The following is a 68797-nucleotide window of genomic DNA, read 5'->3' as shown; positions in this document are numbered from 1 at the left end:
TTGATTTTAATTTAATTTGGCTTAGGATAAGTATGCAAGGTGGTGATTTTTGGGCTAAGGACAGGTAATGACTTCCCGACCTTATCTTTTTAATGGGTTTTGCCCTTAATTACTTTATGCAAATGCTTAACACTAAATGCAGCAAATAATCAATATTTTTTTTTTAAAGTTTATGCAATGTCATTAGGTTGTATTGATTAAATGAGCAATCAATAAATTTTTTTTTTATTTTTTTTTATAATTTTTTTATTTTTATTTTTTTTTATTTTTTTTATAGCAATAACTTGAATGTAAACTAAACACAATTCTTATGCGTCAGTCAATCTCCGAATGCCCGTTGAATAAGCTCTGGAGATTACCCCGTGAGGAGTCCCAATAGAGGTATGATAACCTCGGGGGATTGCACCCTATCAATTACTAGCAAAAATAATAAATTTTTTTTATTTTTTTTATTTAATTAAATTTTTTTCTTTTTAAACTTCAAATTTCGAATCTCAGAATTCAAATTTTGAATTTTTAAAATTTTTTGAATTTTTGAAATTTTTTTTTTATTTTAATTTTTTTTTAAAATTTTAAATTTCGAATTTCAAATTTCAGAATTTAATAACTACGAAATTATTAACTAGAAATTATCAAAATAAGAAAAATTAATAAAAATAAAAATAAAAACTTACTACCGGAGTACGTTCACTCCGGGCATCCAAAGTTTGATTTGATCTTCGCGATCGTTCTTGCTTCTCGATTTGCCTCCCCGGCAACGGCGCCAAAATTTTGTTGTGTCCGATTCCTGTCTACCTAAAAATATGCTAGACAGATCGTTGTTAGAACCGACGAACAAAAGTTAATTTAAATTTTACTCTTACCTTTCCTACTCGAAGAATAGCGGTTGTAAGAGGTCGATCCACAGGGAGGCGATTGGAGTTGCATAAAAATCAGAACGTTCACTCGGATTTGAAATCGATTTTTGAATGATTAAAGAAAAACATTATTTTGAGGATGTTGATGGATTCTCTAGTCTACTGGAGAATATTTTTTAATTGAAATTAACTAAAAGATAGGTATTTAAATTCGAAAAGCATTTATATATTTAACTAATCAAAGAAAAGCTTTAGCATAAATTAAAATGGATGAAAACAAGAAGATTGAAGTGAACACAATTTGCATGAAGGAAGATTTAATGTATTGCATAAAAAGAACAATTAAAAGATTTCATAAAAAGAAAACAGAAATTAACTTGAATCTAGAACAGGGATTGCATGAAAGAAAATTGATGGATTTCATAAAAAGAAAAACTGATTACAAATAAAAATGGAGATTAGAGGCCTAATACTCCTTCTACTTTGCAAATAAAATAAAGAAAATAAAACAAAAACAAATCCCTTCTCTCTCTCTCCCACGGTGGAAAATACTAATTCCCTCTTTTTTTTTTCTTTCTTCTTCCCAAAAGAAACAGAGTACTCCCACTCCCCTGTTTCTTCTTCTCTCCCTGGACCCGCCGGCCACCACCAAGCCGAGGACTCCCCCCTTCTCCTTCCCTCTTCCTCTCCTTAAATAGGTCGCCCACCCCCTGATGGACAGCGACGAATCCCTTGATGGAGGGGTAACGGATGCTTGATCGATGGGGATCCGATTGCTTGGGGGCTGGGATTTGGAAACGGAAGGAGGAGCCGATCTCGGATGAGCCGCTGGGTGCTTGGATCACGGTGCTTGCGGAGGCTTGAAGCGTGGGATGCATCACCGGCTTCAAAGGAGGCGGATTCGGGAGCTTGATCTGTGGGATTGCTTGGATGTGGAGGCTTGATCCGTGGAAGATGAGTACAGACGGGAACTTGGGCTGCTGGCAGTGACGTGGAGGTGGAGGCTACCGTGGGATCGTCCGGCTTGGATCACGGGAGAGGGGCTGGCCACGGAACCGTTGCTGGATGAGCTGGGAGGTTTGCTGATTTGGGAAGGAGCTGGGACACGGACGTGGGACGATGGAGGAGGCTGGAGCGCTGGGATGTGGTTGGCACGGTGGCTGGCACGGATGCGGGACCGCCGAGATCACGGAAGAGCTGGGAGCGTGAAGGTCGGGAGGAGCCATTCATGGAAGAGCTGGAATTTGGGGGAGGTGGATCTGTGGATGATGGGAATCCGGAATGGCTTGAGAAGCGGACGGGCTGGAATCCGAAATAGGTGAGGATGCTGCGTCGGATGGAAAGAGTCGGATCACGGGCGTGAATCTGACGGTTGGCTGGATCGGGCGTGGTGGGGTGAGATGCTCGCTTGATTATTTTGGAAGAGGGGCTGAAGCCGGAGGAGCCGATCTGGATCATTGGATGTGGATACGGAGATGCTCGTGATGTTGTGATGTATCGCGGGATGAAGTCAGGATGTGCAGGCCCTGGAAGATGCTGGCTTGACTTGAGCTCGGGCTGCCGGGCATTGGGCTCAAACCTAATGTTAATTGGTTTCTTGGATTACTGCACTCAAACACAAATACAATATTAATTAGTTAATTTTATTATTAATTATTAATTATAATGCTAATTAAAATAGTCTGACCATTGTACTTTTGTGCTCTCATCACTCGGAAAAAGAGGGCCCAGGAGTGAGCTGAACATGCGGTGCAACTCTTCCGGGAGTCGGAAGAGTTCCGCGAGCTGCTGGAAGACGAGGCCATGGATGGACTTATCCGCAGCTTTGATGACTTCCGAAATCAGCTGAAGCGGTTCTGCTCCGAGTTCGATCTCAACCTGCTCCAGCCTGGAGCGGGGATCGAGGAGGACGAAGATGGGCCCGAAGGCCCGGCTGGGGCTGAGGTTCAAGCGGCTGAGGAGGCCGCTCGGGAGGCTTCCGCCGAGGGAGCTCCTGAAGGAGCTCCTGATGCTGCCCCTGAAGCTGCCGGCGACGTCTCGGCCGAGGCCTCCATGATTGTGGCTGGGTTGGCGGAAGGACCTGGGGAGGTTTCGACAGAGAGTGCCGAGGTGGCCGTTGTGGACGACCTCGGAGCTGCGCCCGCCCCTTAGGGTTTTGTTTATTCTTTTGGTCTTTTCTTTTTGTTCTTTTTTGTAAGCAAGGTCGGCCCCGAAATTGTATGGCCGAACCTTGGTTTTGTACTTAACCTTCGGGCTTCTATCAATAAAGAATTTCCTTTTCCTAAATTTGCGTTTGTCTTTTTCTACCTTTGCATAGTAGATAAAATTTTGATTGTTTAAACTAAAATTCCCTCCAGCGAATTCCTCCAAGTCTTCATGCTCGGCTAAGTTCATAGACTTAGGGTCCGTAGACTTAGGTCCCGATTATGTTCGCTAAATTGTTAAGCTTAGATCCGATAGGGAAGGTCCCGAGCTCAGACTTTAGGAAAATTCACCAAGTCTTTGAGCTCGGACTCAAATCTCGCCAAGCCCTTGAGCTCGGCTCCTAAATTGCCGAAACGCTGAGCTCGGACCTAGGACCTCGAAGGGGTTTCGTCAGGTCTTTAGGTCCATCTTCCGGAAGATTTGGCCAGGTTTTCAAGCTCGGCGCTTCGGGTATAGGCTTACAAAAACTTTAGGGTCGATTCCCGAGGAGATCGTAGACCAAAGTCAAGCTATCGTTGGGGTTTTCGTGGCTGTTGGTCTCGAACTTGGTCGGAATATTAATAAGTAGAATCAAAACTTACAGTGAGTGATTCGGCACTTCTGAGCTCGGCTAGAATATCCGGGCTCGAGGTCGTCGCTACAGGCCGGCGTCGACTTAAATCAACGTTTAGACTCGGCCGAGCCCTCATTCAGAGGGGTCTATATAGACTGACCTGTAGATTAGCGGTGAGGAGAGCATGCCTGGGGTCGAGGAGACCTCGGCTTATGGTTGGCTCAGTAGGGCATCCCGTCCTTGGTCGGGGGAGGTCCCGAGCTTGATCGGAATTTTGTCAGTGATATAAATGAATAGATGTAATAAAGCAGGTGCTGAGTAGAATGTACCTCGTGCACCGTCAGAGTCAGGTGCCCCATGCTGAGGTAAGCCTTTGGGGGCGTTCTTTGGCCTAGGATCCGCTTCAGGCACACCGGCACATTGGAGGATGTTGCTGTTGTCGGGAATCCGTGCGGGTATTGTTCCGTTGTCGTTGTCGAACACCGTGGGAAGGGGGGGACGGAAGTACTATCCTGTCTTTCCGAGGTCGAGGAAGGTTGGGCTCACTGTCGACTTATTGGGGCATCTCGACCTTAGTCGAGGAGGCGCCACGGGGGGCGCAAAGGTACTACCCCATCTTTCCGAGATCGAGGGAGCTTGGGCTCGCTGTCGACTTATTGGGGCATCTCGACCTTAGTCGAGGAGGCGCAACGGGGTGCCGTGAAGGTACTACCCCGTTGTCGATGTCGAGCGCCATGGAGGGCCGCGAAGGTACTACCCCATCTTTTCGAGGTCGAGAAAGCTTGGGCTCGCTGTCGACTTATCGGGGCATCTCGACCTTAGTCGAGGAGGTGCTACGGGGGGCCGCAAAGGTACTACCCCGTCTTTCCGATGTCGAGGGAGCTTGGGCTCGCTATCGACTTATCGGAGCATCTCGACCTTAGTCGAGGAGGCGCTACGGGGGGCTGCGAAGGTACTGATGAGACTATAAAAGTACGATCTACATATCAACTAAATTAGTATTATTGTTGACTGATAATGATAAATTCACTGGTTTAATATTATATTGTTGTTTGGCACAGGTTATTATAAATTAAAGTTTAAATGCGCATTTGGTATAGACTGGGTTTAGAGAGATGCATCATGGCCCCAAACCGCGCGGGCCCAATCCTGCCATGATCTAATCGAGCACATTTGCACCATCCAAGGATCATAGAACCGAGCCCGATTTGAAGACATAGAGTAGGAGAGCTAATAGTGGAGTCCCACCACCCGACCACATCCTTCCAAATCAGTCTTCGTGTATCTCATCCCGTGAGATCACGCGAGCCCAAGCATCAAGTCACAATGAGCATCTCATGCGATCTCCAGCTTCATCAAGGGAGAAGAAATGGTCCCACGATCAACCGAGCCGTGCGTTCCTCCAAACAATCAAGCCGTTCACCATCCGTCCGCATTCACAACACGTCGAAGCAGCGCCCCAACCTCGTTGTCCGGATTAGCACCCCATTCCAGCATCGCCACAGCCAAAGCTCCCACCTCTCGGAACTCCAGCACCCCAGCGAAGCCGTGGGAGTCTTTCCGGATTCCCTCACGCGTCTGTTTCTTCCTCCAGCCGTCCGCGACCCAACTCCAGCCATCCGCGTCGCTCCCAGCACCATCCCCGCATCTCCAGTGGTCCCGCGGCCAGCTTTCGAAGCATCCAAAGCCGTGATCCAAGCATCGCGTCCAGCCGCCCGTGATTCTCCCCCAAATCCCAGCTTCCTTCACGAATCAGCATCCGTGATCCACTCCTTCCGACTACAAGCGTCCCAACCGTGATGCAAGCCGTGATCCAGCCATTTCCTTCCGTCCGTGATCCCACGCTGCAATCAAGCTCCTTCGTCTCAGCCTCCCATCCCGCGGCCAGCTTCCGGAGACCCAATCTCATTAATCAGCATCCATTTTCCCATCCTCTCCGTGTGCTTGCTGGGGATCTATATAAGGGAGCCATCGGCAGGGTCCAAAAGGGAGGAGGGTGGTGCTCGGTTGGGGGCCAAAGAACAGGGGAGAAGAGGGTTCGGTTTGGGAGAGAAGAAAGAAAGAAAAAAGAAGAAACAGAGCATTGCTCTATTTTGGAAAGAAAGAGAAAATAAAAAAAAATAGCCACCGAGCGTGCCACAGGAGAAGTTTTCTTTTTGATTTTTGTTATTTCTTTTCTTTATTTTATTTGCAGAAGAAAAGCAGCATCAGGCTACCAATCTTCATTTCTACCTTTGTAATCAATTTATTTTTATAAAATCTATCATTTCTCTTTCATGCAATCCTTGTTCTAGGTTCAGTTTAATTTCTGTTTTTTTATGCAATCTTTTAATTTTTCTTTCATGCAATATATGAAATTTTCTTTTATGCAATTTATGTTCCAGGCTTCAATCTTCTTAGCTTCCATCCATTTTCTATGCCAAAGCTCTTCTTTGATTAGTTGAATATATAAATGCTTTTCGAATCTAAGTATCTGTCTTTTAGTTAATTTTAAGTAGAAAATATACTCTGGTAGACTAGAGAATCATTCAACATCCCCGAAGTAATATTTTTCTATTATCATTCAAAAATTGATTTTTAATCCGAGTGAATGTTTTAATTTTTATGCAACTCCAATCGTCTTCCTGTGGATCGACCTCTTACAACCACTATTCTTTGAGTAGAAAAGGTAAGAGTATAATTAAATTAAACTTTGTTTGTTGATTCTAACAACGATCTGTTTAGCGCATTTTTAGGTAAACAAGAAAGGGACAACAGGTACTACCCCGTTGTCGATGTCGAGCGCCACGGAGGGCCGCGAAGGTACTACCCCGTCTTTCCGAGGTCGAGAGAGCTTGGGCTCGCTGTCGACTTATCGGAGCATCTCGACCTTAGTCGAGGAGGTGCTACGGGGGGGCGCGAAGGTACTACCCCGTTGTCGATGTCGAGCGCCACGGAGGGCCGCGAAGGTACTACCTCGTCTTTTCGAGGTCGAGGGAGCTTGGGCTCGCTGTTGACTCTTGGAGCATCCCGAACTTAGCCGGGGTCTTTGAGGAAGATCGATACCGAGCTCGACGTCGGCGTGGCGAGGCGTTCCAGACTTGGCTGGTGCTTCCGAACTTAGTCGGGTATCCGAGGTTGGTCGGGCATCCGAGCTTGGTCGAGTTCTGAAGATCACAAGTGTCCCAATATCAGGAGGAGCACAGAATAATCAATGGAGAATTGTGAATAAATTAACATAAGAAGGAGACAAGAATCGTATTCCCCATCGTCAAGGACCCCTTAGGGCTCTATTGGTAATACATCCGAAGATTTTCGGAATTCCAGCTTCGTGGGATGAGGGTCCCTTCGAGAGACTCCAACTTGTATGCTCCGGGCCGTTGGACTCGTGCAATCCGGTATGACCCTTCCCAGTTCGGGGCGAACTTTCCCTGCTCGGTAGGCTGAGAGGCTTCTGCTCTCCTAAGGACGAGATCACCTACCTTGAAAAGCTTGGCTTTTACTCTGGAGTTATAGTACTGTGCCGTTTTTCGTTGATATCTCACCATGCAAACTCGGGCTGCCTCCCTTGTCTCCTCGACGAGATCCAGGTTGCCCCTGAGTTGGGAGGAGTTGGAGGCCGCGTCGTAATGTTCCACTCTTGGTGAGGGGAGTCCAACTTCCAGGGGGATAACAGCTTCCATTTCGTATGCCAGGTTGAAGGGGATCTCGCCGGTAGGAAGTCGGGATGTGGTTCTGTAGGCCTAGAGGACATTGTAGAGGTCTTCGACCCATTGCCCCTTGGATCGGTCGAGCCTGGCCTTGAGTCCCTGGAGGATGGTGCGATTCGTCACCTCGGTTTCTCCATTTGTCTGTGGATGGGCGACCGAGGTGAAGCGGTGATCGATACCGAGCTCGAAGCAGAATTCTCTGAAACGGATGTTGTCGAACTGACGGTCGTTGTCAGATATAAGGATGCGGGGGAGTCCGAATATGCAGATTATTGACTTCCAAACAAAGTTCCACATCTTCTGCTCGGTGATCCGGGCCACTAGTTCGACTTCGACCCATTTGGTGAAGTAGTCGATGGAGATGACCAAAAATTTTCTCTGCCCGATAGCTAGGGGGAATGGCCCTAGGATGTCAATCCCCCACTGGGCGAATGGCCAGGGGGCACTGATCGAGGTGAGCGGGGCCGAGGGTCGGCGCTGGATGTTGGCGTTCCGCTGGCATCGATCACACTTTCGAACAAAGTCCGTTGCCTCCTTTTGAAGCGTGGGCCAATAGTATCCTTTGCGCAAGATTTTATAGGCCAGTGCTCGGCCTCCCAAATGGTTCCCGCATATCCCTTCATGGACCTCTCGCATAGCATAGTCCACCTCTGACGGGCGGAGGCATCTGAGGAGAGGAGAGGTGAAGAATTTCCGGTAGAGCTTGCCTTCATATAATATGTATCGGAAGGCTAGACGCCTGATTCGGCGAGCTTCGAGCTCATCATTGGGAAGGGCTTCATTTTGTAGATAGCTGATGAGCTCGTCCATCCAGCTCGGCTCGGTGTCAATGCAGAGGGTCGGCTCAGGCTCCTCCATGCTGGGTATTTGGAGGTATTCGAGCATTGTTGCTTGAGGGAGCTCGCTCATGCGGGAGGTCGCCAGCTTCGACAGTTGGTCTTCCCTTAGGTTCTCTGTTCTGGGGATGTGCTGGATATTGAAGGAGCCCAGGGTGGATGTGAAGTCTCGCACCTTTTGGAGATATCTCTGCATCGACGGCTCTCTTGCTTCAAAGTCCCCCAGAATTTGGCTCACGACCAGTTGGAAGTTACTGAAGACCTTTGGATCCTTCACTTTCAGCTCCTTCGCCAGTTTGAGCCCGGCGATGAGCGCCTCGTATTCTGCCATATTGTTCGAGGCGGAGAATTCGAGGCGTAAAGCCTGCTCTGTGACCACCCCGTCCGGGCTAGTGAGAATAAGGCCTGCTCTGCTACCCCTCGAGGTCGAGGAGCCATCCACATGTAGAGTCCATGGTTGCCTCGGGGTCTCCACCACTGGCGTGGGTGCGAGCTCAGAATCATCCGGCAGGGTGCACTCCACAATGAAGTCAGCGAGCGCCTGGGCTTTGATTGCTGGCCTCGGACGGTATTCAAGGTCGAACTCCCCGAGCTCGATTGGCTACTTCGCGACTCTCCCGGCGCAATCCGACCGCTGCAGAATTTGCTTCATAGGCTGGTCGGTGAGTATGGCTACAGTGTGGGCCTGAAAATAGGGTCGGAGCCTCCGAACCGAGATGACCAGAGCAAAGATTGTTTTCTCCAATTTGGAATATCTTGTCTCAGCATCCCACAGGACCCGGCTGGCGTAGTACACTGGTCTTTGGAGCTTGTTCTCTTCTCGGACTAGGACCGAGCTTACCGCGACCGGGGAGATGGCCAGGTACAAATAGAGGAGCTCACCCTGCTGGGGTTTGGTGAGTGGCAAGCAAGAAAGCGCCTAAGCTTTTCAAAAGTTTGCTGGCATTCCTCCGACCACAAGAAGTCTTTCGGTCGTTTGAGGATTTTGAAGAATGGGAGGCACCGCTCGGCCGATCTGGAGACAAATCTTCCCAGAGCTGCGACCCGGCCTGTGAGCCGTTGTACCTTCTTGACCGTCTTCGGCGGCACCATCTCTTGCAGTACTCGGATCTTCTCGAGATTTGCTTCGATTCCACGCTGGGTGACTACGAAGTTAAGAAATTTGCCCGAGGTGACCTTGAATGCGTACTTAGCAGGGTTGAGCTTCATCCGATACTTTCTAAGTGTGGAGAATATCTCATTGAGGTCAGCCACATGGTCCTTAGCCGTTCGGCTCTTTACCAGCATGTCGTCCACATAGACCTCCATGTTTTGGCCTATTTGATTTTTGAAGATTTGGCTGACCAATCTTTGATATGTTGCTCCAGCATTCTTCAACCCGAACGGCATCACTTTATAGCAGTAGAGCCCTTGTCGGTGATGAAGGTCGTCTTCTCCTCGCCTTCTGGCACCATTCGGATTTGGTTATATTCCGAAAAGGCATCCATGAAGGTTAGTAACTGGTGTCCCAAGGTGGAATCGACAAGCTGGTCGATGCTGGAAAGTGGAAAGCTGTCCTTTGGGCAGGCTTTGTTCAAGTCGGTGTAGTCCATGCACACGTGTCACTTTCCGTTGGATTTCTTCACGAGGACCACATTGGCGAGCCAGTTTGTATAGGAGACCTCCCGGATGAAGCCGGCCTCGAGGAGTTTGTCCACTTCCTCGGCCGCTGCTCGTTGTCGTTCCAGGGCGGAGCCCCGTTTCTTCTGCCGCACAGGCCTACAGGTCAGCTTCACCTGGAGTCGGTGAACCATGACCTCAGGCGAAGACGTCCATGTTGGACCGAAGGAACCCGATCAAGCGGTCCCTTTCAAGGGAGCTCAGACCGGGGCCGACCTGCACGGTTAGCTCTGGACAATTCTCTTGTAAAGGAATCTAGGTAAGAAGCTCACCAGGCTCTACCCGTTCTTTCCAGGGGTTGTCCCGCACCTCTAAGGTTTCGATGGGCAGCGCCTGATCTGATACTTGAATTGGCGCCTCGGCTGTTTGCTCCTCTTGGCTTGGTGCTTTAGCCGATTGCTTTGTTTTGTGGGTTGCCATGTAGCACCGCTTAGCTACTGACTAGTCTCCATAAACTTTGCCTACTCCTCGGTCGGTGGGGAACCGCACGAGCAGGTGATAAGTCGAGACCACAGCTCAGAGAGCGTTAAGTCCTAGTCGTCCAAGGATGGCGTTGTAGGCCGAAGGCAGACGTACCATAAGAAACTCCGTCCTCACAGTACTTTCTCGGGGGGCGAGCCCAACTGTGACAAGAAAACTAACCTCGCCCTCAACCGGGACCGAATCCCCGATAAATCCGACCAGTGGAGCGTTCATTCTCCGAAGCTGGATTTCTGTCAACCCCATTTTTTGGTAGGCATGGTAGTACAAAATATTTGCCGAGCTTCCATTATCAACTAAAACACACTTTACATCAAACTTATTTACAATCATGGAGATGACCACAGCGTCATCATGAGGAGTCTCAACTCCTTCCATATCCTCGTCCGAGAATGAGATAGCTTCGGAGGTGCACGGGCGCTTTGGAGGAACCCTTTCCTCGATTGGTTCTTCAGCCGAGCTTCCTCCTCCAATGGTGTTGATGGTGCCGGCGATGGGCCCGTTGTCATTTGGATTTTCGGACGGCGCGGCATTTTCCGCTGGCCTCCTTTCCTTACGCCAGTTCCGCACGAACTGGTTGAGTACCCCGAGGCGGATAAGCGCCTCGATCTCGTCCCGAAGTTGGAAGCAATCCTCCGTATCATGGCCATGGTCTCGGTGGAAGCGGCAGTACTTCCTAGGATTGCGCCAAGCTCCGGGGTCTCGCATCGAGGGTGGAGGTCGGAAGTAATCCCGGCCTTCGATCTCCATCAAGATCTCTGCCTGGGGAGCATTGAGGGGAGTATAATTCTCATACCTCCCCGAGGGTACTCGTGGCCGCGCCAGAGATCTCGGTCGGGGCGGAAACCTTGGTTGGAGTTGTCCCCGCTGCTGAGGTGGACTCCTTAGCCGAGGCAGATTCTTTTTTTGGCGAGGAGACGGGCTTTTAGAACGACCGCGCTCCTCGCGGCGTCTCTTCTGCTTCTTGGAGGTCTGCTCGGTCGCGCTCCGCCTGGAGGCAATGGCCTCTTCGGCCTTCGCGTACTTCCGGGCCCGGAACATATGTGTGTGTGGCCAGCACGTGCCTGGAGGCGCCCGACCAGGCGCCCGACCTGAAGGCGCCCGACCTGAAGGCACCCGACCAGGCGCCCGACCTGATGGCACCCGACCTGGAGGCGCCCGACCTGATGGCACCCGACCTGGAGGTGCCCGACCAGGCGCCCGACCTGAAGGCGCCTCCAGGCACGTGCTGGCCATGCGCCCTCCTTCTAGCGCCATCTGATGCGGGGTTTGCACCCCAGAACCAGCCCGCACACCGGCCGAGTAGGGAAAGCATCCGCGTCCCTTCCAGAGGTATTGTCCGCTCTGGGTCCCGGGGGCTCACCCGATGAGTATCCCTATGCCCGCACTGTTTTGTCCCACAAAAGGGCCCTCTAGAGGAAAGGTTTGCACCTCCTCATTATAAGGCACAAACCTTTCCGCTGATTAGCCGATGTAAGACTAAACTAGAGCACCCATCCCACACCACAGCCCCCCAGGGGGAAGGTCTGTGCATGGGCGGGGCCCTCCTTCTAGCACCATCTGATGCGGGGTTTGCACCCCGGCACCAGTCCGCACACCGGCCGAGCAGGGAAAGCATCCGCGTCCCTTCCAGAGGTATTGTCCGCTCTGGGTCTCGGGGGCTCGCCCGCTGAGTATCCCTGTTCCGGGGCCGCCTCCGAAACATATGGGCGCGTGGCCAGCACGTGCTTGGAGGCGCCCGACCAGGCATCCGACCTGAAGGTGCCCGACCAGGCGCCCGACCTGGAGGCGCCAGACCTGGAGGCGCCCGCCCGACTTTAAGGCATGCAGCCGGGCCCGACGTCCGACCAGACACTTGACTCCGAGATGCCCCGTCCGAACACTTGACCTCGGCATCCTCGACTTCGAGAGCCCGACCTTCCGACCGCACCACCTACCTGCTGCGGTCACATCCTCCTGCAGTTCAACCAGGGACCATGCCCTGCTACCGCCGTCAACAATTAATGCGCATGGCCTCTGCTGATCTCCGGCTCACTCAACAATTAATGCGCATGGCCTCTGCTGATCTCCGGCTCACTCAACAATTAATGTATGCTATCTACGGATCTCAAGCCCTTCACGACAAACAGCTGACCTGCTCGGCTACGTCCGATCAGCCACGACGACTTACTGGCTCCGGCCTGATCTCCTACGGCAGTGCAATAATTCACACGATTGTGCATTAATTCGGACGACATGCTCAATTATGACGGTAACCCACTCGCTCCGTCACATCGCAGGTACACCTATATCCTTCTATAAAAGGAAAACCCCTCCTTCTAGCGCCATCTGATGCGGGGTTTGCACCCCGGCACCAGCTCGCACACCGGCCGAGCAGGGAAAGCATCCGCGTCCCTTCCAGAGGTATTGTCTGCTCTAGGTCCCGGGGGCTCGCTCGATGAGTATCCCCGTTCCGGGGGCTCGTCCGATGAGTATCCTTGTGCCCGCATGGTTTTGTCCCACAAAAAGGCTCTCTGGAGGAAAGGTTTGCACCTCCTCATTATAAGGCACAGACCTTTCCGCGGATTAGCCGATGTGGGACTAAACTGGAGCACCCATCCCACAACATAGCCCTCCCAGCGGAAAGGTCTATGCGTGGGCGGGGCCCTCCTTCTAGCGCCATCTGATACGGGGTTTGCACCCCGGCACCAGCCCGCACACCAGCCGAGCAGGGAAAGCATCCGCGTCTCTTCCAGAAGTATTGTCCGCTCTGGGTCCTGGGGGCTCGCCCGATGAGTATCCCCGTTCCGAGGGCCCGCCCGATGAGTATCTCCGTGCCCGCACGGTTTTGTCCCACAAAAGGGTCCTCTGGAGGAAAGGTTTGCACCTCCTCATTATAGGGCACAGACCTTTCCGCTGATTAGCCGATGTGGGACTAAACTGGAGCACCCATCCCACAACATAGCCCTCCCAGCGGAAAGGTCTATGCGTGGGCGGGGCCCTCCTTCTAGCGCCATCTGATACGGGGTTTGTACCCCGGCACCAGCCCGCACACCAGCCGAGCAGGGAAAGCATCCGCGTCTCTTCCAGAAGTATTGTCCGCTCTGGGTCCTGGGGGCTCGCCCGATGAGTATCCCCGTTCCGAGGGCCCGCCCGATGAGTATCTCCGTGCCCGCACGGTTTTGTCCCACAAAAGGGTCCTCTGGAGGAAAGGTTTGCACCTCCTCATTATAGGGCACAGACCTTTCCGCTGATTAGCCGATGTGGGACTAAACTGGAGCACCCATCCCACAACAGATAGAGACCCTTAAATGAAAGAATTTGGTTGGAGAATGTTGATTAAATGACTTGCTCAATATCAATAGAGATTGTTCATACTGCCAATTACAGACTCTTGCAGCCATCTTCTACGTCTGGATATTGATCGTTGTGCTGCATCTTTAAATTTTTTAATATCAACTAGCATCCTTTTTTTACTTCTGCAGGGACTGATGTAAATTTGCCGCTGCGCCATATGTTTTGGGACTATAGATGCTTTTTGAAGCTGTTTGGGAGCTGATCAGATGAATGCAGATGGTGAATGTTGTAAACACGTATATCTGTGTAATTTTTTGGTTGCTAATCCTTCTGGAAACTAATACATGTGCTACATCATTCATATGTTTGTGCCCATTTGATGATTCTGCTGTCTAATGGTATAGAGAGACTTAGATATGACAGCTTCATTCAACCTTCTTCTCTACATTAGTGCATAAAGTTTTCCACGTTGAAAGATAGCCTGTGCCTTGGTTTCTTGTAGCATCCTTATAGGTTTCTAAGGAAATTTCTAGTAGTTTATTGAACATGTTGCAGGAAATCTGAATACAATTAGTATGCTGTGAGTGCATGTTATTCTTTGGTAACTCCGTTTGAGTGTAATTGTGGGGTGTCAATAACGTCGACCCATGATGGGTCTCTACAGCTGCTTGACTGCTAATCCTTTCTGAAACTTGTATGTGATGTATGGTCTAGTTGCTTTGCCTGTGAATTGTCATCCATTAAATCCAAAATTGATTCCTTCAGATGTATCAATAGGACAAATATGTCTGGCTAGGATAGATATCCTGTATTCGAAAGCTAACAGTTCCCCGTCAATCTTCCAAGATCCAAAAAAAACTCATTTTCCACCCGTGAACGATATCAATAGATTAGCTTGATCTAGAACTTGAGATAACAGTTATATGCCAGAAAATGGTACAATAAGTGGGGGTTAATGAAGTACCGAATTTTGGGGAGTCGGCATCAATTTATGTCTCCTTTCTTTTGGGCCTGGGAGCGGATGACGACAAACGATTTGGCTCTGCCGCGCTGGATATGAGCCTTGCAGCCAACTTCCCGATCTTGTCTATTACCGACTGTCGCACCTCTACTCTACATCAAACAGATCAATAGATCATTCAAACATCTTGGAAGGGGAGGAGATCGAATGCACGATGTACCGAATATTAGACTGACCAGAAGGTTGTTTCTATTTGGCGGAAGTATCTATCTTATTTGATAGAGATCCCGCACTCTGCCATATTATACTCTTAGAATAGGAAAAGCTGGATGTCGCAAGAAAGCAAGCTTAGGTTCACTCATGGATTTTCATTTAGTCTATTTGGTGCTATCAACAAGCTCTGATTTTCTTTATTCTTTTAGTAGTATTGACACGGTCAACCCGATAGGGAATTGAAAGGATCAACCCTTGACAATCCAACAAGAGATGACTGTTCAAGTATTTGACTCTTTGTATTACCTTGTCAACCATTAACCGTCTAACAGGAGGATGACTGCTCAAATGTTTGACTTTCTATGGTATTACCCTTTGTCATAGAAAAAGATTCCACAAATGGTTTATGACATCCTATTTTCAAAGTAGCATCTTATTTGATTCACCATATTCTTTCTCCTCTTCCCCTGCTCTTCACATGCTAGGTTTGTTCAACCCACAAGTTCTCAAAGAGAGAGAGATGGTTGAAAACAAAAGCATCGAAGATAAGTGTTCAAGCGTCCTGCCAATTAACCACTGCTAGCCTAAGCCCTAGTTAGATGGCCAAGAACAGCTTTGATACATCGTTGCATAACAATTTTTGTGCTCGCAAGTGCAGGTATATATCTTGATTTGGCACAACACTTGTGATAGAGAAGGAAATCACCATCATGTGAAGGCAGAGTACACAGCTACAAATGTATAACTCTGGTTTGCAGTACATGAAACATTCCATCAAACAATAAACCATGGGAAAGAATTAGATCCAGATCCTTCATCCATAGCATGCCACATTGGCTTAGAAAGGTCGCATGCTTGGTTTCACCTGAGGGACCTAAAGCCATCACACGGGCTCTTGAAATTTTATTATCACACTGGGGCTAAAGCCATTCCAACATTATACAAAAGGTTGATACACAAATAATAGTGTTACATGTTTTCTTCTTTCACAGATTACACAAAATTATGCTTCTATCTTTACAACATGCTACCCTGTATATTCCACCAGCTCACTTTATCTCACACTTATATTACAGCGTATATCAACCTAAAGTTCTTTCTTCTATAACAATTGCAAGCCGTATCGAACGGCAACTTCATGGCTCTTTCTTCTATAACAATTACGAGCGGTATCGAATGGCAGCTTCATGCTGTTATTCCAACATCATAAATTTGAACAGCCGCCACTGTCACAATTGGCACTTCAAGCAACAAAATCATTCTGTAGATTTGAGGACCCGAATCTGTGCCGCCGATCCTCCATATTCATGAACTCGTAATCAGCTGTGTCAGCTCCAATTGGAGCAGCTGCACCATAAATGTCTTCCCCCCTCGCTGCAAGAAAGCTGTGCTGACCGTTTGATATAGGAAGGCTTCCATCGCAGTGTTGTAGGCCCAATGTCAGTGAGAACCCGCTGTTCCCATACCGACCCACCTCAGCCATCTGATAAGCCATATACCTCCCACTCCCATCCGAGTGGGTAAGTGTGTCTTGCAGAATGCTACAGTCATCGCTGGTTGGTCTTTGCTCATTCAACTTAAGATTCATATAAGCATCATTAGAATTTGTTTCATGCTGGAAGCAAGCAGAAGCCCCATCTGTATCCATGGTGTGGATGGCTTTGGACTTTGAGTCATTAACTTGGTTTGTCTGACTCCTTTCTGCTGAGAAGTTTTGTAAGTCCTCCCGGTCCTCCGAGGATCGGATCTCATCCTTACATTTGGGCCCATTCTCTGATGAAGAGTTTGAGTCAATCTCAGGGTCACCAAACTCTTCTTTGTACATGTCCTCAATCATCGGCTTCCAAAGCCGAACTCGTGCATTAATGAACCAGTTTGAAACCTAGACGAAGGGAGGGCAGATGATAAACAACTAGGAGATAATAGAAATAAATGGCAGCTGACCATCGTGGATTGAACAGGGTCAGGCTCTAAATATTGTACTTGCAACATAATATTATGGTGAGCCATGCACAGGATCGGTAACAAAGTGATTTAATCAAGTACATGTTTGACAGTGTGCATCATATAGATAGTGGGACCCAACATAAGATCAGTGGTGAGTATCAGGTAGTGTTGCATGGACACGATAGTGCATCGGATTCAGACACGTATCCAATTGTATGACTCAGCAAGAGAAGAAAATGGAGATACATGGATACACAGGATAGAATACAATTTTGTTTAAACAATATAATATTCAAGGTTCTCAATCTTGTACCGGATCCTGTACCGTTACCATCTAGGTATAGTGCGGTATGCCTGCTACGGAATCGGTTTGGTATACCAATACTTGGTGCATCCCACGTACCACGAATCGATTTAGTAGTGGTATGGTACGGTATGCTTGGTATGCACCAGCATGGCATACCATGATAGTACTTGTACCTTTTAAATTAGAAGACATTGTCTTATCTTACTTCTAATGACAAAATGGACGGTCTCTCATTGTTGTTAGAGTCCAGCTCTCTACCAATCCCTAAAAGCTGCAAGAAAAATCATAAGCATCCAAGTGTTAACACATATCCAGTTGGGATATGCATCCGACTCGGCTTTTCACAGCTGGATGCGAGTGTCTAGGTAACACTGGTATCAAGTGCAAAGAGAGCTAAGATATATTGGTGCATAGAGGAGCTGAGATCACATACATAGTTGTGTAAGGATCATGAAGCGGAAGTTGGAAGGGAGTCAAGATAACATATGATGAAGATAGTGGTGTAGATAGGCAGAATAAGGGGACTAACGGTAGAAGTATAACAGCTTTTACTTGCTCTCTAAGTAACCTACATAATCAGTCGTGCAATTGATCATTAAAAGGGGGAAAACATCCTAACCATGCCCAAAGATAATCCTTTAAAGTTCTCGATAATATAAATAGTGAGAAGCAAACCTGACTCCTTGTCAAGCCTGTCTGTCTTGCAAGCATCAGCTTCTCAGAATCCTTTGGGTAACTGGCAAAAGATTAGGTAATAAACAGTTACAATGAAGAAATATACACAGTAATATCATCAAAGTTACAGGAGAAGGAGGTAGTGGAAGTTTACGGATGAAGGAAGTGCTCAAACAGCCAAGCACGAAGGATTGATACAGACGACTCAGGTAACCCCCGCTGTGGCCTCCAAGAATGCTGTTGCATCATACCAAACTGCTGCATGGCCCTCTGTTGCCTTAGCTGCTGGTCTATATAACGTAGGCGAGCAATTCCACCTCCCTGGCTAATTGAACTGTCTTGTTCTCCAAGGGTTTTCCGTGTAGCTTGAATCTGACCACTGATGGCATCTCTGAGGCAGCGGAAGTGCTGAGAGATCGTCTGAAGGGCGAGTGCAGTATAAGGTTTAGCAGCTCCAGAACCCGCAATTACATCAAATGATGACACTACAATCTGCATTTGATGGTAATATTGTTTATATCTTCCATCGACCTGCAATAGAAGGGAAAAGAAGTGCAACTCAATCCACAGATAAAGAGCAAGAAAGTCTATCATACAATAAAATTCATAAAGCACACAATTTCCCATTGATAAAATTGACAATATATTATTGCCAGTAGTCTTTTTGGCAGAATTCAGGATGTTTGGAGCTTTTTATCCAAAAATCTTTCAGGTTTATGATGTTTCATATGTGAATCTCACTGCATATTGATCAATGCATCTTTTCTGCATCGATAGATGATAAATACTTTATTCAGTTAGATCCAAAAATCAACACAATATGAGCATTGTTCAAGTTAAATACTTATCCTTAAAGATTGCGCATAATCTTCTGCTTTGCTTTCAGAGATAAATTCAGTTATTGCGGTCCTCTCATTTGAACTAGCACATGAAATTTCAGGGTCACAATGAAAGAAGTCATAAGCGAGATCCAATAAGAAATTCTCAGTGAAAGAAGGTATGCTACTGATTCCTTGGCATGGGTGGTTATACAATGTAGGAAATAATTTAAGGGTGTCACCAAACAAAGACAATCTCCCTCAGAGATTAGCAACAGATACTCAACATCAGCGACTGCGTGCTTATAGTACTCAAGATGATCAGAAGAAGTTTGAAGCTTTTGTTGATGCAGTAGCTGAGATGAAGGTACATGCAGGAGTAATCATTATATACTTGAAAGGCAATCAACATCAATGAGATATACATGCAGTAGTCTTTCCTCAGAGACTAGCGACATCTTCTCAAATCTCGTGAGTGTGTATAATGTTAAACATAATCAGAAAAAATGAAGCTTTTGATGATAGAACAGATCAGATAAAGGCAGAAGCAGAAGTATACAGTAGTATATACTTGAAACAGATCCTCAATGTAAAAGGTGACAATGATGATAGAATAAATGAGATAAAGGTATATGCATAAGTATCCGATATATACTTGAAATGGATCCTCTACATAAAAGGTGATGAAGATGATCAATAGATGGTAGGCATAAATCAAGACAAGATAGAGCTTTTCTCAGTCCATGGTCACTATCAAGGATTAATGAAATAACCAATGACATCCTTATCACATGTTTTCTCATGATACATATTATCTCCTTTCTGATGCTTCAGCACATTTCAATTGTCTCCCCTTTTGAATTCTTGCATCAGAGATTTCATGCATGAACATTGTTTTCAGTAAGTGCTTCATCACTTTGCCTACTACTGATGCAACCTTTTAAGCTTCCTCTGTTTACGCATTTCAAATTTTGTCCTTAGGCTCTTTCAACACAAGCATTTCAAACAGTCTAAAAAAATATGGCAATCATCCATGCTAAGGCATTTGAAATTTTTCCCTCAATTTGATGGGCAAGTATCAGTCAATAACAGCATAAACATCCAAATCACGACTAACTGTACTAGAAATGTCTTGTCCACTGTCCATTCATTTCTCTACACAATAGAATCAAGGTAAAGTTCTTGTTTATAGGTATTTAAAGCGCATCAATCTTAAACCTTGACTGAAGGCTCATAACAAGGTTCGTTGTCTTGGTATTTAATGCGCATTGATCTTAAACCTTGACTGAAGGTACCAAACCCCGTACCGGTACCATTCTCGTACTGTGTCGATATGCCTAATATGGAGGCCAGGTTAGCCTACCAACACTCGGAACACCTCTTGTACTGCGTACCGATTCAAGACCGCGCACCGATTTGGTACAGATACAGTATAATATGGTCGGTATGCACCAATACCAACCGCTATGGCAAACAATGGCTCATAATCACTTATTCTTTTCCATTGATACTCATTTCATATATACTTTTTACATAGATTGATTTCTTAAACCCTTAACCTGGAATTTCCCTACCACAATTCTAATGTAGAAAATCCATGTTACTCATTAATTACACCATTCACAAATAACCACCACAAATGCGGGTAAAAATCCCAAATGAAAACAGTGCAGAGTTGATGTTAGGTTCACTTCTGTATAAAACACAACTTTGAAACAAATCCAAGTTCAAAATTCATGGAAGCTGGGGCTTCCCTTCTTTTAACATATAAGGTAGCTGTATATAGAAAAATTTTGATGAACAAGAATTTATTAAGGTGACCCTCAATATTTGGGACACGGCCTGATAGTTATGGTTATGGCTATCATTCAAAAATGAAGTAGGCTTCTAGTTTTCTTTGTAAATATCAAAAGGAAAACTTAACTAAGAGAAGTGTTACAATTCAAAAGGTAAAGTTTAAAGCCCGATTCTAGATGCTTGCTTCACACGTGCTATAGATTCACTTGCCTCACCACAACTACTACTAAAATTGTCAATACTGACCATCTATTAAATATATTATTTTATTTATGTCCAGAACATAAATAGCAAAATCACTAGGTGGCACACTTATGCTCTCCCCAAGTTGACAATAACGAGGCCCAGCTCATGATTTTTCTCTTTCGATCTTTCCATCAATTGCTCATGCTTGATAATTATAAAGCCATTCTTTTTCCAAATCCTTGTATGTTGTCTCGACAAACCCTTCAATAACTTCATAGTGTCACATAAAGCCAAATCTTTTTTTTTTGCTTCCTCCAATGCTCTTTCGTGATACTAATTCTTAATCTCTAAAGAATTTACATTATTTAATGTGTCAAAAGAAAACAAAAAAAGGAAAAAAAAATATAGTGTAGCTCCAGGGTTTTTTCTTGTTATCAGTGTAGTTTTAACTCACTTTATTTTTGTAAATAAGTGTCCTAAAAGGTCGTAAACTCGTAATGATATTTTGATGGTCAAGGATACAATCAATGCAAGTTTTGATTAGTCACTAGCAAGGTTTGCCGTCTCGGTACCGGATCCTGTACCGGTGCTACGCTATCACTATATCAGTACGTTATGGTACGAGATCTTTTCGGCGTATCGAGTGTTGATACGCCTTCCGTACTGAATATCGGTACCGAACTGGTACGGTGCAGTACGCCCTGTACAGCCCAGTTCGGGCCGATACGGTGAACAATGGTCACTAGGAAGATTATGTACAGAAAAATGTTAAAATTCATAAAGAAGTAAAAATAATTTGGAAAGTAGAAATAGATTAAGAAGCCTATGTGGTAAATACTCTTACATGTACTTAAGGAATTGTTTTGGTGTATGTTTTTATTAGAAAACTGACATTCCATACACTTGGCAACTCTATGATAAACAATCATCAATATAAGAAGCAACAATTAGTGAAACTTGCATGTTGTACCAAAGATACAGTGTTAGGGCACCAACGGGTGAGGGGGGTTAACTGGCTGCCTTAGCTTCCCATAATAACAGCTCAGCTAGTACTTGCTTAGGACAGCAAGATCACCAAGGCCTCGGTGGCTTGGCAAGCAAATTGCTTGGGTGCTTGGTATGTGAACGGGCAGCACAAAGGGACCACATAAGTGACTTGGCCCTAGGCAAAGTGGCTGGAAGCCTAGAGTCTTGCCCATTAAGGCAGTTTAGATAAGTACCTTTAAAATATTTATTCATCAAAAGAATATACTACAATGTCCATGTAGTTCTCATGGTTCCAACTTCTCATTGATCACTATTAAAAAATGAACCAAAAGTTTTACTCATATTCCCTTCATTTGGCTTTAGTTCGCCCCTTGTCCTCACACTATCTATAACCCTCCACTTTTCATCCTTCCCACATGTCATGTGTCTCTCACAATTTTATTTATTGTGATCTAGCAGGGAAAAAAAATGAAACCAAGGAATATCCTTAAAGGGTAGTTTTGAAAATTTACATTCCATCAAGAAGAGCTATGTGGTAACATGGTGGTGGTTGCCGCCTCTCCCTTCAAGTAAGACTTGTATTCCTACCGCATGTTATCTAGCATAGTCCGGCAAGAACAAAGAACGACCAAAAGAAAAGACCAACTCCAATCAGAAGAGAAACTACTCGAACTTTTTGGTTAAATATCCTTCAAGATGTTACAAATAGAACGTAAGTCAAAAAATAAGGCTGCCCTCAACTTTAAACTGACTATTTTTCTAGAAAACTAATTCTTTTGGTAGAGAGATTTAAAATTATTTCACAAACTGTAGGTCATGTTGGTGTTTTGGTTAAGTTAACCAAGCTGTACCTATAAAAACATTTCTCCTCAGAAACTTATTTTTTACAAAACTATTAAATTAGGTGTCCTGTTTCCTTCCGTTTTTGTTATTAGTTTTTTTCATAATTTAGAGTACTAATTTAAGCATTTTTATACCTGATTCCTTTTTTTATTTAATACTAGAAATGAAGATACATGTAGTGGACATGGTTAAGTATTTCTCCTAGAAAAATTTATATTTATATCAAGTTAGGTTTCATTTTCCTATCCCTTTTTCTATCAGTAAATTTTCATAACTTGAAAATTTGTTAATTTAGGTTTCTTGATACATGTTTCAATTTCTTTAATATTAAATACTATAACTAAACACAAGCAATGCACATGATTAAGGAAAAAAACCAAATATATGGGAGCAAGGCATGATTTTTTTATTTATTTAAAAAATCAATGCCAACCTATATTTTCTATGTTCAATTTGTAAGGGTATGCGTTTATATCATAATAAGCGCAAACATATATATACAAAGAAAGTGTAATGAATATGCTTGTAATCTTCTTTGAAGTATCAAATATCACTAGTGATGCATAATAAAACTAACTTCCCTACTCAACATAAAGGTACAAACTACAAAGGTTGTTATAGATGTATGAACATATTTCTCAAGATATTCAAAGTAATTGTCAGTGTATAAACATATTAAAATTTAGGGAAAAGCTAGAGATCATGCGCCAAATCATTGCTTAGTTCATCGGTCTAATTTGGAAGTCAGTGATTGGCTGAGAGGTAGGTGGGACCCAACTAACACCACCAACCCACCCATGTACCTCACCAAGGCCTAACTGCCACATCAACCTGGTGAAATAAGAAGTGCTATGAAGGGTGATCTGTAGTAGTAGCACTCTAATCTGAACTTTATGTTAAAATCTTTATACAATTCAAGTTTCTTTTTCCTTAACAAGTATATTTGAAATTTTATCAAAAATTATCTTTGAAAGATTACATATGGTAAACTCATGTGCGAAATATGTGCCTGGACTAGTCTTTACCAGTGTGAACTTTTTGACATTATTTGCCAGTTGCATTTCTTGTAGGGCCTTTCCACATTGATTACCATTTGGATCTTGGCATACTAATAAGATTATGTCAGGTGCTTTTAGATTTCTAAGGCCCTCTCTTGCTACCTCTTTTCTTGTATTGTGGTGTTTGATCACTTCCTTCATGTACCACCAATAATATGTCTGCCTTTGCATGTTTAGGCTCATTTATGCTCAGAAGAGAACAGATATAGAGTAAATAATAGGCATCAGATAAACAGAACTCTGTGCCCATAAAAATATTAACAGAGGTAAACCCCATCTGAAAAATCTTTACTTGGTTTCCAGAAAAAATTACAGTTAATATATAATAGTAGTAAAATTTCCATTGCCAAACAGAGGATTGATATTATGGCATTCTTTTGGACAAACAATAAAAAATCCTTGTGGAAGAAACTTAAATATCACCACCACATTCATTCACTGGAAGGTGATATGAAATGTGAACTAATATTTAAAGTTTGGTAGCAAGAAAATTATAGTTGAAATTTATTTCTTTCACACTTTCATCCAAGGCATGCCATACCATACCGAACTGGACAGTACGAGACATACCATACCGCACCAGTTTGGTATCAGTATGCGGTACGGCGGGCATACCGATACTCAGTACGACGAACCTGCCTCCATACCGAGCATACCGACACAGTAATAGGGTGGCACAGGTATGGGGCCAGTACCAAGACGGCGTATCTTGCTTTCACCTTAGCATATTCCCACCCATTATAAGGATCTATGATTGTTTTAGTCTACATGGAAACTAAATTGGTCATATGCCGCTCCATCAACCATCTATGGGGCATACATGGCGTAACACTCTAGTTAGCATAACATATTTAGTGTTGGTTTCATATAATGTTTCTTATTAAGCATATAACACAAGGTCTTAAATACTGATACCAAACCCCATTACATTTTTCCATCAAAACGCTATGGCATCAGCACATTATCAGTGCCAGCAGATACATATTAAAACTGACAGCATAAAAAAAAATGAAAAACCATCAATCCTAAGTAGGACAATTGATGTAGTATTGTCAATATGGACCCATAGACATTGGTATGGTCAATACATACTGATATGGATGGTTTTTGGCATCCTAACACTCATACTAGTGCCGGTTTTATGTTGAAACTGTATGGTACCAAGTACCAACAGCATCGTCACATTCCGATGGCTTTTAAATATGTGATACAATGCATGTAGACTCCCCTTGAGATTAATCCTTGCTCCGCCGTTGCCTAGACACTTCATTTTTAAGCTATATGGGAGTCGAGGAATGCTAAACCGGCCCGTACCAGCCGGTTCAGCCAGTACCGAACCGGTATCGTCTCTGACCAATTTGGTTCAGTGTTAAAAACCAGTATTAGCCTGTACCAGCCCCGTACCGATCGGTACCGGCCCATACCGGTCGGTACCATCACGAATCGGCTAACCGTACCGGCCCGAACTGGCCCGTACCGGTTCCAAATTTTTTTGGGGCTTTTGAATGCGTGAACCAAACCAAACCAGTACCGGCACCCACCGGTATGTCGGTACGGTCAGTACAACGGACCTTATTGGGAGTATTAATGTTTCTTGACATTTGATCACCGGCACAATATGACGTATGACTGGACCTACCACTTTGAAGTCTCTTGCTGATGTTGGCAAAAAATGTCCAACATCAAGCACTTTTTTGAAGTGTCATATCTTGGTGATAGACACTTTAAGTATCCTAAGTTTTTAATATAAAAGCTATCAAGATTATATGGACACCTTAAGCCAACTGTAATTATGTTTTTAACATGAAATTATCATAATTATATGAACACTTTAAGCGAAATGTCATCACATTTTAAATGAAAATATATCTTTCTCTAATTTTAAGTTATTTTACTTTGAGTAAGCGTCAACCTGGAGAAATGTATATATGTTAGTAACGCACATACATTACATACAAGGTTTTAAAAATTGGCTTGATGGTAAGGCATCTCACCATCTTGAGTGTCGATACAGGGTAGCGTCCTAAGCAAGGTCGGCAGAATCAGTACCAGGCACCATACCGGTTCTCCGGCGGCACAAGTCGGTACGGGCTCATGTCATGCCGGACCTATACCAATAGAGGAGAAGGCACGCAAATCGTGGGAGAGAGGGAGGGAGGCCGGCCGGCAGACGCCGGCGGAAGCCACAGCTAGTTCTCCTGTTTCGAAAAATAGAAAAACCGGCTGCGGCCTCCCTCTCCCTCTCCCTCCCTCCTCCGCTCGCACTCTTTTCTTCTCCTTCTCCAGCTCTGGCAACGCTTTTCGTTTCGTTGCCAAAACCATACTGGTAAACCGCCGGTATGGCTCGGAACTAGCCCTGGTCCCAAGTGTTGGGACAAGATGAGTCAAGAAATGGACTGGGACAAGATGAGACATTCACCATCCTGAGTGTCAGTACGCGGGGTGTCCCATTCTACGGAAAAATTGGATGGCCCAATTCCATAGCATTTAAAACCTAGCATACATACATAGATACATATATATATATATATATATATATATATATATATATATATATATATATATATATATATATATATATATATATATATATATATATATATATATATATATATATATATAGATACATACATGTGCACATTTATGTCTATGCATGTATGTACACATATGAATACATACATATATTATCGTGTACATTATGTGCCACATCCTCGTGCTTAGATTTTTGGAGCTTGTCTTGCCAAACACTGAAGGACACATCCACTTGGCAATAATGCCAAGGATCTAGATAACATTGCTTCCCATGGTACTATTCATTCATCTTAAAAGTCACATCTCTTCAAATAAAGCCCACGCATATGCAATTTGTCCATCTTGCAGCTACCTCATACACTTTTGAAACTCAAAGGCCTGGAACTCAAGCCAAAAACCAAGAAAGGCATCTTGATGTCCACACTTTTACCAAAACTCCAGTCCTATCAACCATTACATCATCAGCATAAGTTTTAAAAATCTGATTCACAATTCGTTATGACAATATTATCTTACCCTTCAGAATAATCTATAGCCAAAAGTAAAAGTGGCTGAGTTGACATATAGGTAATACTTTCTTTAATGATCATCATCAATCATTATAATTTTGAAACTAAGCTTCTATGATAATTCAAAATTTTGTAGATCTCACACACTTTATTTGATGTCTTAACAAAATGATCCTCATATATTAACAGAACTGAAAGCAAAACCTAGATAGAATGATAGATGCACATGGCATAATATACACTAATTTTGGCTATACCTACCGAGATTCACCGAAATCCACCTTAAATTTTAAACCATAAAATGTGAACATCGCTTCCCAAATAATTGTTCTTTGCTCAATTCCATCATACCAAGAAGTCGGCAGATGATATAGCGGATGACTCCGCTCCTAGTATGACCAAAAGTGAACGACATGGACCAACTATTGAGAAGGAACACTAAGGAAGTGACATTTTCAAAAGATGTTAGGATTCCAGATAATCCAAGAAGCATTAATTAAAACAATAAAATCCAATTACTTATATTTGAAATTTTCTCCTTGTAAGTAAAAACTTACAATCTGTATTCATAAAAAAGCATAAGAATTTGATTTTATTTTTATAGAAAATTTATAATACATGGATTTGGAGAATGGTAAAATAATTGATAGCAGTGGTGACTGATGACAAAGGTTGTTTCATATGGTTAGTGGAGGCAAATGGGTATTGAGAAAACATACAGCACCTAAGGCATTTAAGCCATAAATAGAGCATCATTCCATGTCATGTAGTTTTAAGCACAAGGAGGAAAATACAACAAAGTAAAATCTCACAATCAATATGCCAAATTACAGACTTTATTTTTCTTTTTGTTTCAACCTATTTTTCATGTATTTTTAATTAAGAATGGCATCTCTCTGTTACTAAGCCTTATCCCAAGCCTCTGATATGCTGCTTAATAGTAACTATTATGGGTAAAACAATGAATGAAAATTAACCATAATATATAAAAAACTAGGAAAGGCACATGGGTTGTCATTTTTAAAGAAATTGTATTTTCATTGCTTCTCTCATTATTAGAAAAGTAATTTAAAAAGTATCAACGGAAAAGAATTCTGAGAGCATTCATTTGGTCAATCAATAAAATTAAAGCAGCTAATACAAGTGTCAAAACATGTGTTTTCTTTTTCTGATATATAACAATTTTGACTTTTTAGTTGAGGGTGGGTGAGATACAAGTGTGGATGCCAATGTAACAATGCCCAGGTTTACTCTCCTCATATAAAGAGGTCCATCTCTTTTTCTAATAATCCAACTGAATCTATAATTAAATCCTTGTTCTTAGATTTCATCTCTTTCTACTAATCATAAAGCACAGCAATAAAATAATTTATTTTTTGAAAGAAGACTAGAATGGATCCACAATTTTTTATTACAAATGCATTCACCCATGATTTATATAGGTATAAACATATGGGGTATATGTCCCTACAAATTCCTTGGATTGGATGACTGACTGCATATGTTTCCACTCTCCACTCATAAAAAAAAACTCTTATCTTTAGTAAATGCATTCTTCTTGCTCAGCTCTTGCTCCAAGGGACCGAAACAAGTGAACCATTCAAAGGCTGGAATGTATTTTAGAAGGTTATAAATGATAAAATATCATTTAATTTTACTCGCAGGTCGCAGCCATCCTTGTCTCCTCCAGGGTGGCATATTGCACTTCATTTTATTAATTTAATTTTTGGAATAGCATGTCTATAACTTCTCAATGATGTGGTTATCTCTAATAAGCTATCGGTTAAGGTCCGCCGTACCGGTACCGGTCGGCGTACCGGTGGCATCCCGGACCGGTACGAAACCGGTCCCGTACCGGTCCGTACCGGTGGCGTACCGGTCCGTACCGATCCCGTACCGGCCCCGTACCGGTTCTTCAACAATAAATTACCGGTACCGGATTTCACGCTGATCCGGTACCGGTCCCAGGCCGGACCGGTACGTACCGGCCGGTACGGACCGGTACGGCAGACCATGCTATCGGTTAATTAAGAGGCAAAAACAAGAGATTAGGAAATTCTAAGAAAAAGCAACATTAATTAACTTTCCATGGAAATATAATAAAAAAATAATATTAGTCTAAAAGTCGCCACCTTAGCCATCTATGCACCTACCTCGACAAGGCACTGAGGCAGCCACCTAGCGCCTGCCGCAATATTTTCAACCAATTTGAGCATGGTACATGAAACTGACTTAGGAGTTCAATTCTTCCCAAATTAGTAGTTTTTGCTAACTTACTAAATCTTATTGGATATGTTTCGATTATTTTGGATATAGCTATTTTTCATCATTATGCTCATTAATTTTTAAATTATTATTTTCTTGGTTGCCTTGACTTTTGCGACCCAGCTAACACCTACCTGGCCTCCTGGCTGCTGGTGTGCAGCCTAAAATCTTTTTAAACAACGGAAATAATAATCTTGAAATTAATATTTAGCAGTATAACCAACATAAGCTTAATTTCGCTATTCTAGTTTTTATGAACTAAATTGGAAAAAAAAAATGTAGATCAAGTTGTAAATCCATAAATTCATCAAACATCATTTTACTTCCTTTATCCAAAGTATAAATCTTAATCTAATATGTGGTTTACTTCCAAACTATACAATGCAAACCTTAAGAAGTCACCAAGTCCTTCTGCACTGTTAAGTTCAAACCTATAGCTGCCCCAATAAAAAATTCTGATGCAAGAACCAACTAAAGTATAAACATTATAACATTCATGCAATGCCTCAGACGATCTTTGATTAGGTCATAAAGAATTTGAAGCCCTAAGATAGAGCTCAAAGTGGATAATTCTTGAAGGATTTATCAATTTCCTTTCAATATGTGAAAGGACTTCTAGCTAGATTGCTGGAGTAATAGAAACACATTATTCAAAGACCCTTCATCACAAAAATATTACAAGAACTAAGAGCTTGACATAGTTTTAATTATATGAATGATAGATTAATGATATATGATGTTAGAAAATGAATCATACAAACAGATGCTGTAGCTGCTAAGACTAATTAAAAAAAGAAAGAGCAGATGTATAAGCTAGAATTGCAACATAGACGTAGATATTTTTTTCCTTGATGAAAGAAATGTTTTTTTTCTTCTTTTTTTTCCCCCTTTTTTGGTGCAAATGAGTATGTCCCTGATGGTCAACAGTTTCATAAAAGTTGGAAAGTTTTGAAAGTTGAAACAACCGTAACAAGCTCAAAAGTGTTTCTTGCCAAATATCAGACAAACTTTGCTTTGAAGGTTGTACAAAAATTGAATTCTCAATTTCTCTAGGCTAAGAATCTGCAAATAGGTGTCATTTAAAATAGTCTCTGCTCGTGATTGAGAAAAAGGGTCTCCCACTTATGTATACTTGACATCTCTTAGGCTGGAAAATTGTTTAATGATATCATTTAAAAAGAGTATGACAGTGATAGAGAAAAGGGGTGAAATTTATAACGTATGAGAAATGGAACCAAACTGCACAGTATGATGCTTTTCAATGGTTAATGACACCTTCAAATCTACAACAGCAAGATCAGACCAATTTACTAATTTAGTAGGTCTCGCAGCCATCAGCTGGCTCTTTTAGGTTTGGTAGTATGTCCCTCACTTCCACAGAGTTTTCTTGAACAGGAATATCGCACAAAGCCATAAACTTATAGAGAGTTGACACGAGGTAGAGAACCACTAGAAAAAAAACTTATTAATCGTTGATGGATTATACTTCGGTCCATACTGCTGATCTGATAGATATGTGATCAGGTTTGTTGGTTAATATTAAGATTCATTATATGTTAGATTACAGGACAAAAGGATATATCATCATTCCACCATTATACAAAAAAAAGAATACGATAAAAAAGGGAAAATTCAGATAAGGGGCAATAGAAGAGAAAGAAAAGAGAAATCACAATGGGGACAGATATTAAAGGAAAAAGGGAGAAAACTTTTCAAAAGTATAGGAGCTTCATTAATCATTTATCCACAAAATATATGTCATTAGCTCACTAAGGAAAAGAACCAGAGGTCCAAAAAGTGCAGGTCTGAAGCCTCGAACTTACTCCATTTCAATCCTAAATAGTAGGGTTTTCCAAGTCCAAACTAAACAAAACAAAATCAATATCATGATATGAAACAACTGATTTATCCTAAGTAAATAGACAATCAGAGAAGGATTAATGAAAGGGGTCGGTCATAGAACTGAAGAAGTTGAATAGTGTAGTTAATCATGACATTGCCCTCTTCCTTTGTCTTGTTGCCTGCCACAACAAAGAGGACTTGCTAACAATATAGAAGATATTCCATCTATCTCAACCTAAAAAGATAGCTTTACTTAACCCATCTCAATCTAACGAAAAATTAATGTAGAAAAAGTGAATAGACTTGTAGAAACCACATTAGAATCACATGCTTCCCTGTGGTTTTGACAAAAACAGTAGTATCCCACAGAGATAGGGATATCTAAGAAAGAAGCATTTTACAGTCTTAGGTATTAAACATTTTCAACCCTAAGTCATAAACATAACAAACAAAAGTAAACAACTTTCGGGAAATAGTGAGAAAAAGGATGATATGAAATCAAGAATTGTAATATGGGTAAGACTAATGGGCATATGTGGACACTGAAACAATATGAAATTGAGCAGCAAGGTGTCCTTTAATTAAAACTTTTTACATTTTTCTGTACTCAACAAAAGGTCTTAAACAACTTTTAGGAGATATCTAATTCTTATTATACCATTTTGTTGTAACCCACTTCAAAAGACCACTAAAGAAACACCCATGCTTACTAGCTTCCAATACCTGATGCAGTTTCCAGAAACTGTATAAACCAAGGAATGCCGTACCAGCCCATACCGGCCGGTACGGTCCGGTACGTACCGGTCCGGTCCTTGACCGGTACCGGAAATAGATGAAAGCCGGTATTTTCTGGTTTTTTTGTGCGAACCGGCCGGTACGGAGTCCATACCGATCGGTACCGGCCGGTACCGCTTGGTACCAGCCTCGTACCGGTGCGAACCGGCCGGTTCGCGTCGGTACCGACCACAGCGCCTCGCGCTGTGGTTTTTATCTCTCAAAAAACAAAGTGGCCTCTCAGCTACTTCTGTTCTATCAAATCAAAGGCCACTTCTTTTTTGTTATTTTTGTTTTAAAAAAAAGAAGTGGCCGAGAGGCCACTTCTTTTTTTGAGTTGACAGCACGAAAATCGAAGTGGCCTCTCGGCCACTTCTTCCTCGCTCGTTCGGTTATAAAAACCAAACGAGAGGCTCTGTCCAGACTCCAGAGTAACTAAAATCCAGAAGTGAGCCTCTAAAGAGTAATCAGAGACGGAAAGATTTGAGAGATAGCCCACAAATTGAGGAGGAGGTCCTGCCCAAAAAATCCAGCGGAGACTATTTAAGGTGCAATTTTTTTGTCCTATGTTATTTCATTAATTTTGTTAATAAGTAACTAAAAAAAATAGTTTATAAATTACTTAAATAATAAGATAATGCAAAAATTTACTTTATTAGCTTAATTTTTTGATAAGTTGTACATTTATGATAGAAATGGAGCCATCAAGAAAAACGAACCCTGCAAAGCGTGATATTGGCTGGTTTTATGGACGAAGACTTGGAAGTGAGGAGCAACGACACCAGTTTCAATGCAAGTTTTGCGACAAGGTTTTCAAGGGAGGAGGGGTAACCAGGTTGAAGCAACACTTAGCCGGAAATTCCGGTGAGGTTGCTACGTGCCCAAATTGTCCAAGCGAGATTCGTGTGCTGATGAGGCAGAATCTCGCTGAGGTCAAAGAAGCGAAGGAAATGGCTTCCAAGAAGAGGGCGGAGGTCGATCACCGAGTGGCAGAGCCACCTTCCTATCACTCTAGGGAGCCAGAGGAGGTCGAGGATCTAGATGAGGAGGAGGCAGATATTCAGGCAGCCATGCATGCAAGCCTGGATGATCAGTGGAAGCAGGAGGAGGTGGCCAGGCATAGGGCTCGATTTGGGCCCTCTGCATACGAGTCGGACGGCGGTTCTGGGAGCACTAGACAAGATCCAAAGTTCTTGAGGACAACTTCAGTCAGGGAGGGCGTCGGCAAAGAACGTGGCCGGATTGCATCTATGCTGGGTAGTTTTGGTAGCCGAAAGAAGTCATCTAGAGGAATTCCACAAGGAGCGATAATTCATGATGTAGATCCGCATGCTCTCCCCAGCAGAGATCAAGGCAGCAGAGGGTAGACACAATGTGGATGAAGGATAAGAAGAAAACTATGTGGCGAGCTATTGGATCCTGATTTCACTTCAGCCACATTCCAGCGAATGTGGCAGACAATACATACTACAGGTCTGCCATTGCCGCCATACAAGCTGCCGATCCCGGTGTAGTTCCTCCAGGCCCGAAGGAAATATACGGTGAGCTTCTTGACAACAATAAGAAGGAGCTGGAGAATTGGATTGACTCCTACAAGAGCAAGTGGCCCATATATGGACTAACCATCATGTGCGATTGTTGGACCGATCCGACCAGGCGGAGCATCATCAACTTCCGGACATACTGTGATGCTAAGACCTTCTTCCACAAGTCGGTTGATGCTTCGGCTTATGTGCACAACACCTCGTACATGCTGAAACTTATGGAGGATGTGATTGATATGGTAAGAGAGGAGAATGTCGTGCAAGTCGTCACTGATAATGGGCCGCAATATAAGGCTGCCGGGCAGGTCTTGATGGAGCGGCGACCACATATTTTCTGGACCCCATGTGCTGCACATTATATTGATCTCATATTGATGGACATTGGAAAGATCCGTAGGGTGCAACAAACGGTGGAGACAGCCCAACGCATTACCAGGTATATTTATAACCATAACTGGGTCCTTTCACTGATGAGAAAATATGCAGGGGAAGAGATTTTGAGACCAGGAGTCACACGGTTTGCTACCAACTTCATCGCACTTGATAGCATACTCGAGAAGAGAGGAGCCCTACGTCAGATGTTTGCCAGTTCCAAGTGGTATGATAGTAGATATTCTTATGCCGGCACTGAAGGGAGCAAGATAGAAGACTTGGTGATGAGACAGCCATTCTGGCAGCGGGCTACTACAATAGTCAAGGCTATCAAACCATTATATGAAGTGCTGCGGACCGTAGATAGCGAGATCTACCCCCAGATGGAATTTTTGTATCACATGATGGTCAAGGCAAAGGATCAGATTATGGAGGCAGATCCAGCACATGGCCGGTCGTACATCAACATCATTGAGCAACGGTGGGGAGCGCAAATGGGTACAGAATTACATCTAGCAGGTAAGCTAAGATATAATTATAGTGACAATTATAGAGATGGATGTAATTATATAATTATGCTAAGATAGTCTCGTATATGTGCAGCATACTACCTAAACCTCCGGTTTTAGTACAGCATAGATGGAATTGGTATGGATGAAACACTTCTGGATGCTTTGCGTAATGTGATTTACAAGATGGAGCATGATCCAGAAAAAGCGGCCCTATGTCTTGAAGAGGTAATTATGATTTAGTAATTACCAGCATGTATAAGTATATCGGCATCTTCAATTATTAACATGGTTTTCTTATGCTTATTTTTCACAGAGCAAATTATTTAGAGAGGGCAGCTACAGTTTTGGCCAACGAGCGGCTGTCGTCAGCAAACACAATATGAATCCAGGGACGTGATACTAAAGCTAAACATTCACCTGGTGTTACTTAGTTACTATTATGGAACTATCATATATGTAATTTTCATAAATATTTTTGCAGCTGAATGGTGGGTGCATTTTGGCGGATCCGCGAGAAATCTAAAGCGGATAGCTATCCGGATCCTCTCCCAAACAGTCTCCTCTAGTGGATGTGAGCGCAATTGGTCCACCTTCGCCCTTATCCACAGCAAACAAAAAAACCGTTTGACGCAAAAGTGTCTCAACGACCTTGTTTATGTGCATTACAATTTGCGGTCGAGGCTAAAGTGCATCCAGGAGGAAGTGGAGTTCAAGTATACAGATCCGATTTACGGAACCTTCACCGCTGATAACGATGATCCACTACTCGGCTGGCTTGTAGGCCAGCAGCAGGAGCCCGAGCTTGACGAGTCAGGATCGCCTCCACGACCAGCTACCTTCATAGCCACCGAAGCTGGGGTCGATCCAGAGCAATGGGCTGAGCGCAATATTCCACACACTCCCAGAGCTGATCAGCCGCAGGCACAGGGGAGCCAGACAGAGAGGACCAGGAAAGAAAAACAAAGGGTCCCAATGGAGAGTGTCGAGGAAGAGACTTGGACTAGCAGCGATGAAGGTTCTAGTGGTGATGGATCTTCTAGCCATGGAGGGAGCGGAGGACAGTATGGTCCTCATAAGACACAGCCGGAGGGTGGTCTTTATTTCACCGGTGAGTCCCAATTTACGGGTGCTACACAGGATACGGACCACGGTCGACCACCTGATAGATTTCGTGAGGATATCATTGGATATAGAAGACGGGCTCCTCGAGGTCGTTCAGGAAGACAGGATACAACTGCAGATCCGACAACATACGGATACGGATTCTATCATCCACAGCCTCAGCCTGACGAATATGGATATGGTGCATTGAATTTTGCTTCCGCCATATTTGGATGGGCCCCTACACAATCAGAGGACACCTCTCAGAGCCAGAGCGTGAGCGAGAGATCCGACAGTTCTTATAACCTGGCGCGCGTTCCTTCTGATTGGGTTGATTTGCCTCCTGATTATACTTATGATCCGGATATCTACGAGAGCCATCGGCACTCGTCCCGATTTTAGATATCCTAGAGTACTTTAAATGTATGTAAATGATTGTATCTTAATTTGAAGATATTTTATGTGTATCATTTTATCATTTGGAACGGAAGGAAAACATAACATGCATCATCTATATTTCAAATTTCAACCCTAAATTTAAATATAAAAACATCAAAAATCATGAAAAAAGAAATAAAAAAACATCAATCTTCACTTAATTTAAGATCCAACAGAGACAACATTTTTAAAAAAAAAAAAATGTCTGGCTCGCGGTACCGGCCGGTACGGTACCGGTCCGTACCGGTACCGACCGGTACCGTACCAGTCCGGCCGGCCACCGGTACGCCGACCGGTACCGGTACGGTGGACCTTGGTATAAACTGTTTCATGGAATGTTTTCAAAATGTCGGACACCATCCTTTACTTGTCAGATGGTCTGAGAAATCACAAGAGAAGAAGAAGGAGAAGGAGAAGGAGAAGAAGAAAAAGGAGAAGGAGAAGGAGAAGAAGAAGAAGAGGAAGAAGGAGAAGGAGAAGAAGAAGAAGAGGAAGAAGGAGAAGGAGAAGAAGAAGAAGAAGGAGAAGGAGAAGAAGAAGAAGAAGAAGAAGAAGGAGAAGAAGAGGAAGAAGGAGAAGAAGAAGAAGAGGAAGAAGGAGAAGGAGGAGGAGGAGGAGGAGGAGGAGGAGGAGAAGAAGAAGAAGCAGAAGAAGCAGAAGAAGAAGAAGAAGAAGGCAAAAGGAGGAGGAGGAGGAGGAAAAGACGAAGGAGGAGGAGAAGATGATGATGATGATGATGAAGATGAAGTAGAAGCTCAGGAGTTAGTAGGTGGCCTCAGCTGATGTGGCTATGGAAGAGATGCATGGTGTCCATCAAATAAATTTCCACTTTCCTTCAGAGAAATCAAAATAAGAGTCAACAAAAACCATGGAACCTACAAAAAATCTCTCAAAAATTTTCATTTTGTGCCTCTATACTCGTAAAACTTATGAAAAAATAGAGTAGTTGATTCCAATGGAGTATGTAAGGCGATTTTTAGAAATCAGGCAATGAAAATGCCAATTTTTCTTATCTACCTATGAACATAGACTTCTCTCTCCAGCAATACACATATACATATATACGAAACTGTGCATGAAGCAGCAAATATACTGCCACAAAGACTTGCATGATGAAGATATTACCAGAAAGCTAATTTAGTTACTCCTCAGGGCTATTGCTGAACAGTCTAATATAAAAAAGAAACAAGTGCTAAACAAATCGACATTTATATTCATGCTAAATTCCAGTTTTACTTAGAAACATGCAACTATATCCAAATAAAACTTAGATTATGCAACAGTATGAGAAATTACAATTATTCTGTTAATTTAAAATTTTAAAAAAATACTCAACTACTAATATAAGGAAGAAATAACTAGCAAAATTTTACTGGCAGTGGTGCTGATAAAGCCTACAGTTTTTTCTTTTACTACATACCAAGGAAATATCAACTAAAGGAACTTGTATTGGGGAAATGAATATATGCGCACCTCATCCAACATAGCCAACAGTTTCATGACCTTGTTCTGAAGGTCCTGTCTTTCGGAGGGTGAGAGCTCACTAGAAGAGTTGGCAGTGGACTCTTGAGGGTTTGAAGGCATCCCTTTACTCTTTGATACCCCATCGGTATCCTTACAACCAGTCGTACCAGCAGAAGAATGGACACTTTGGCTTTTATCTGCCTTGTGCTTCAAAGTCTTCCGGGCATTAACAACTTCATCAAGTAACTCTTGTGCTGCCTTGAGATACTTAGAATTTGGAATGGAACTTGTAAGACTTGAAACTCCATAAGGAGAAAGGTTAGCATGCATATTGTTGTTTCTAGAGTCATCATCTCTACATGAACTGCCATTTCCTAAATTTGACTGATGTGGCCCAAAGAAAAATATGTCTGAGCTAGCAGGCCGGCACTGAAATGAAGGAACCAGAATTTGTGTGCCAAGGCTAAGTGACAGTCCATGGTTTTGCATGGTGGAAACATTTGACTGCTGCAAAGACAAGTTCTGTCCATTTAAGGTGCCCAACTGGGTCTGCAGACCCATGTGGCATTCATCACTAACAGAACTGCGAACAAGATTTCCTGGACCATTCATTGACCCGCCAATTGTTTGCATGAATGGCATCTCAATTCTCCCATCCCTCCAAGCATTGTAAACATTTTTGTCAAGATGAGAAGACACCATGTGAGGACCTTCCACAGATGAGCCTTGTGAAATCATAGCAGTGGGAACAGGGAGCTCGACAGAGTTCTGCTGTGATTGAGTATCGCCTGCCAAAGCATCTGAATATGGACTAGAAGAGGGATAGTTAAGATATAGCATGTTGCCAGTAATTGATGACTCAGGATATGGAGTATGACCTGGATCCCTTAGACACAGGTTCGGCATGGCATCTCTTTGATCGGTAGAGCTGGTATAGAAAGTAGCCATTTCCCTCTCCCTTGATTTCAAGCAGTTCGAGATCTTCAGAAATAGCAAGAGTTGAACAATAAATCATTACAATATTGGGTACAGCAGTAGGCTAGCTGCCTGTCATGAGGAGTCAGGAAGGCTCCCAATTGCATCAATTTTCAGAATACAGAAAGCTCGAGTCCTCTGTGAAGAAATGAGTTCGATGCAAGAAGTTTGCACAGGGGAAAAAAAGGTCAGCAGGTACGAGATCAGGAGCATATACAAAGACAAACTAATAAATCATTAAATATAGGGGGAAAATTAGCATAGATCTTGAAAGAGAAAGTAGTGGGCATTTATTTATAAATATGACATGGTTTATTGATTTGATTTTCCTTTGTTACCAAGAATGTCTTGATAACAAGATGAAAAGAAGAAAAGGGAGTGAAATTGGATCATAAACTGGCATCCGGCAACCATTCCTCGTACTTCTAGGCTTAGTAACTGCTCTCGCAAGGATGGTTTCTGAACCACTAAATTAGCATAATCAGAAAGAAAAAAAAAAAGGGATAAACAAAGAAACAATAAAAACAAATTAAGGACATACGAGGATCAATAAAGTATACACAAACAAATAACAGAATGATTGAACACCATATCCTCCGGTCCTTACCTTTATACAATGATCGGAAGAGCAATCAGCAGCAAGCAGCTCATAGTTGTTCCACCTCTTCAGCCATGAAAGAAGCAAGCTCGCGACCAACCTGGATAAAAAATCAAACAAATAAACCAAGTTTCTTTCCTTTTAAGGCTACATGCTTGAACAATATCCAAAAGTAAGGCACGCAACAAACTTCTACTGAAAGATATCAGAATCTCAATTCCCACAACTTCAGCTCAAAGCACACAACAATTTATGCCAACTAACAGAAAAGCAGAAATAAAGCGCAGAAGAACCAGCACCAAAAGAGCCCAAATAATTCTATTTTACCTCCCTTCCTTTTTAGCATCTCTGAGGCAAAGGGCTTTCACCTATAAAACCCAAAACCCATCTCAAAAGCTCCTTTCCTTCACCTAGTCAACACACCCAAGAGTCCCAAAAATTCCAAACCCCATAACCAAAAACAGAAGAAAGAAAGAAAAGCTTTCCCGAACCCAAAAGCAGCACAACCAAAAACCAAAATTAAGCGAAGTAGGAAAACAGAACACCAACCCCTTCTCCAGAAGTACTCATTAAACCCAAGAAAGTGGAGAGCACCCAAGAAGAAGAAAAAACAACAGAACCAATTTCTAGTGAATTATTCCTTGCAAAGAAAAAACAAAATTTTCAGAGGAAAAGAAAAATCAGGGAGAAAGTTTGTTGCACCCACCAGATACAAAAGAATAATTAGATTAAAGAAATTGTATACAGAGAGCAAGAGACAAAAAGAGCAGCAGAAGAAGAAATAAATGAGATGGCGAATTTGTACAAAGAAAAAGTGCAGATATAGAATTGTATATGTACGTCTATGTGGGTACGAATAACATTAATAACTGAGACAGAAAAGGAGGAGGGATGGAGACTTGCTTGAGCGAGAGCCGCGGGAGAAGGGCTGCTGTGCACCCTATGGGGAGCAGGAAAGCACGAATTCGCAGCCGATCCGCCGTGGGAAATCCTCCCAATACGGAGACAAACCGATCCCAAGGATTCAAATCACCACCCAGCCCCCTTTCTAATTCTTTTCCTTCCTTTGCTCCTCCTCCTATGTAACAATACTTACCTCAGCACCAATACCAGCACCCAGAATAATATAATACGTCCACTAATGATTCCTTTTTAAATTGCTTTCCCTTCTCTCTCCCTCCCTCTCTCTCTCTTCCTCTTCCTCTCTATCTCATTAGATTTTATCATCATCAGACCCCAACATTCTAACTTTCACGTGAGAATAACAGTCCCTGAGCTTCAAAAAGCCATGACAATGGCTTCTCTCTCTCTCTCTCTCTCTCTCTCTTCTTTTACCTCTCTTCTTAGCCAAGTCTGAAGCACCTTCCTATCGCCTTCACTCTTGGGAGTTGGTGCTGGAATTGTTACGGTGTTCAATCTTCTAACCACCAGTTGGTAGACCAAAATCTTCTCTTAAACTCATTTGGTCCTCCCTTGGTTCCTTGCCCCTCCCTCCCTCTCATCATACCGAGTTCCAAAGCATGAGGAAGATGCTGACATCTCACAATCCAGACCACATAAAATAAAAGGGAGTCCTGACTCTAATTCTCTCTTATGAAAAGGCCATCCTTCCCCAAACCATCCTGTGGGGAACTTGCTTTAGAACAAGGGCATCATTATGTAGATTGATGCGGGTTTCCCAACCTTTTGAGCACCCTTTGTGAGACCTTTTGCTGTACAAAAATATAAAATATATAAATAAATCTATTTTATTTTATTAATTTAAGTAAAAAAAAAAAAAAGATGATTTCAACGTGATATCAGAGCAGAAATTCTGAATTCAAATTTTATCTCCACACTCATTAATCTTATTATTAAAAATTTTATATGTTGGGCTCGCTCATTAAAAAAAAAATCCAGCTCATATATGAGAAAGAGTGTACATGCTGATGTGGGTTATGGGCCTTATGGCATGTCTTGATTAAAAATCACTTCCCTTGTAATTCTTTTTTAATTGCTTCGCATCAAGTGTGTGCTTGGTGTTGTGTGCAAAGCCTGCTTGCATGCCTGATGTCCCTTTCTAACTGTTTGTGCATGGCTTTATTAGTTTTTAAATTCTGGATGAGTGCAATTCTGGCAAATCCTCCTTGGAATTCGTAGATCGATCGGGGCGTCGTGTCGACAGGTGATTAGCTGAGTTGAAATATTTCAATGCCCTCATGTGAACTTCAACAGTAGATTCTGGAGTCTTTCAATAATTTAGCTGCAATAGATTACAAGATCATGCATGATCCAACCTTGGTAGCTTGACCATGGTGGGGAATACCGGTCACTGCTATTTATAGTCAGAAGGAATTCTTGGTTCCATTATCCAATAGCCCATTGTTGCCAGTCCATGGAGCGCCTAACCAAATAAATAAAAAGATAGTAGAACAATTAAGGTAGACTAATTAATTGATTTAATGCATAAATTCAAAAAAATATATACAAATTATCGATAAAAATATTGATGGGTTGAATACGAACAGTTATCCATTATAGTGAAATAGGAATTCCATTGCATTTGCAAACTGGTCGACCAAGGTTTGAAGGTCTGATAATGTCTTTTTCTCATCGAGAAAATGAGTACCTGAAGATCTGCAGGTAAATCATCTAAAAAGTTGGTGGCAAGACCACTCTCCACCTGCCCCACCAGAGCTGAGTTCTTAATATGTTTTTCCATATAACATGAAATCATGATAGTTTGATTGTTTGGAAACCTTTTAGAATTTCATGTGCAATATCTTCCCAATATTTATTGGATTTTGTTCTTAGTTGACTTACAACTAATTGAATGCACCAACTTTGCCTTTAGGGTGCTCTGCTACAAGACCTTGGAATAGGTCTAAATTATAACTTTTAGACCTAGCTTGGAGAGGGGCCATATGTTCATACTTCCAGTACAATTCTCACAGACTGGTCATCAGAAAGTAAGAGGAGAGGTTGGTCTACCTTAGCCATTGGATGGTACTTTTCCTAGATCTACTACCTCCTGAGTGAAAATAAAAGTGCCTTTGAATTGAACTTGTAAATGTGAACTTAAAGTCTCTTGTTCCGGTTCACATAAAGCCTCTTTAATGCAAATAATTCTCTTACAGTGGTGTTTGGAGTTGTAAGGATTTCTTCCATCATGTTGATATGCCCTCTTTACCTCCATTTCATATCTGTCCACCAAATGGTTCATGGCTTAGTTGGTTTATCACTAAGTTGTAGTCAAACTGTTTGAATTCATAATTGTTAAAGATCCATTTATTGAAAATAATGGGACATTGGAAGTAAAGTGAAATAAACTTACAAGCGCATAAGACCAGCAATTAGTGTGAGGATATGTAGTATAATGTAGTATAAGAAGATAGTGAACTAAGTTAGCTAGTCTCTTTAAGAGTATGGAGTCAAGGTTCCCAGGAATGTAATTTGAAAGCTCTGAAGTGCAGGGAAGAACCTCTAGCCTTTTCAAGTTGCAGGAATCACATATACCAAAAGATACTGGTTTCATATTGTTGTATGAGGTGAAAATGAAGGTGAGGCAATCAACAGGAATGAGCTCGTAAAGGTAGAAACACAGAATAAGGTTGTAACCATGAAACTCTAGAAGGATTTACGTAATATTTTAAGAAAATCGAATCGACGATAAAGGAGAACAATTAATGCTGCACAATGCTGACACTGTTGGATCAAAATATTATTAGCAAAATCCTACATTGGGGTTGTACAGAGAAATCTGAACACATGAAAGTTGTAAGACATTTAAAAGCTCTACGCAAGGAAAAAAGAAAACAAAAAGATCTGGTTCATGTTGGATATGATAATATCAGCTTAAGACGAGACTCGGGAGATGGAGCGAGCAAACTTCACAAACTTTGTTCTTCAATGACATTTTAATTTGTTATTGTAGCAAGCAAGCCAATAGGGCACAACTCTCAGCTTCTCAAGCAATTAAATAACATGATATTAACTTGATTTCTAAACTAGTATCACAAGTCTCATCATAAAGGCCAAAACAGTTTAAGTGGTGCACGTGCTTCAAAAAAAGAAAAAAAGATCAATGTCTATCATTTCAGTGCTAGGTTTTCTGTGTGATCTCTGCATTGGATGGAAATAGAGCTGTGAAGAGTATGGACTTGGTAAGTTGGTATCAACTACCTCATAGTTTGCACACGCAAATGCCTCTATCCCAGAAGAGCCACAAATAATTTTCTCCTTATGTTATATTTGGGGGAAAAGGAATTCTGGTGGAATATAAATCTTAATTGCTTTACTCTAAAAATATGTTACTCGATAGTCACTGCAGATCTGCAGATCTTTGTCCTTATGAACTAAGATTCCAACAAATCCTGCACACAATATAGATCAACTAGTTCTTTAGGCAGATCTGCATTATTATAGCCTTGTGCCGATACTTTGATTTTCATAAGAGTTGATTGGGTTGCCCAAACCCATAGTCGTGGCTATGATCATTCCCACATAGGTTGGATACTTGTGATCGAGTACGTTTTATTTTAAATCATATTCAGAAACTATAATATTGCTCAAATATTCATGCTCATATTCATAAATCCGATTTTGAAAATATTCTGTTCAACTCAATAGCCTATGACCATATTATCCTTGTGGCAAGACTAGAGTACTACATTTAACCTTTGTGAAATAAATTCGTAGTACCACACTTAATCCCTACAAAGTAGGTCCATAGTATCACACTTAATGTTCGTCCGATTCCTGTCTACCTAAAAATATGCTAGACAGATCGTTGTTAGAACCGACGAACAAAAGTTAAATTTAAATTCTACTCTTATCTTTCCTACTCGAAGAATAGTGGTTGTAAGATGTCGATCCACAGGGAGGCGATTGGAGTTGCTTAAAAATTAGAACGTTCACTCGGATTCAAAATCGATTTTTGAATAACTAAAGAAAAACATGATGTCGGGGATGATGATAGATTCTCTAATTTACCAGAGAATTTTCTTTATTTAAAAATAATAAAAAGACAAGTACTTAGAAATCAAAGAGCATTTATAAATTTATGAAATGTTTAACTATTCAAAGGAAAATTTTGGCATAAATTAAAATGGATGAAAGCAAGTGCTAAGAAGATCAAAATCCTAGAACATAAATTGCATAAAAGAAAATTTAATATATTGCATCAAAGAAGAATTAAAAGATTGCATAAAAAAAATAGAAATTAACTTAAACCTAGAACAAGAATTGCATGAAAAAGAAATGATAGATTTGATAAAAAGAAAATTCATTACAAATAAAAGTGGAGATTAGAAACCTAATGTTTCTTCCCTTTTACAAATAACATAAAAAAAAATATAAAACAAATAAGCTTCTCCCTCAACATAAAATAACAAATTTTTTATTTCTTTCTTCTTCCCAAGAGAAACAGAGCAATGCTCTGTTTCTTCTTTCTCCTTTCTTTGGGCTCGCCAACCACCCGATTTGGACCCACCGGCCACTCCCCCCTCCTACCGATGGTTCCCTCTCCTTTTATAGATAGCTCCCACCCTGGCGATGGATCCCCTTTCTGCGTGGAGAGGAGGAGGAACAGGTGCGTGGGATTGTGCGTGGGAGATTGAGAAGGCGAAAGAGGCGGACGGCTGGAGCTTGATCACGGAAGGCTGGGATCTTTGGCTGGACGCGATGGAATTTCCTTCACGGATGGCTGCGGGATCTACGGGAGGAGCCGATCATGGCTTGATGGGCGCAGGATCCGTGGAGGGATGTGTGCGGCGTTCGGGCGGGATCCTTTCTTTTTCCCCGTTTCCGCACGGGATGAAGCTGGAGATCTTTGAAACGGGCGGAAGAAGCTGCATGAGGGGCGCTGATTCACGGACGCGGTGGAGGCTGGATCACGGGAGCTGGTAGCGGACGTGTTCCACCGAAAGAAGAGGTGATGGGTTTCCTTCTTTGGGTGCCGGATTGGAAGCGGGAGATGTTGATCTGGAAGGATGTTGATCGTGGCTGGGTGCTGGAACGCTGGGAGGAATCTCGGAGGAGGCGGACTCGGACGAGCGCGTGAGCTTCGTGGGATGCTAGGAGGAGCTGATCTGCCGTGGATCCGGGAAGAGTTGGAGGTGTCGTGGACGGCGGGATGGCTGGGCGTTGTGCTTGGATCACGCTGCAGTGGGAGAAGGAAATGAGATCACGGGTCATTTGTTCTGACTGGAGGTCAATTGCAAGTCTTTCAAGTCATGGGTCACCCAGCACCTCATAGTTATGATATGGCTAAATTAGATTTGCCCAAAATTCTTTCCCAAAAGCACAAATAAAATGGACCCGATTCGGACCTAAACCCGACTCGGACCCGACCCGATCTTCAACCGGGTTGGATCTAGGAAGGGATCCTTCTGAAGTCAAATTTGTACTCAATGTGCATTTTATCTCTAATTTATGATAATCTGTGTCAAACCCAAATATAATATTAATCTAGCGAATTTATTATTATCGGTTAGCAATAACACTAATTTTAGTGACATGTAGGTCGCACTTTTGTGCTCTCATCACACCCCCCAACCAGCTTATTGCTAGTCTCTAGCAATTTATTGCAGAAATGAGAGTGCAAAAGTATTAATTATTATATATATACATGAACTAAGATAAATACTCACTTTCGTAGAGCATTACGATTGCACTTAGCATGTGCAACAAGCCTTTAAACCCCTAGGTTACCCTAGTGGACGAGTGTTGTCTCGTGAGGGTTTGCAGTGAAGTTACCCACAAACTTCATCAGTTAGGGATTTCCAATTTTTAACTCGAAATTTGAACAGGTATTACTGTATGAAACTAGAATTGCAAGGACAATAGAGACTTGTTGTTATCATATTTAAACAGACTCTAACTCAAGTTTCATTACACCCAATCTATCTACTAACAAGTCAAAAATGTAGTGAGGTGCAAGATAGTATCATATAAATGAGTGGCTTTTACTTACTTCCAACATGATTACTCCATTTTTCAAGACTTTCTAGAGTTAAATGGTAATGAACACCCCGGATTTATTTATTCTCTTTTTTTTTTTAGACTAAATGCTAAGAAGAATGACTTGTGCAATATCTAGCCTTATTAAGCTTTCTAGCTAACCCATATAGCGAGTGTTAGGCCAATGACTCCCGATCCAGATGGCTCAGGGCACTAGGTGTAGAGACACCCTAACAGCCTTAATAACTCAAGTTAACTAGGCTTCAAGGCCAAATTAGTCACTCAGAGTTTAATCTCAATCATCCTCACCTTTTTACGCGAACACTCGCTGCTTGCCAGGCAAGAGGCCCGGTTACTCAGTGAGAAAACTTAAAATAAACTCATTATTTTATTTTATTTTATCTCTTTTTTTTTTTTGATTAGGGTGTTCATCACACATGTAACTTTAAATTATCCTGAAGATTAAAAGTATTCATATTAGTTGCAAGTATACATACCCCACTATTCATGTGCTTACGTGTTGGTGCTAAATCATCTTGTATCATGTTAGCAGAAGATAGGTGGAACGAAAACTCAAGCTAGAACTGCTATCATATTCCTTAACTCAAAGCTATTGTCAAAGCAATTTCTAGTTTGTACAGCCAAAAAGATTAGATCTTGAGTTAAAAATTTGAAATCCCTTCTCTTTTTTTTTAAAAAAAATCTTTTTTTTAAAAAAATCAAAAATATTTTCAATTTTAAATCTTTTTTTTATTTTTATTTTAGGTAGAAAAATCAAAAATATTCTCATCACCCCCCAACCTAAATCTAACATTGTCCTCAATGTTAAAAAAAATTTAAAGCAATAATAGGACAGAGGAGAAGTTACCTGATATAGGTGGGTAAAGTGACAATTGGGGCCAAAAAAAAAAAAAAAAACTCCAAACCTGCATATTAGCAAATTTTTTTTTATTATTATTATTAGTATTTTTTTATTTATTTATTATTATTATTATTTTTTTTGATTTTTTTATAATATTTACATGTTGGGTTGCCTCCCAAGAGCGCTAAGTTTTATGTCTTCAGCCGGACAAAATGTAAATCCTCCTTTTTTTCAACCATTATCTAAGAATGGTTTTGGAAGAGTCTGATGAAGAACAGTCGGCTGATGACGATCTATGCTCATAAAGGGAACAGAACTAAGGGGCGCATGCTTGACCCCTTCCTCGGAATGGGCAAGGTAAGCTTCTAAAGGGTCCTTATTATAAGTTTGTAAGAAAGTCTCCTGAACCAGACTTTCAATCATGTCAACTTCATTGATTTCTTTGTCGTCTGGTGGTTGTTTACTTATGTTGAAGACATTAAGCTCGACTTTCATGTTGCCAAAAGATAACTTCAGCATCCCATTTCGACAGTTGATCACAGCATTTGCTGTGGCTAAGAAAGGTCTACCTAAAATTATAGGTGTGTGACTGTCTGGATGTATTGCAGGTTCAGTCTCAAGGATAACAAAGTCCACAGGATAGTAAAACTCGTTTACTTTCACTATTACATCCTCTACAATCCCCTTGGGGTACTTCACTGTCCTATCTGCTAAGGAAAGGATAATATTTGTAGGCTTTAATTCCCCCAAACCTAACTTTTGGTACACATAGTAGGGAAGTAGATTCACACTGGCTCCTAAATCTAATAGGGCTCTCTGGATGATCGTCTCTCCTATTTTTATTTCAATGGTGGGGCAACCAGGATCTTTGAATTTCGGGGCAATCTGTTGTTGAATGAGAGATGAGGCTTGTGCAGCCATAACAGCTTGCCTAGGAATGCTGGTTTTTCTTTTGACCGTGGTGAGGTCTTTCAAGAATTTTGTATAGGAGGGAATTTGTCTTATGGCATCGAGAAAAGGTATATTTATCCGAACAGTTTTAAAGACTTCCATGATTTCATCAAAGTTAGATTGTTTCTTGGAGTCCTGAAGTCTACTGGGAAAGGGAACCTTAGGTTTGTATGTTTCTATGGGTTCTTCCTTTTTGTCTGATTTATCCTGTTCTTGACTCTTCTTCTGAATAGGGTTCTTATCGGATTCAGTTTTATTTTCTTTTCATGTTCAGAAAGTTGGACTTTATTGTCCACTTGCTTACCAGACCTTAAAGTGGTAATTGCCTGGACTTCATAGGTCGGATTTTCATTGATTTGATACTGACCTTTTTGATCTTGATTTTGTTGTCTACTAGGGTTAGACACTGGTTGACTAGGTAGTTCACCTTTCTTTCTATCCCCTAGAGAGTTTGCTATTTGGCTTAGACTAACCTCAAGTTTCGCAATTGCTTGCGCATGGAATTGGTTAGTCTGGGCTTGGGCTGTATTGGTCTGTTGTTGTTGCTTGATAAAATCTTGTTGTTGTTTCATCATATTAGCCATCATGGTTTCTAATGGTGAAGATTGCTGTGGGATAGGGGCATTATAGGGAGGTACAGATGGAACCAAAGATTGGTTCATTTGTGGTGGCCCTATCCTGGAAAAGTTGTTCTGAAAACCTGGTGGACCACCTTGATGCTGAATAGGTTCATTCTGCTTATATGAGAAATTTGGGTGGAACCTATTATCAGGATGGCAAACTGGGCTGAACGAATTGGGAGTGGGCTTCTTAAAGGCACTATATGAATTTAGAGCATTTGCTTGCTCGGCCTTTATGGTGGGCAGATTAGGGCAGCACTCCACTAGATGCTCTGGACTGTTACACAAGACACACAAACTATATGACTCGTGATCCACTTTCATGACGGGATTTGACTCTTTATATGAACTCGAACTAGTGGAAACAGTGAAAGCATCAAACTTTTTACTCAAGTTGTTCATTCCAGCCACCAGATTGGACATGACATTTTTGAGTTCTGGGTCTGCTTTCATTTCATAATTACCTGGTTTTCTAGACCCAAACTCATCTCTAATTACTTCCTCACCATAGCTACTCCAATTTTGGGCATTTTCAGCTAAGTCAACAAGAAATTCATAGGCTTGATCCGGGGTTTGGTTCATGAACCTACCTTTGTGCATGGACTCAATCATGTTTCTATGTGCTGGAGGTAGTCCTTTATAAAAGAAGTGGACCAGATCAGCCTTATCAAGCCCATGGTGTGGGCATTTGACCAACAAGTCATGGAATCTTTCCCAAAGTTGGGAAAATTCCTTCTCAGATTTTCCTCTAAAAGTTCTTATGGCATCCTTAATTTTTTCAGTCTTTACCATAGGATAGAACTTAGCCATGAACTTCTTAGATAGTTGTTCCCATGATGTGATGGAATTTGAAGCAAGGGAATACAGCCATGCAGCAGCACGATCCTCTAAAGTCATGGGAAACAACCTTAATTTAATACTCTCTTCATCTAAGTTTTGATTTCTAAACGTTTGACAGATTGTCAAAAATTTGTTTAGATGAATATAGGGTTGTTCACTCTCGAACCCATGAAACTTGGGTAACATGTTTATTGTTGCAGCCCGAATTTCAAATTGGGCTGCATTATTTATTGGCAATACTATACATGTAGGTGGACTAGCGGATGCAGGAGCGAATAATTCATTCAGGGTTCTAATGTGATCACCCATTGTATAGATTGGTGGTTGATCAATAATTCGTCGGATGTGACGATGCTTTTTTCCAACCTCTGGGTTAAATGGTGTTAACTTACCCCTTAATGATCTTCTACCATGCATACATTATCCACAACTTAATTAGACTCAACTCCTAAACGAAATCCTAGAAGAAGAGAAGAAGGGCTAGACCAAGATGACCACAATCAACACCACACAACAATTTGACCCTATTAGTCTTAGAACTAAGTGAGGTTTAGTAGCTTTTAAAATCTAGTTGCACAGAGATTTATCAGGTTAAAATGTTTCTGAAATTCTCTCTAGATTAGACAGCTCCTAATCTCCCTTTCAGATTAAGCTTGAGCTTACCAGTTAAGTGATCCAGTAACCAGTGACCAGGAAAGTCCCAGGGTGTGCGGTGGTGCCAGAAGGGATACACCGATACCACAATACCCGTAACAGTTCTCACTGTTGTAAAACTTTCCTAGACATCACCAATTACTAAATTCTCACTGGAGTGGCTTTCAGCCGCTTCTTTCCAAGAGCCTAATTGAGCTCGAAAACCCTAAGGCCAACGTCTAATTTGATTTTAATTTAATTTGGCTTAGGATATGTATGCAAGGTGGTGATTTTTGGGCTAAGGACAGGTAATGACTTCCTGACCTTATCTTTTTAATGGGTTTTGCCCTTAAATTTTTTTATGCAAATGCTTAATACTAAATGCAGCAAATAATCAATGGTTTTTTTTTAAAGTTTATGCAATGTCATTAGGTTGTATTGATTAAATGAGCAAGCATTTTTTTTTTACTTTTACTAAAAAAAATTTTTATTTTTTTTTATTTTTTTTTAGCAATAACTTGAATGTAAACTAAACACAATCTTTATGCGTCAGTCAATCTCCGAATGCCCGTTGAATAAGCTCTGGAGATTACTCCGTGAGGAGTCCCAATAGAGGTATGATCACCTCGGGGGATTGCACCCTATCAATTACTAGCAAAAATAATATTTTTTTGAATTTTTTTTAATTTAATTAATTTTTTTACTTTTTTTTTAGAATTTAAATTTCAAATTTCGAATCACAGAATTCAAATTTTGAATTTAAATTTTTGAATTCTTGATTTTTTTTTTTGAAATTTTTTTCAAATTTTTTTTTTACTTTTTTTTTAGAAAACTTTAATTTCGAATTTTAAATTTCAGAATTTAATAACTACGAAATTACTAACTAAAAATAATCAAAATAAAGAAAATTAATAAAAACTTACTACCGGAGTGCGTTCACTCCGGGCATCCAAAATCCAATTTGATCTTCGTGATCGTTCTTGCTTCTCGAATTGCCTCCCCGGCAACGGCGCCAAAATTCTGTTCGTCCGATTCCTGTCTACCTAAAAATATGCTAGACAGATCGTTGTTAGAACCGACGAACAAAAGTTAAATTTAAATTCTACTCTTACCTTTCCTACTCGAAGAATAGTGGTTGTAAGAGGTCGATCCACAGGGAGGCGATTGGAGTTGCTTAAAAATTAGAACGTTCACTCGGATTCAAAATCGATTTTTGAATAACTAAAGAAAAACATGATGTCGGGGATGATGATAGATTCTCTAATTTACCAGAGAATTTTCTTTATTTAAAAATAATAAAAAGACAAGTACTTAGAAATCAAAGAGCATTTATAAATTCATGAAATGTTTAATTATTCAAAGGAAAATTTTGGCATAAATTAAAATGGATGAAAGCAAGTGCTAAGAAGATCAAAACCCTAGAACATAAATTGCATAAAAGAAAATTTAATATATTGCATCAAAGAAGAATTAAAAGATTGCATAAAAAAAATAGAAATTAACTTAAACCTAGAACAAGGATTGCATGAAAAAGAAATGATAGATTTGATAAAAAGAAAATTCATTACAAATAAAAGTGGAGATTAGAAACCTAATGTTTCTTCCCTTTTACAAATAACATAAAAAAAAATATAAAACAAATAAGCTTCTCCCTCAACATAAAATAACAAATTTTTTATTTCTTTCTTCTTCCCAAGAGAAACAGAGCAATGCTCTGTTTCTTCTTTCTCCTTTCTTTGGGCTCGCCAACCACCCGATTTGGACCCACCGGCCACTCCCCCCTCCTACCGATGGTTCCCTCTCCTTTTATAGATAGCTCCCACCCTGGCGATGGATCCCCTTTCTGCGTGGAGAGGAGGAGGAACAGGTGCGTGGGATTGTGCGTGGGAGATTGAGAAGGCGAAAGAGGCGGACGGCTGGAGCTTGATCACGGAAGGCTGGGATCTTTGGCTGGACGCGATGGAATTTCCTTCACGGATGGCTGCGAGATCTACGGGAGGAGCCGATCATGGCTTGATGGGCGCAGGATCCGTGGAGGGATGTGTGCGGCGTTCGGGCGGGATCCTTTCTTTTCCCCCGTTTTCGCACGGGATGAAGCTGGAGATCTTTGAAACGGGCGGAAGAAGCTGCATGAGGGGCGCTGATTCACGGACGCGGTGGAGGCTGGATCACGGGAGCTGGTAGCGGACGTGTTCCACCGGAAGAAGAGGTGATGGGTTTCCTTCTTTGGGTGCCGGATTGGAAGCGGGAGATGTTGATCTGGAAGGATGTTGATCGTGGCTGGGTGCTGGAACGCTGGGAGGAATCTCGGAGGAGGCGGACTCGGACGAGCGCGTGAGCTTCGTGGGATGCTAGGAGGAGCTGATCTGCCGTGGATCCGGGAAGAGTTGGAGGTGTCGTGGACGGCGGGATGGCTGGGCGTTGTGCTTGGATCACGCTGCAGTGGGAGAAGGAAATGAGATCACGGGTCATTTGTTCTGACCGGAGGTCAATTGCAAGTCTTTCAAGTCATGGGTCACCCAGCACCTCATAGTTATGATATGGCTAAATCAGATTTGCCCAAAATTCTTTCCCAAAAGCACAAACAAAATGGACCCAATTCGGACCTGAACCCGACTCGGACCCGACCCGATCTTCAACCGGGTTGGATCTGGGAAGGGATCCTTCTGAAGTCAAATTTGTACTCAATGTGCATTTTATCTCTAATTTATGATAATCTATGTCAAACCCAAATATAATATTAATCTAGCGAATTTATTATTATCGGTTAGCAATAACACTAATTTTAGTGACATGTAGGTCGCACTTTTGTGCTCTCATCACTTAACCTCCACGAAGTAGGTCCATGGTATTGTACTTAACCTCTAAAGAGTAGATCTATAGTACCTTATTTAACCCTTGTGGAGTAGGTCCATATTACTGCACTACATTCTTGCGGAGAAACGTAGTACTATATTTAACTTCTGTGGAGTAGGTCCACAATACTGTACTTAAGCCCTCTGAAGTAGATCTACCGTGCTTAGCCCTTACAAAGTGGGCCCATAATACCTAGCTTACCCCCTATGGAGTAGGTCCATAATACCGAACTTACCCCCTATGAAGTAGGTTTATAATACCTTACTTAGCTCCTGCAAAGTAGGTATACTACCATGCTTAACCTCTATAAAGTAGGTCCACAAAACCACACTTATCCTATGAAGTAGGTCTATACCTATCAAGTCCTAGAATAGTCAAAGTGCCAATATTTAACTTCCACCAGCAAGGTCCATAAGATAGTCAAGATGAGAACCCAAATCTAAAACGTATCAAGCTCTTTTATAGAATAATATATGTCATATTCCAATCAGTTATTTGCATTCGATATACGATCTATAAATGACATGTATAATATTTTGTAATAAAGATATTACGTCCAAATTACAAACTTATTTTTCATTCAAAACATAATTTCATAAAACTCATAAATTGCATGTAAATCAATTTATAATTCATTTAACATCATAAATTTATATTAATTAGTTTAAAAACTAGGGAAGGTGGATCATTACTTACCTTGTGAGCATAATTGGTAAATAAATCCAACTAAGTTTTGAAAGTCTCTTTCAAAACATTATAGCCAAAATTATATTTTTATTAAAAATATAGCTATGACAAATTTTTAAAATCAAACCTTAGCCCCAACACCCCTATGCAAAATCAAGACCAATGATTAGAGATATATTGTGATAGAAATTAGGGCAATGGTGAAACAATATGATGAAAGATGAAGAAAGAATAAAGCTAGCAAGTGGCAGCATCCAACAATTGGGGTAGGTTTGATTTAGGTAATTCAACCAATCAAATCACAGAACAAGAGCCAAACATAATATAATAAGAATTAATGATGATGGGCTCTAGTTGTGCTCGACAAAGGCCAAAGTGGGGGATAATATGCTACGTAGCCACCAAATCAACTCAGGACCTTTTACTAGGGTCGATCCAAGGACATAGAGAGGAAGAGAGAGAATAGGAGAAATCTGTTGCTAGAGTCTACCAATCACAAGGGAGAGAGAGAGAAAAGGAGCAAAAGGGAGAGAAAGAGAAGAGAGAGAGAAGAAATGAAAGGAGGGTGGTATCAAATGGAATTGCTGGCCAGAATTAATGAGGCATGTTAAGTGCATATTTGTGCACATTTTAGCACTCTTTTGGACATAATTTTCTAAAGTTATCCTGCATATAACTCTTAAAAAGATGCATTTATTTATTTTGGTTTCCTTATTATAATTAAAGGTTCTTCCGGGCCGAGCCCACCTAAAACCTAGGTCACTCCCTATCTTTCCACTGCATCATCACAATTCATTTTAACTAATTGCGATCGGGCACATTTCAACCATGGATCTCTTCTCTTTGCACCACTCTCACTTCATCACAAAAGAGAAGATTTTTTAGCATCCAATCCACTGAACAATGGCTGAAATTAGGTTGAAATTACTGTTCATATGAATAGTGTTTGAGATGAAACTGCTCATATGAACAGTGTTACGTGAAAACACTGTTCATATGAATAGTGTTACGAGAAAATAATGTTCATTTTTTTCACTATTCTTCTTCCTTCTCCCGTGCTCCCAGAATTTTTCCAACATCCAAGCGGCAGCTTCCATCTTCAGCATTCCAGCTCCCTTCCCGAATCAGCATCCCATGATCCTCGCTCTCTTCCGGAGTTCTCCTGCACGCAATCTAGCCTCCCGCGATGCATCCCAGCGATCCTCGCATTCCTCTCTTTCCGGATTAGCTTCCGCGATTTCACGTCCTGGAGTCCCAGTTTCTTTCTTCCGTTTCTCGCCATCAAGGAGCCGTCCATGTCGTCCGTGATCATCTTCTTCTTTCAGCCCTCCACATTTCCAGCATCCCGCATCCCCTGTTTCCGTTTTAGCCTCCCGTGATGCATGCCAAGGATCGAGCAATCCTGCGGAAACCGAGTCCCAGCAAATCACGCATGCGTCTGTCTCCTCCACGATGCAGATCAACCTCCCCATGATCCAGCCATCCTCTTCATCAGCGATCCATCCGTGAGTCCACCTCTCCCGGATTCGCCATCGTCCATGCCCCAGTTATCGCAATCCAGCGCGCTCCCGGGGGATCCATCATCGGGTGAGTGTTGGGTATAAAAAGAGGCCATCGGCTAGGGAGAAGGGGAGCTCACATCCCGAAAAAGAATAGAGCCATGCTCTATTTTTGAAAGAAAGAAAAAAAAGGCATGGGTTCCACCGAGAGGGAGAAGTTTCCTGTTTGACTTTTTTTTTATTCCTTGTTTTCTTTTTATTTGCAGAAGAAAAGAAGCATTAGGCTTCATCTTCATTTTTACTTTTGTAATCATTTTTTTTTATGAAATCTACCATTTTTCTTTTATGCAATCTGTGTCTAAGTTTTAATTTAATATTTTACAATTTATTTTATGCATTTTGAAATTCTTATTTTAATTGCAAAAAACTTTCTTTCTTTTCTTTGTTTATTTTTTTTAGAAAAATAGCTCTGCTTGGTTAGAGATTAATCGAATATCCTTAATGAATTGTTTTTTTAAAAAAAATAAACCTTAATGGAGTTTCTATTCTCTATTTATGTACTTCAATCGCCTCTCTGTGGATCGACCTCCTACAACCACTATTCATCGAATAGAGGATAGTGAGAGTAAAAAAAAAAAATTGTTTGTTGGTTAAGATTTTGACAACGACACCTTTTTTAAGTCATCCTCAGGTTTACAAGAAAGCCGACAACAAATTTTTCATTGAGGATATTCGATTAATCTCTAACCAAGCAGAGTTATTTTTCTAAAAAAAATAAACAAAGAAAAGAAAGAAAGTTTTTTGCAATTAAAATAAGAATTTCAAAATGCATAAAATGAATTGCAGAATATTAAATTAAAACTTAGATACGGATTGCATAAAAGAAAAATGATAGATTTCATAAAAAGAAATGATTACAAAAGTAAAAATAAAAATGAAGCCTAATGCTTCTTTTCTTCTGCAAGTAAAGGGAAAACAAAGAATAAAAAAAAATCAAACAGGAAACTTCTCCCTCTCGGTGGAACCCATGCCTTTTTTTTCTTTCTTTCAAAAATAGAGCATGGCTCTGTTCTTTTTCCGGATGTGAGCTCCCTTTCTCCCCAGCCGATGGCCTCTTTTTATACCCAACTCTCACCCGGTGATGGATCCCCCTAGGAGCACGCTGGATTGCGATGACTGGGGCGTGGACGATGGCGAATTCGGAAGAGGTGGACTCACGGATGGATTGCTGATGAAGAGGATGGATGGATCACGGGGAGGTTGATCTGCATCGCGGAGGAGACGGACGCACGCGTGATTTGCTGGAACTTGGTTTCCGCAAGATCGCTCGGTCCTTGGCATGCATCACGAGAGGCTGAAACAGAAGCAGGGGATGCGGGATGCTGGAAACGTGGAGGGCTGAAAGAAGAAGATGATCATGGATGACGTGGACGGCTCCTTGATGGCGAGAAACGGAAGAAAGAAACTGGGACTCCGGGAGGTAAAATCGCAGAAGCTAATCCGAAAAGAGAGGAATGCGAGGATCGCTGCGATGCATCACGGAGGCTGGATTGCATGCGGGAGATCCGGAAGAGAGCTGGGATCATGGGATGCTGATTCGGGAAGGGAGCTGGGACGCTGAAGATGGAAGCTGCCGCTTGGACGTTGGAAAAATTCTGGGAGCGCGGAAGAAGGAAGAAGAATAGTGAAAAAAATGAACATTGTTTTCTCGTAATACTGTTCATATAAATAGTGTTTTCACATAACACTGTTTATATGAACAGTTTCATCTCAAACACTATTCATATAAACAGTAATTTCAGCCTAATTTCAGTTATTGTTCAGTAATTTCAACCATTGTTCAGTGGATTGGATGCTAAAAAATCTTCTCTTTTGTGATGAAGTGACAGTGATGCAAAGAGAAGGGATCCATGGCTGAAATGTGCCTGATCACAATTAGTTAAGATGAACTTCTGTCCATAATAATAGGGATGAATCATGATGATGCAGTGGAAAGATAGGGAGCGACCTAGGTTTTAGGTGGGCTCGGCCTGGAAGGACCTTTAGTTATAATAAGGAAACCAAAATAAAGAAATGCATCTTTTTAAGAGTTATATGCTAAAATGTGCACAAATGTGCACTTAATAAGGCCATTCTAACCCATCTCAAAAATAGACTCTACAACTAGAATTGGGAGTGGGCTATTATGTGCCACACTCGACACCAAGTCAGGCCAAATGAGTTGGATCGTGTCCTAGCCTCCATGTTAGTCAATGGACCAGACCTATGTTTAGCTAGGCCACCAGTTCTCACAAATCTCTTGAAGGCTTTGACTCTAGGTTTTAATGAATTGGATAGTTTTGAACTAGAGGATTTAGGTTGGGATTTAGCTAGATTCAGCTTCGAGCTATTGCCACATTTTGGCTTGAACTTAAGTTGGTGTTATTCCTTTATCCTCAGGCAATTGATAAATTTATTTCATGTGAAGTCACCTTACCTACAAGTCAACTCTCTTACATAATTAGCCTAGGAAGTTGAAAGAAAGTCTATTATAGGTTAGATACCTTATAGATTTTAGAGAAAATGGATCCAGACATCTCGACATTCCTAAGGAGATTTGGAATTCATATATCCAATTTAATTTCTACCATTATGTACCCTTGAAATTTGGAGATAGTGAATTGATTGAGGCCAGCATCTTCTCTGCCACATTCTGATTCAAGAGCATCCCAAAATTCTTTGGCATTTTTAGTTGGAAGGTACATATCATATAATGTATCAGATAGAGCACTAAGGATTCTATATCAGCAACAATAGTCGGTTTCTTATAGAATTTTAAGGCTTGAATTAGATGAAATTGAAGTGGAAGGTGTAGCAAAGTTTCTCCTTGAATAAGTTCCATGTCGAGATTTGTTAGGATTTGAATATGATAAACTAGAAGCATCTTTGGTCACTTAAAAGCTCTACAACTGAATTAAACCTACTATGGTTAGCCACGATCTCATTTGGTTCTACTACCTCGTAAAGAAAGATCCCTCGAACTTTCGAGGTTTGGTTGAATTTTGATCATTATGAACAACTATGTGTGAGAAAAACGTTTAATAAAAGAATTCTGCATAATTAAATTACAAAGTTTTAGTTTGAATTTCAGATTTAATGTCAAGAATTGTGCTAAATTTTCAAAACTTTAATAGCTTGTAGTCAATGTGCACATAAACGGTTAATCTAGGGGGTAGAAGTTCCAAACCTTTCAATTAATAGCTTTTATGTTTTCTTCAATTTCAAATATCATTCAAATGGAATAGCAGTAAAGAGAATAAAGATAATAAAATTCTTAAAGGCTTTAGCAATTAACTAGAAATTAATTGGGATAAACAAGTTCTAAAATCCTCTTTTGAAAATGTTGGTTAACAAAATTAATTCATGATAATAAATATGCATAGAAAATTGAAAAATAATTTTTCTATTTATAAAATATAACTAGTATATCCAAGGGTAGAAAGTGTTTATTTGAAACAAGTCATTGTTTATTGAAAGTATGGGACATTGAACAGAAAATATAACTACTATTGTAGAGGTTTACTAAATCAGTATTAAATGCATATTATGATATAAAATGTTTTTACGAAAGATAATTTTGCTTCATAAAATGTTGGAACAAAAGATAGTAATATGTTATAAATGTAACTGCTGTTCATCAGTGTAGACTATGTGCTTATAGAAAAGCCATAGACTATGTGCTTATAGAAAAGCCACAGGTGTTTATGCATGATAATTTGCATCAAAATTGCTTTAAAACCAAATTACACTCTTACGTTGTTGGAGGAAAATATTAATAAAATCATAATATCCAGAATTGGTGTCATAAAACAATTATAAAATCTAACAGAAATAATTGATTAGTGAAAAATTAGAAAATAATGAAACATGGATAGGAAGTGTGCTAGGCATTGCTCCAAGTGTGTTATTGCCCCTCTCATATAAGATGGATAGCTCTAGCCCTCTCAAGGTACAATTGATCCCTAACTTAGCCCAATTCCTTCCTGGCGCAGCACCAGTATTTTGAAATCTTGACTTGATGGACTCTTGCACTTACCTAAAGTAAATACTTTGAAAGCATATAAAATATGATAAAATAGTAATAGAAATGGCGGAAAAAAGTAGGCCAGTGAAGCGTGAAAAGAGTCACAAAAGAGAGAGAGTATGTTATGGCTATTGTAGGGAGTGAGAGCTTTCTGATTGGACCATAGTTTTTATATAGTGTCATCTCTAATATCTAGTTGTTCCTCCACTAAGCCTACAATAAGTATCTGGATTGGTTGTAGGCTAATAATGCCCCCTTAATGGCTAGCTTAGCCATAAAGGCCCCTCTAACGGCTAGCACATTAAAAGCTGCAACTTACAGTTATATTTAAATAAATCTAAAAAAAATGGATAAAGTCAAAATAACTAAAAAATAAAAAAAATAGGCTTCCATGAGAGCACTGGCTTAGCCAAGCTTGCCCTCATGCTTACAAAGCCTCGTGCATGTGCATAGCTAAGCTATGTCGAGTGTACCAAAAAAGAAAAAAAGCTATTTCGAGTGTACGCGCATGGTGAGTAGCCCAAAAGTACGCATATCCAACTAAAATATACTAGCTGGAGGAGTATTACATGCAACTCTACTTGTATTTATTCGTTGTGGGGTTAAAATCTATTGATTGAACTAATAAAAATGCTTTAATGAATTAGCTTTTCCAACCAAAAATCAGAAAAAAATCAAAATAATAAAATATTATTTAACAAACTTAATGCATGCAAAATAAAAAGGATTTTAAGAAACTAATATTTATCCAGAAAAAGATACTAGTAAAAATCAAGTTTGTTATTTATATTATAATAACTTCTATAGCTATGAATAATGTATTATAATCATTATTATTTTTTAACCTACTACTTTAATACTTTTTATAATGAATTCCTGATTATTGATCCCCTCTTCTCTTGGATGAATCATAGTCAACCTCGTGTATATATATATCATACATACAGATATACATACATACATATATATAAATGTATGTGTATATATACATATATAGTTATAATAATTATATTTTTTCTTTTTTCTTTTTTTACTCAAAGATATATTTTTGAGTTATATATTTTTTTAAAGAAATGTATTTTTGAGTTACCAAAATATTTTTGTTTTTGATTCGGGAGATTCTACCTTCCGATAGCTCCTCGGGAGATAGGGCCAACTGCAACTTGCGAGGGAATCGAACCAGGCAAAGCCCGTGGGATGGGTCCCGCCTGTGGATACGAGGTCACGGTGGATGACACTCTGTGGGCCCGACAAATGGTGGATTATTGCGGGGCCCACATACTATGAGTCTTGCGAGGCATTTGTCCGTTTGCGTTCGCCTTTTCCCTCACCATATTTAAATGCCCGTATCTTGGCGGAGGGAGGTATGGAGGAAAAAGATGACAGTGGGAAAGGTAATGGATATCTTCCCTACGTTTCTTTACCATTTGTGGTCATTAAATCTGGATGGCCCCGCCTTGTGGAAAACAAATATACCGTCCCCACGTTTCCAGTACATCGTATCCATGCCTCCAACACCATAGTGCCGTGTTCCTCCTAAAGTCTTTGAAGCAGCTGCTCAGAAATTTTATTTGGAGCAGCCAATGAAAGCAAATAGATATACACCTGATGGCATGAAAGGGATATATTAGAGTGGTCTGGAGATCAATTTTTGGTGACGAGGTAGGAGGTTCTCACAGCGTGACATGCAACCAGATTTATACTGGAGCTCGATTATTTATGGAGTGTCCTACTAAGGGCCAAGTATAGAGTTTACACGGCGACCAGGAAGTTCCGGCAGGTCGGCGATGCTCCTTTATATGGAGGAAGATTTGCTCCTATGCACTGATAGTGCGGACTGCGGTTCGATGGGCGGTGGCTGATGGGCACTCTATAGATGCTCTAGAGGGCAGCTGAGTATTTGAGGAAGCACTTTGTCGTATACCGACCTTCTTCGATCCATCGAGGCTAGAGGGCCATCAAGTTAGCGACCTGATTGTTTCGGGCCGAAATAGGTGGGACAAACCACTGGTTCGAAAGGTCTTTGGGGTGCAGCTGACTGAGTTGATCCCGGCTATTCCACTTCCCGCGATGGAGGTAACGGACAGGTTGGTTTGGGCAGCTACAGGTAGATCCAAAGTACGCACCATGGATATCTAGGGGATGTTGGGAGGGAAGGTTGTTAGGCAGCCAGATGGTAGGTGGATCTAGAGGTTACAGGTCCACCCTCGTGTGGCCCTCTTTCTATGGAAAGTGGCTTGGTTGCCTACCTACGAAGGGAGGGGTGTTTGGATCACTCTGAGTTGTGCCTGGTGCCCGGATGTGGAGGAATCCATCAGTCAGGTGTTGCTTGGATGCGAGCGGGCTGCACAGATCTAGAGCTGCGCGGGCCTTCTACAGTGCCAAGCTACTCGATCTATAGACGACCTACTACACCAGTTGAGGGTGGCTATGTTGGGATCCCTTGCACGCCGCAGAAAAATTCTGAACGCAGCGGAAAGGCATGCGCGAGATCCCGTTCATCACATGAACGTATTTTAAAAATCGTTGTTCGTAGATAGATTAGGATTAAATACTTTTTACATGATTAGGAAGATCAGATTTTTATCTTATGCGGATAGATGATCACCGCAAATCTGATGATCGTGGATTTATTGGAAGGTTCGCTTAAAGCTGCACATGCGTCCGGCCTTTATGGGTATCCACACAAGGCAGAGGACCAATCAAAGTCTTCGAATCTCCCCGGGGTGCTAGCTCCCTTGCAGAGATGGCTTTTGATGGCTGAAATCCTCTTTAATCACACCCCACTTAATCATATTAAGTGGGGTGGTGTAGCCACATAGATAGGGTCTAATCCTCTTCTAAAGAGAATTAGGTGAACCCAATTCCTTCTTCCATTCAAATCCTAATCTAATTAGGATTCAATTGAACCATGACTCAATTGAACTCTTCAATCCTAATCCAATTAGGAGCCATCTTAATTTATTAGATTAAAATTAATTAGGACTTAAGAACTCCTAATCCAATTAGGACTTATTCAATTTTAGTCCTAATCCAATTAGGACTTTAGAAATCCTACTTCAAATGGACTCTAATTTAATTTGAAATCCTAATCTAATTAGGACTCCAAGAATCCTACTCCAAGTAGGACTCATGATCATGTTCAATTAATTAAATCCAATTAATTAAATTAAATTGCAGTTCGATTGCAATTATTCTTCTTCAACTCACTAACTCTTAGCGGGTTAACCAATTATCAATCAAATTGATTATTTGTGATTCCTAATCACAATTCAACCATCGGATCGGTCAATACCTCTAATGTGTGTGACCCCGTAGGTTCTATTATGTCTGGTAGTGAGATATATTGCGATCTCTATCATAATATCATTGAAAACTCCTTTCAATGGGTTGGAACAATTCCAACTCAACTCACCAGGGATCATCGACCATCAAGATGGTCCCCGTGAGTCTCACCATCCACCAGTGACACCTAGCTGTATATAGTGGCTGCCCAGCAGAATAGAATGATGAACCTCTAGGTGCAGTTATCGTGTGATACAGTCCTTCTATCATGGATCCCTATAGAACGGAGGTCATGGATAACTCGTCAAACTCCGTCGTCTGTCATATGTCTAGATTTATTCGACTTAAGTTCGAGAGTGGAAAAACTCTTTCTCCACTGTATATACTGCCCCGGCCGAGGTCTTACGAACTCAGTCTAATAAATCACATAGGATCACTCATTATCTACCAAGGTCGATAGATTCCATGTAGGTGCATACCCTATTCCTACAGTGAACCTACTGCAACCAATCTACACTACAAGGATCCATATAGCTAGAGACCATGTATACGTGCAGTCAAACTACAGCAATCTTACTGTGAATAGCCGAAGCACCGCAGGTCCAAGGACTAGTCACACTACTGCAACATCAAGCAAATTACTGACGAGTGGATAGACATCCAAGTGACTTCTTGTCTTGGTCACGCTCAGTACCATTGTTCTCTAACAAGCACCTGCACTATTACTTCAGTATCCCTACACTGTAGACTCGAGTCTCGTCCATCCATAAGAAAAGCGATCTGTGCACTGATCTCATCGGATCGATCACCGTCCTCGTGATGATCCATTAATCAGGAGCATTTAGAAATTAATCACCAATGATACATGGCCCAAATTCTCAACTCTTGAAAATATGTATCATCATCTTATTAATTTTTTAGACGATTCATAGACACATAAATAATATGAATGAAAAAGAATGCCCAACTTAATAAATTCATAATTAGGTCAAGTACAAATTTATGTCCCAGAATAAAATAATGCGTCAGCCAAATTAGTTTCTAGGGCATACTTCTAACAGGCTGTGCGGAGCCCGAGGACAATGGCGTGGGGGATCCGATTGGCCTATATGGCGTACCACATATGGTTGGATAAGAATATCTGAGTTTTCGATGACAAACGGGAGTCTTCGTGGAGTATTGTGGAGAGAGCCCGTATCTAGGCGATTGAGATCATCAGGACTACTACGACAAGTTCATCTGTGATGGCCAGAGACATCTGGGACCCCCGTTCGGCTTCTTTAGTGCCTAGGTTCCTCCTTATCTTTTGAGAGCCCCTACCTTCCAGCTATCTAAAGGTGAACTTTGTTGCCCAGATAGACAACCCAAGAGGGGGGGTGAATTGGGTTTTAAAATGATTTAGATAATTTAAATCGTTATGGATGATTAATTAAAAACTATTGCAAGTTATTTAATGAATGCTAAGTGCTGTGAGTGATATGAGAGGAAGAAGAAGAGAGACAATCCAACACAAACACAAAGTTTTATAGTGGTTCGGAGCTAACCCTTGCTCCTACGTCCACTCCCCAAGTCTCACTTGGGAATTCACTATAACCCTCTTGGATTACAGCCGGTTGTTTTCCAAGCTCACAACCAAACTTGTTGTTTTACGAGCTCACAACGAACTCGGTCGGTTTTCCCAGGCTCACCGACTAGAACCACTCCGATTGTTTTCCCGAGATCACAATCGAACCCTTACACTCGTTGGTTTTACACTCGGCTCACCAACCAACCTCAATCCCCTTGATTCAATCCCCCGATTGAACCAAGTAAATACAAGTTGTAAATAAAAAGGAAAACTAAGCTTCTCAAAAGCAGATGATAAACAATATAATCAAAGAGGAGTTTAGAAGCCCTCAAACACTTTTAAGTTGAAGAAGAGGAATGGCTTCTTGAACTCCGAGTCTCCTCTTGAATGTGTAGTCGACTTGAATGCAGGAGGAGCTTCTTTAATTGCAGGGAAGGTGTAGGCGGATGCAGTAAATGCAGCTCTTCCCTCTTTTTCTTTGAAGCACAGGTTGCAGAGATTGAATGCTCTATTGCTTTGAGTGGAATGAGTGTTCTCTGCCTTGCTACAGTCCTCTGTGGCTATTTAAACCAACCCCCACGGAAACTAGCCGTTAGAGTGCTTTTTCTGCCCGTTCTGCACACTCTGCGCAGCCTGACAATGTGTCCGTTGGTGGGTTGGAGTCGACTCGTGCGATCAGGAGTCGACTCGACTGTAGCGGGAGTCGACTCATACTCTTCCGGAGTCGACTCGGCAACTGTTCCAAATTTGAATTAAAGTTGCCTTCACGACTGGGAGTCGACTCGTCTTGACCCGGAGTCGACTCGCCAACTTCTGGAGCTGACTTGGCAATTTTGGAGTCGGCTCATCCACTGAAGTCCGTGGATCCAATTTTGAATTTTGTCCACTCGAGTCGACTCGACTGTCCTGGGAGTCGACTCGAATCTCAGAGCCCGAACTCCCGATCCTCTGTCTTTTTGGCTCGTCCAGTCTTGGAGTCGACTCGAATTTCCTCGGAGTCGACTCGGCTCTCAGTTTCCGAAACTTGGTCTTCTGCCTTTTGATGTGAAGCTGTCTTGGAGTCGACTCAAGCTATCTGGGAGTCGACTCGAATCTCAGAGGCAGTAACTTGATCTTCTGTCTGTTGATGATCGCGGAGTCTCGGAGTCGACTCGCGTACTGCGGGAGTCGACTCGAATCTCAGAGTCCCAAAAATGCTCTCTGACTTTTTCTTTGTGTTCCGCTGAGAGTCGACTCATGCTTTCTTTGGAGTCGACTTGCCAACCATTGGAGTCGACTCGCGTTCCACTGGAGTCGACTCGAATCTCAGACCCGAAAACTGCTCTCTGACTTTTTCTGTGTGTTCCTCTTGGAGTCGACTCTTACTACCCTGGAGTCGACTCGAGCTCGTGCCAGTGAACTTGATACGCTTGGAGTCGACTCGTGATACTCGGGAGTCGACTCGCGTCTCAGACTTTGGTTCAGGCTGACTTCTTAGCTTATCCAAAATACTATGAACCAAGTCTAGAGACACTTAGACAGGATTTTCACTGAAACACTCAATTGAATTCATTAGTAATCAAAAGATATACTCAAATGCTTTGAGCTCATCAAAATCAAATGGGGTTTTAATCAATCATTCCACAATCTCCCCCTTTTTGATGATGACAAAACATTGAGTATATGTAAAGTGAATTGCGCAATAAACAATGAAATAAAATCCATAAATGAATTCAAATGTCTGGTAATTTAATTTATCCAAGTTTGAAAGGAGTGAAACAATAAATTTCGGAGTTAAAGCTCCCCCTTTCATTTGGAATTATATAAGCCTTCATATTATGCAATCAATTGTTTGGCTTATATGTTATTAATGATTTAGCTTGATTAAAATTCAGATTCTCCCCCTCAACATATGCATTCTACTATGTTTTGATTCTCTGAATTTCCTTTTAATGCTTTGGAGTTTTTGAACTGAATTTTTTGGTTTTTAGAGGGAAAATCTGTCAATTTGTTCTTGAGTAGGATTCAGCTAATCTCCGAATATTCCTTGAATAGATTCTGGAGATTACTCCATTAGGAGCCCCAAAAGAGAGATAATGAGCCTCGAGGTACCGAATCCACTTAGAACAAATTTGTGTGTTTTAAGAGTTTATCTTTTTATTGATTTCCATTGATTCCTTTTACATATTTTTTCATATTTCTTCTCCTTTTACATATTTTATACATATTTCTCCCCCTTTTTGTCATCATATCAAAAAGGAGGTAATCAAAACACAATCAAACATAAATCAAAAAGCACAGTATTGAAGAAAAATGCGGCTACTCATTGTATTAATTTGTATGTAAGTACATTTCAGAATACAATAAGTAACGTAAAGCAATACATGTCAAAGCAAAATACAAAAAGTAGCTACGGTCTCCTCGAGGATGTAGCTCCTCCTCTCAAGGATGTGGCTCCTCCTCTCGAGGATGTGGCTCCGCCTCTCGAGGATGTGGCTCCTCCTCTCAATCTGTTCTCCTCCATGAGGAGGGTGACCGCATCTGTAAGATGCCCGAGCTGAGTGATGATGGATGAGGTGGCCCTGCTGTGTGTAGTGGAGAGCTCAGTCACGGACGTCTGAAGTGTATCCAGCTTGTCGATGAGCACATTCGACAAGCGCTCGGCCCCCTGGGTGGTGGTGCTCATGTCCTTCCGGATGTCATCGCGCATCTTCCGAGTGATGCCCGTGACCTCACTCATACTGGAGGACTGACCCTGGACCAAACTCCGGACATTGTAGATCTCTTCCCGTACATGAGCCGTCATGTCAGTCACGGCTGTCAAGGAAGGGACCAACTGAGAAGATACGGGTGCAGGAGTGGGAGCAGGCACCGAACCTCGGAGCTCCTGGAGCAGATCTCGGACTATCTCCTGCCGCAGCTCCCGGAGCTGCTCAGACGAGATCCGGACCTCCATAGGCTGAGTGGGTGGAGCTGAGGAGGAGGGTCCGGCGGAGGTGGTAGGAGCAGGAGGAGTGGATGGAAGGTCTGGATGGTCTGGAAGGTCTGGGTAGTCTGAATCGGGCTCAGGACTGGGGGAAGGTCTGGTGGTCTGTGAGGTGAGGGACGACTTCCTAACCCAGATCCCCTCTCTCTTCCGAAACCCCATCCTGTGTAGGGTCCCTGCACGCGTGCGATCAGTCCATCGCAATGCGCGAAAGGGCTCCCCCTCAGGAATGGGAATCTCGTACTCCCTAAACAGAAGGGTGAATATCATGCCGTATGGGAGGGTGAGCCTAGGTCTATCTAGGGGCTCACACATATACCTATAGATGAGTTTGGGGAAGTTGATCGGGGTGTCCTGAAGAATATAAGACATAAGAGCTAGGTCTCTCTCATTTACAAAATCAAATCTCCCTGTCTTAGGGAAGATGGACCTAGACAGTATACTCAAAAGGATTCTCACCTCAATCGGAAGTGAGCTAGCAGAAACCTCGTCTAGAGGTGACTGGGGTGGATGCCCTAGAACGGCCGTAAGGGCCTCAACCCTGTCCTCAGGGTGTGTGGGAGCCACCCCTACTAATGGAAGGTGGAGGATGTGGGCAATAAGATCCTCCGTAACAAACAGAGGGACACCGGCTACTGTGCCCTCGATACCCCCATCTCCCCGATGGACGGTACCATAGAACTCTCTAACAAGGCCAGGGTAAGTGGGGAGATCTAAAGTGAGGAAGTACTCTAATCCCTGTGCCCTAAGCCTATCACCTATGGTGAACCCTTCCCGGGAGAGATAGTCGAAGTCGACATATCTTCCGGTGGTGACGGCCTTCCCGGCCAATGGCCTCGCGGGAACCGCCCTAGGCGGGGAACGAGCCGGAGGCGGTTGCCTCGCGGGATCGTGCCGCGCCTTGGAGCGCCGCTCGGGACCGGCCTCGGGTCGGGACCTCTTCCGGACTACGGTCTTACGCGGCATTATGACCTAGACGGGATGAAAAACCTAAAGGACGGTGAAGAACCGACGGGAAATGCTTAGGACCGACTGGGAATGACCTAGGAAGGGAGGAAAACTCAATGACCGGTGAAGAATCGACGGGAAAAAGCCTTGGGGACGATCGGGGACGACCTAGGAGTCGGCTCTAGGGCTTTTGAACAGTGGCGGCTTGAGAGAAAAGTGTTTTCGAAACGACAAATCTAGGGTTAAAAAGTCGGATCCCGACTGCGAGTCGACTCCACTGAGTCGCGAGTCGACTCGACCTCGAGTCGACTCCAGAATATGCGCGAGTCGACTCTCCTTATGCGCCTGTAGACCTCGAGTCGACTCCCGACTGTATGCGAGTCGACTCTCCCTCTGCTGCCATCTTTGCGAGTCGACTCCCGCCAATGCGCGAGTCGACTCCCCCTTAGGAGCCGGCTCTGAAACTTACTCGAGTCGTCTCTAACCTTGGCACGCACCTAAAAATCATGCTATTATCGTGCCAAATGAGGGAAAATCACTAAATTTCGATCTGATTTGATGATCTTTGAAAAGAAACTCCAATTTAACCACAATCTAATCATCAAAATCAATGAATCCAGTGGAAACTACCACTAGGATGGATCAATCACTCCTAATCCCCTTCTAAGCACACTAAACCTCTCTTCACTTAGGGGTTTTGTAAAAATGTCTGCTAATTGATTATCAGTACAAACAAATTGGAGTGTCACATCACCATTCAATACATGATCTCTTATGAAGTGATGTCTTATCTCAATGTGTTTAGTTCTTGAGTGCTGAATTGGATTTTTAGTTAGATTAATGGCACTTGTATTATCACAGTTAATAGGAATTTTATCTTGTTTAATGCCATAATCTTCTAATTGTTGTTTAATCCACAAGATCTGAGCACAACAACTCCCGGCTGCAACATATTCAGCTTCAGCAGTGGATAATGCAACCGAGTTTTGTTTCTTGCTAAACCATGAGATTAGGTTTTCTCCTAGAAATTGACAAGACCCGCTGGTACTTTTTCTATCAAGCTTACATCCAGCGAAGTCTGAATCTGTGTATCCTATTAAGTTTAGGCTAGATTCTTTAGAGTACCATAGCCCTATGTTCTTAGTTCCTATCAAGTATTTAAAAATTCTCTTAACTGCAGCTAGATGTGATTCTTTAGGATTAGCCTGATATTTAGCACACATGCAAACACTAAACATAATATCAGGTCTACTTGCAGTAAGATACAATAAGGATCCTATCATACCTCTATAAAGTTTTTGATCTACAGATTTACCTGATTCATCTTGATCTAATTTGCATGATGAGCTCATGGGGGTGCCGATTGACTTGTTTCCCTCCATATCAAACTTCTTGAGCATCTCCTTGATATACTTGGCTTGATTGATGAAGATGCCTCCTTCAGACTGTTTGATTTGAAGTCCGAGGAAGTAGTTCAGCTCTCCCATCATGCTCATCTCAAACTCACTCTGCATCAAATCAGCAAATTCTTCGCAGAGGCGATTGTTAGTAGCACCGAAAATGATATCATCAACATAAATCTGTACTAATAACATATCTTTGTTTTGCTTTTTCAGAAATAGGGTTGTATCTACATTTCCCCTAGAGAATTCATGTTCTAATAGGAATTTGCTAAGTCTCTCATACCATGCTCTAGGTGCTTGTTTTAAACCATAAAGTGCTTTGTTCAGTTTATATACATGATTAGGGTATTGATGATTTTCAAAACCCGGAGGTTGTTCTACATATACCTCCTCATTAATATACCCG

At 41.8% G+C, this 68797-nt stretch overlaps 2 protein-coding genes across 18 annotated transcripts; one reads left to right on the top strand and one right to left on the bottom strand.

Moving 5' to 3' along the window:
* Positions 1-15630: 15630 nt before the first annotated feature.
* LOC103723152 (BEL1-like homeodomain protein 7) lies at positions 15631-39934 on the bottom strand. 17 transcript variants are annotated; one of them, XM_008813978.4, is made up of 7 exons: positions 39177-39934; positions 38283-38373; positions 37579-37813; positions 36710-37500; positions 17813-18189; positions 17659-17719; positions 15631-16611 (listed from the first exon to the last, which is right to left on the bottom strand). In XM_008813978.4, exons 3-7 carry the CDS (start codon positions 37646-37648, stop codon positions 15973-15975), a joined length of 1938 nt encoding a protein of 645 aa, XP_008812200.4. In that variant the 5' UTR covers positions 37649-37813; positions 38283-38373; positions 39177-39934; the 3' UTR covers positions 15631-15972. The 17 variants fall into 17 exon arrangements, with proteins under 17 accessions (XP_008812200.4, XP_008812196.4, XP_088577819.2 ...); XM_008813974.4 differs by having other exon boundaries at positions 36710-37511; positions 39177-39807; XM_088721693.2 differs by having other exon boundaries at positions 37579-38142; positions 39177-39746.
* LOC148703409 (uncharacterized) lies at positions 31965-33908 on the top strand. Its single transcript, XM_089931116.1, has 2 exons — positions 31965-32632; positions 32926-33908. Exons 1-2 carry the CDS (start codon positions 31965-31967, stop codon positions 33770-33772), a joined length of 1515 nt encoding a protein of 504 aa, XP_089787242.1. The 3' UTR covers positions 33773-33908.
* Positions 39935-68797: the final 28863 nt, after the last annotated feature.

This window comes from Phoenix dactylifera, chromosome 5 (genome assembly GCF_051530095.1).
Source record: "Phoenix dactylifera cultivar Ajwa chromosome 5, Ajwa_hap1_PhDact_Kaust_v1.1, whole genome shotgun sequence".
NCBI classification, from domain to species: domain Eukaryota; kingdom Viridiplantae; phylum Streptophyta; class Magnoliopsida; order Arecales; family Arecaceae; genus Phoenix; species Phoenix dactylifera.
This window is presented reverse-complemented; position numbering and strand designations above follow the sequence as displayed.

Coding starts and splice junctions, on each gene's coding strand:
- LOC148703409 (XM_089931116.1), top strand. CDS start 31,965: ATGGAGCCATCAAGAAAAACGAACCCTGCAAAGCGTGATATTGGCTGG. Junction 32,633..32,925: donor AGAGATCAAGGCAGCAGAGG/GTAGACACAATG, acceptor CGATCCGACCAG/GCGGAGCATCATCAACTTCC.
- LOC103723152 (XM_088721685.2), bottom strand. CDS start 37,648: ATGGCTACTTTCTATACCAGCTCTACCGATCAAAGAGATGCCATGCCG. Junction 18,190..36,709: donor TGTTGGCTATGTTGGATGAG/GTGCGCATATAT, acceptor CTTCTATTGCAG/GTCGATGGAAGATATAAACA. Junction 16,612..17,658: donor CAGGCTTGACAAGGAGTCAG/GTTTGCTTCTCA, acceptor CCCTTCGTCTAG/GTTTCAAACTGGTTCATTAA.